At 43.3% G+C, this 72,089-nt stretch overlaps 1 protein-coding gene across 1 annotated transcript; it reads right to left on the minus strand.

Moving 5' to 3' along the window:
- Positions 1-10,192: 10,192 nt before the first annotated feature.
- Positions 10,193-49,897, minus strand: LOC148515408 (protein kinase C delta type-like). The gene is made up of 9 exons (XM_088480121.1): positions 49,555-49,897; positions 44,923-45,011; positions 19,727-19,897; positions 18,702-18,793; positions 15,875-15,937; positions 13,713-13,842; positions 12,258-12,413; positions 11,713-11,841; positions 10,193-10,231 (listed from the first exon to the last, which is right to left on the minus strand). Exons 1-9 carry the CDS (start codon positions 49,895-49,897, stop codon positions 10,193-10,195), a joined length of 1,212 nt encoding a protein of 403 aa, XP_088336247.1.
- Positions 49,898-72,089: the final 22,192 nt, after the last annotated feature.

Consider the following 72,089-nt stretch of genomic DNA (forward strand, 5'->3'; position numbering starts at 1 on the left):
TTATATCTGTTTCTACAAAGTCCATAGGGTCCACAGGGCTTCATATGGACTGTGTGGCTGGTCACCGGTTTTCCGTCTCCCTTTCTGTGAGTATGGTTCTTGTGTGTTCCAGTTTTCCTTCTCTCTGTTTTTCCTCCTCCGGCCTTGGCTACTTACCAACTCAGGTGCCTGTGGCGCTGGGCCGGGGTATAGAGGAGGATGGCCCCAGTGCATCCTGGGAGCTAAAGCTTTAACTGCGTGGTGCCCGTGGATCCAGATCCAGCTATACCCCAAGGTCAACCCTGTGGACCCTGTGGACTTCGTAGAAACAGATAACACAAAGGTAAGTTCTTACCATATCTCTTGTTATCGTTATCATGAAGTTTTTTTGCTATTGCTCAAATCTGTCAGGAGTTATGTTCAGGTTCAATCAGTTCTGTCTTTGAGGGGGGATCTGTGTGCACCTAACAATGGGGCATGGAGCATTGCCATTCTAGCCACTGCCACCTTCTAATTTGACTCTGTCTACTGACAACTTGACCCCACCTACATAACTTAAGAATAACTTATTGCCAGGACACAGGAGCAGTGTATAATATATGTTTGGTATTTACTATCAAATGACGTTACTTTCTAAATTGGACCCAAACTAGGGGACGGCGTTATGGAATTAGGTAGAGAATCTCTTTAATCTACTCCATACACTGAGGCTGCTATGCAGATACTCTTCTGTATACATCACAATGTTGTCATCAGTCATCCGTCCTGGGAGGAGGTGCAATGGTCTAAGGGCACTGAGCTGTATGGATTTGGTATGTACACATGGGAAAGTGACACATGATGCAGCAGATGGTATAAAGACTCTTTGAGAACTTACAACATGCCCACAAAGGTGCAACAACGTCTCTATGTTTAGCCCCTCAGGAAAACTTTGTGAGGATAATAGTGTGCTTGATTGTATAACCAGATATTTAGCTGGCTCTGACATACACGTAAATACATTTTATCCCCAATTGTATTGACTCATACCATAAGGTGGCTCACACAGTGGGGTCTGACCTGTACTGCTTCTTCTCTATCTCTGGTAGGGACAGGTAGGGGTACACTGCAGTAACTGGGCTGCTCTGATGTCTGGAAATAAAGGGTGTCATCTACATCTCTAACCTGGCATTGTATCCTATAAAGGGTCATATCTGTATCTGTCTGACATGGATACATGTTGGAGATGAGAAGAAGCAATACTGTGTCATGGGGATCAGGACAGCATTCTCATACACCAGGGCTGAGACACTGAAGAATCCTGCTTGATGGATGTTAGTCCAAGACCAGTTCTGTGCATCACATGGACGCTGCCCATTTGCACCCACAAATGCCCATATCACAGAGTTATCCGTCAATGCATGGATGGGACGTCTGTTCTGTCAGTTCCTGTCTGTTCGCGTTTGCATGGTGCGGTGCTTGTGCAGGTTGCAGATATGTGAGGGATTCATCCACGTTGTGACTTGTGTCTTACTTGGAATCAGATCCATTGTACACTTAGGGCCTGATTCAGATGTGGACACAATGGCGATATTTACGCAGCTTGAGCGATTGTTAGCCATTGCGCATGCGTGTGAGCCGCAGTGTGTACGCATAGCGGTTGAATTGCGATTACACAAAGGAATCACTCGCAAAGTGAGTGACAAGTAGTCAACATTTGGGGGAGGTAATGGGAGGGGTGGTTAGAAAAGCGCAGGTGTGTTGGACTGTTTTAAAAACTGTTTTCTGGGCGTCCACAAATTAGCACCTGCGTTCTTGCTCACAGCAGGAGAGTCCTCTGCGTGTCTGGAGACTTGTTATGTTTACGACAGGTGAGACTCACTCAGAAAGATGAGGGCCACCTGACCTGCGTTTGTGTGAGCGGCGATTGTGAGATGCTATCAGTGGGCGTCTCAAAGCACTGGACGGCGAGTGAGTCATTAGCATATTTTCGCAGTTGCAATTTGTGAGAGATCACAGCTGCAATGGCATTTGCGTCCACATCTGAATCAGACCCTTAGTTCCACTCTAGGGGGTCTATTCATGAAGCAGAGAAGAGCCCTGTTTAGCTGAAATCAGGGCTCTTCTCTGCTTCCTGCAATTCATGGAGCTAGTTTAACGTATTTTATTTTTTTTTTAAATCAAGTAGTTTTTTATTGGAAAACAGCTTCCAAAATTACACACATATAAACAATCCATACAAAATAAAACAAAACAAAGTCATTAGTTGCATACATGATAAGATATACATATGATACAAATAGACAAAAAAGCATAAATAATATCTGTTAATCAGGCGAGATACAAAAATCACAAAGCAGATATCGAAAAAATCGCCGCAATACATAAGACATATAATATAACAGTAATTAAGTAATATAGATACGCCATACATCAAGGGAAATACTATATATTTGGAAAAGTCGGTCATCTCCACCTGAGCCCAGACAGACACATCACATCCAAAACTGAAAAAAGGAAAAATAATTATACAGTCGTGACGTCAGCAGTATCTCTGCCCAATCATGAGTGGCACTACCTATCCCATTTATCATGAAATTTAGATATTGCATTACGGGAATTGAACATATGTTTTTCGTGTCTAATCACATCACTGACCAAGATTCTCCAATTAAGCACATTAGGAGGGTCAGACGTAAGCCATCTTCAAGCTATAATTACCTTGGCCAATGTAGAAAGACTTATCGGTACAATATTAGGGAGTGTGTTTCCACCAGGTCGAGTCCAAACAAATAAACTTAAGGGCTAAAGCTTGGTAAAGAGGGGTCTGTGATCAGGATGTCTCTCCAAACATGCTCCTAAAATATATGAACTAGCGGGCACTCCCGTATCAGATGCCAGAAACCAGCACTCTCCTCCCCACATCTAGAACTGGTAGAATCCTCCCTAAGTCCAGCACGGTGCAGAAGAACAGGTGTATGGTATATCCTATGCAGGACATAAAAATGTACCTGTTGATACATAACACAGGGTGTAGTATATTTAATTGAACCTAATATTTGAGACCAATGTTCGTTAGAAAGTGGGCCCAAGTCTGTTTCCCATTTTAGCCTAAGGGGAATAAGCAATTCTGGAGAAATTCTATCATTGAGAACTGCATAGATAGAGGGCACCCTACCCTAGAACCCAACTGGAAACCAAGGACTTAACAGGAGATGGGGAGAATACAGGAGAAACACAGGCAAATTGTGTATGTATAGCATGTCTTAGTTGGAAGTAGCAAAAAATAGCTGTATTAGGAATATCAAAGTCAATTTGCAGCTGTTGAAAAGACTTAAAGTTCGCACCCTCATACACTTGGCCCACAGTCCTAACACCTTTCAGAAGCCATATATTATCCGCTGATAATTTAAGTAGTTCTTGATATGATCTATTAAACCAAAGAGGGGAATCAGTATGAGACCAGTCAAAGAGGGTATGAGCGTATCGCCAGATTAGCAGAGCCTGACGAAGTAAAGGGGGTAGCCCAGAGGCAGATATTACAGAAAATAAAAACAATAAAGGGGTAAGGAAAGATCCCACCTGTTCAGATAAGAAGCCCAATAACGTTGGACTAGCGGACCCAGACACCCAATCAGACAAATGGACTAACTGAGCAGCTATGTAGTATAACCAAAGATTGGGAAGAGCCAGTCTGAAACGTTCTATTGATCCTTTGGTCTCTGCTTGATTTATTGAGAGGGGAGTGCTGCACCTTCATGCTTCTATATATAATATATATATATATATATATACACGCAGTTTTATTTAACAAAGATCCACGAATAAATGCAGGTAGAAAACTTACAAGAAGTACAATGAATGAAAGCTTATCTGTCCATAATATAAGGGTCCAGGATAGCGGGTCCCAAAGCGTTTCGTCTTATCCAAAACATACTTCTTCAAGGGGATATTAGGATAGGGACATTAGGACATACTTATACCTATACCAATTAAAGAGGGAGGACACGTGGACCAAACATCAAAACATTACTTCCTGTCATCCATAACACAGGAAGTGGTAAAAGTCAATTTAAGCCACATTTATCTGAAGCCTTTATAGGTATTTCATACATTTGGAGCATGTGTAAACTACACCTAAAACTAAACAGCTATTGTAAATATACATAATATAATCAAAACACAGAAAAAAACATTTATTACGTTGATGGAACGCACTTGAACCGCTAGTGCGTAATTTCTTGCTGTCAGTGTAAAAGGAACCATGGAAAAAAATCCACTCCATCGCTACAGTGCAGCCTACACACTTAGTGTCCCTTCCTCTAGATGGTGGAACGCATGTGGCACAAAAACTTCATTTCCGCCCCATCTGGTTCACTGTGTGGAACGTCACTTCCGCCCCATCGAGTTTGGCAGCCATTTTGTAGATAATAAAAAAACTCCATGCGTCCCTGACTTTCTCAAAGATACAGAGACAAAATCCTTCTTTAGTTTGTATACAGCACTAAAAAATTTGAAAAAAATGAATGAAGATACATTTTTATCTGTTAGGATCCGCACGTAGCGGATCATCTTGGTGGCAGTTCCCAGCCTTGGTCACTACTGGAGACTGCATCTAATCCTGGTTTGCCTGTGCTCAGGTCATGTCTGTCTGTGTGTTTTTCTCAGGTGCAACTAATCATCTGCCTCTCTGCAGATCTCAGGTGCACATCAGCCTGTGATTAGGAATTACTCTCTGCTGGAGATGGCTCTGATTGGGTATTGCTTCTCTTAAGTTACAGCCAGCCCTGCACTCTGTGCAGGTTATACTGTCTAAACATCAGTACACAGACTGTTTCCCAGCTTTCAAGCCGCACCAGTGCACAAATTGTTTCCCAGCCTCCTGGCTTCCAAGCCGCATCAGTGCACAGACTGTTTCCTAGCTTCCAAGCCGCACTATTGCACAGTCTGCCTCCTGGCTTCCAAGCCGCACCAGGGCACAGACTGTCTCTTGGCTTCCAAGCAGCACCAGCGCACAGACTGTTTCCCAGCTTCCAAGCTGCACTAGTGCACAGACTGTTACTCGGCTCCCAAGCCGCTACATCGGCTTCCGGCCACCACTGACATTCCAACCACATCTTCGGCACCTTGCCAGACCAATGGCTCCTAAGCTGCATCGTCGGCTCCCAAGCCGCAACATCGGCCTCCGGCCACTCTACTGGCTCTCCAGCCGCATTATCGGCACCTTGCCGCAACACGGCTTTTTAGCCGCATCATTGGCTCCCAAGCAGCAACAACGGCCTTTGGCCACTCTACTGGGTCTCCAGCCACATCATCGGCTTCTTAGCCGCACCATTGGCTCCCTGGCCATACCATCGGTATTCATCCGTACCGTCGGTGTTCAGCCGCACCGTTCGTACTTTGGACTATTCTTGTATATGTTCTTGCCTGTTTTTTGTGACAATAAAGTCACTTACTTTGATTTCACCCTACGTCTCCTGGTGTCTCTCTCCTAAAGGTATTCTGGTAGTCTGGGCCCCCAGACAATCGTAACATTATCTTAGTTATTATATAGGTACCTACATGTTAAAAACACTTCAAAAATAGAGGTACAATTTCATTAAAATTTTCAGTAAAACTTTAATCCTTAAAAATAATTATTTAGTAAAAGAGGAGACAATAACTTATAGAAATGGGATAGCAATTTCTAAAAAAGTAGCAAGTTCAAAAGCTTCATTAAAACCAGAAGGTGAGAGGGCCCTAAATTTTTTTTTATTAAGAATGTCACCCACTCTCACTCAGTATAACCAATTCTATAGCTTTAAAGGATAAGCATTCAGGATCGGAATTATGCAATTCTAAAAAATGTCTGTAAATAGCACGAGTTGTTTTTTTGTTTCTGATGTTAGGAACATGCTCTTGTATGCATAATTTCAATACTCTTTTTGTTCTTCCTATATACTTAAAACCACAGGTACATTCTAGTATATAAATGACCATAGTCGAGTTGCAGTTGATAAAGTCTTTTATCTTATATTCTTTGGAATTATCATAGTTAGAGAAAGACTTCCTTTTTGGGTGTAAATATTTGCATATATTACAGGCACTAAATTTGTAGCACCACTGACATTTCTTTAAAATATTTTTTATTGAATCTTCCAACTTCAGTAAACTGGGTGTTAGGATTTCCTTGAGATTCTTTGTTTTCCTCTTATACTGGTCTAGGGGGAAGAATTTCTTTCAAGATAGGATCCATCAGCAAAACATTCCAGTGGCGATCCAATGTCCGTTTGATTATGCTTTCTTGACAGTTAATGGCTGTGATGAAGGGAGTGATGTTGTTTTCTATATATTTATATGTAGCAGATCACCTATTGTGAGGACTATAATATCCTATATGCTTATTCTGAATGTCAGCATGACATATTCAGACTTAATATACTTTATCATTATACGTGACTTTGTTCGTGTTTTTTTATACAATTTTTATCTATGTACTTATTAAAGTGCTGCAAACTTTTTGCGGTGCCATATAAATAGAGGCTTATAATGATACTAAGTTAAGTAATTTCATTAAAATCCGGCCTACACCTCCCCTCATTAGCCGGCCAATCACACTCCTGTTGTACTAATAATTATATCAGTAATCTAATTAAGTCCGGCCTCCACCTCCCCTCAATAGCCGGCCAATCACACTCCTGTAGTTATATTAATTATTTAAGTTATCAAATTAATAATTCAGTAATACAATCATTAATTAAGTTATCTGATTAATAATTAAGTATAAAATTATTCAAGTTTTCTAGTTAACAGTTAATTATAAAATGTTTATTTTTTAAAATATATCACCTATTGTGAAGACTATAGTATCCTATATGTTTATTCTAAATGTCAAAATGATATGTTCAGACTGAATATACTTTGTTATCAATATAAGTGGCTTTGTTCTTGTTTTTTTTGTACTATTTTTATCTATGTGCTTATTAAAGCGCTACGGTCCTTTTATGGCTCCATATAAATAAAGGCTAATAATGATAGTAAGTTACGTAATTTAATTAAAGTCTGACCTCCACCTCCCCTTAATAGGCGGCCAATCACACTCCTGTAGTTATATTAATTATTGAAGTTATCAAATGAATAATTAAGTAAAAAATTCATTATTTAAGTTATCTGATTAATAATTAAGCATAAAATGATTCAAGTTATCTAGTTAACAGTTAATTCCAAAATGTTTTCTTTTTTTTTAAATATATCACCTATAGTGAAGACTATAGTATCCTTTATGTTTATTCTAAATGTCAAAATTGTATGTTCAGACTGAATATTCTTTATCATTACACTTGTTTTTTTATACTATTTTTATTTATCTGCTTATTAAAGCGCTGCAGACCTTTTATGGCTCCATATAAATAAAGGCTAATAATGATAATAAGTTAAGTAATTTAATTAAAGTCCGGCCTTCACCTCCCCTCAATAGCCGGCCAATCACACGCCTGTTGTACTAATAATTATTTCACTAACCTAATTAAGTCCGGCCTCCACCTCCCCTCAATAGCCGGCCAGTCACACTCCTGTTGTTGTATTAAGTATTATTAAGTATCCAAAGTAAATATTTAGCCTTTTAATTAATAATTTAATAATTGATTATTTAAAATATAAAATTAATTAAATTATCTAAATAATAGTTAATAATACAATTTTTATGTAAATAATTATATCACCTATTGTGAAGACTATATTATCCTATTAATTTATTATTATTATTATTATTATATATACTTAATATATCTAATGTAAGTGAACTGCTGTGTGTGGAGAATGTGAATGTATTGTGTATTTTGCATCCTCCGGAAGTGTTCAACCTTCTCTCGCTCTGGTATTGTCTCTCTTCTAATGATGGTGAACACCTCTGCTGCATACTGACCAAAAAGAACATAAAATTAGATATTTATGAAGTCTTTTAATTAGAGACAATGCTAATTTTGCAGATAAATATAATTATTTTGTGTTAGCAACACCACTTTGAGGTCATTTTATCATATTTCCGCTTGTCACATTCCAACATGAATATCAGTAATTTTTTTATATGGTACCTACACATACTATACCTTGTTTTTGAAGACTTGTGTTTTCAGAAATTACCCCTTTTACTCATTCTAACACATAAAACAAAATAAACCCAAGAGGCCAAGACACTTCAAGAAAGGAAACAAAAGCAAATGTGATTATTTTTTCGTCTTATAAACGCCACAAATAATTACTTTATGGTTCCTGTTTCACTAATAACCCATATTTCCATAAGCAGGATTCTATGTGTAGGGTTAGGGTTAGGGTTTCAGATTTTTGCTGTCTCGTTTTAAACTCTTAGGGGTAAATTTACTAAAGTGAGAGTTTTCAGAAGTGAAGATGTTGCCCATAGCAACCAGTCAGATTCTATTTAATATATAAGTAGCACCTTCTAGAAGATAATAGCTAGAATCTGATTGGTTGCTATGGGCAACATCTCCACTTCTAAAAACTCTCACTTTAGTAAATTTACCCCTTACAATGTGTAAGAGAAATATTACAATGTGTAAGAAGAATATTGGAATCTAACAAGGCCACTATTTTATACACAAGACAAACAAATGCATTAAATAAGGATTCTTGTTTTTTTGTGTTTTTTGACACAAGATGGGGAGATATGAGGTTTAGAACACCCCCCACTTCACTATCCATCTGTAAAACATTTTTGTGTGTACTATTTCAGCTATTGTCTGGTTATCACCAGACAATAACTCCTGAGGGGGCATATCTACTATATGGAAAGCGGAAACTACCTTCTTTGAAGACATGATGCTCCCATGTATGTGCAGGCCAGTATGTGAGAGAGAAAGCACAATGTGCCCTTCCCCATCTATGGAAAACTATTTCCATAGCATTGAATGATATTGTCTGACAATTGCTGCTAAGACAGCCACATAATTTGAAAGAGGGGACTGCCCTCACATGTGGGTGACACCCACATACGGTAAATGTCAGTTGATTTCCAAGGAATACTACTAGTGGGCTTCACAATATGAATATGGGGACTCCCCGCTTTTAATTATGGGTGTTCACTCTGTTGCAGCTGTCACTCTGCAGGGTGATAGGGCACATAGTGCCCTCTCACCCATATACGGAAAACATTTTCTGTAGTGTGGGATAACATTGCCTGGTAATCACAAATGATTACCAGGTAATAAGTAATATGAAGCACCAACATTTAAAAGAGGTGACCTACATTTTCTAAAATGGGTGCCCCTTAACTATTTGTAGCCAGGTTGGGGAAGATCTTCCCCCATGACTACATTATATTTCTATAGTGCAGGAGTTTACTGTCTGGTGATCAATGTCATCAACAGACATTTGCTTCTAAGTGGGCACATCGTTTGATAGAGGGGACTTCCCGCTTTCAAACGAGGGTGCCTCCATTTATGTACTGGTGAGTATGGTGGTTGAGATAAGTGGGCATCTGTTGCACCTTATCCTCTCCAGGTTAGGTGCTGTGGGTTAAAGAACATTGATGTTAGTCTGGACGGTCCTTCAGACCACAAATATCTACTGAGACATAAATACACAGAAAAAATATAGATTGATATATAAAGAAGACATATACTGCATACATATACCCAGTGATGTGTCTGTAATGGGTGCAGGATGTGCGGTGCACATGGCCCCTAGGGCAAAGGGGACCCTGTGCCACACTACCTATACCCACGAAATAGACCCTACTGCGTGCAGAACAGTGATACTTGCCCCATATACCTGCTGCTTGTGGCATCTTTAGGTGATATTTTCAGACAGATGGTGCTGACCATTGTGCCAGGACTTTGGTGACGTGATCTTTTGCACATGAGCCACCTTTCTGAAAATATCACCAGAAACATGGATGTCTGAAAAGGTTTAGCTGGGGGCCCTCAGCACATGGGGGAGATAGGCCAGCTGTACATAGGCCTCACCTAAAACGTTATTACACCTCTGCATATAATGTACATGTTAACTGTATGTTACTCACTTCTGTGAATCTCCAGTTCTTCCAGGGCTTCAGAGATCAAACTCAGTCTGACTGATGATGGGAGATGGTAGGCCAACTGATGTAACTTGGGCTGATGCATGGAGGCCGGCTGTTCTTAACGCAGGCTGGATGTTCTGCTGAACCCAAAGGGACATCATCTGGAAAGTTCCTGGTGGATGGAACTGCAATGTTGTTATAAGCTGCTCCTGTGGGTGATGGTTACACTGACGTCTGGGGAGGAGATACCTTCACTGGTGGCTGCAGGCAGAAGAATCATCACACATATCTCACATGAAAGGTGAGGAAAAATATCTTCTGAACATGTGGGGGATATAGGGTATGTGTCATTACCAGTGTTTAGCATCATCATTATTTCCTATAGTAGAAGCACAACTGGATCTGAGTATACATTATGTATATGCATACTGTATATTATTCATGTATGCTGATTTATATATGACTAACCTTAGTATATGTGGCAATTAAACACCAGTGTATGGTCACACAATATAACCCAGCACCTAGCCCCACGAAAGGATGTAGCCTATCCCTCCTATGGCTCCCATAGGGGCTGATTCTGAGGTGGCCACAGAAGCGCCCGCAAGCTGTGTGTATTGACGGTCTCCTGTCTGCAACTAAATAGAAATGGCGATATAAAGCCCTTCCCTTTTGTACATCTGTGCATCCGAATGTGCAGGGACATTCAGTGTCCGTACATGCAGTAATATGGATTTGTGCGTACTTATACACACCATTGGTCGCACCATTAAAACGTGCCCCAGCCTTATAGCCTTATGACAGGTACAGTTTCTTCATCCAAGTATGGCCTCCTGTGAGCAAATGATTGCCTGTTTAAATAACCACTTTCTCTGACAAGCCTGCGACACACACGTAACACGTCTAATGATGGACCATCTCCGTTCGTGCGCTTATTCACCTCGCTGTCATCCCCAGGATGGCCCATTACATTTACATTACACTTCTCCCTGCATGTGTCTGATATCACAGCTGTGACTCTGGGCGTGATTCAGAGCCGGACGCTCTGACAGAGCGCTCGCTCTGAATCAGGGCCGGCCTTCTGTTTTTTAGAGCGGCCTCCTGGCCGCTCACATAGCTGTGGGTGACCACCCACAGTTATAGCGAGCGGCCAGGAAGATGGTCGCGATGGTCAAGACCATCTGGCTTGCGACGAGACCCTTGTGGTAGGGTCTCGTTGCCGCAAGCCCTAGAGTGCTTTAGACTCTAACAGAGCCGAAAGCACTCCCTCTGACATCACTTGTGATGTCAGTGGGGCCTGCCCCAGACGGTAGGCGCCTCCGTCTGTGCAGCCACCCCCCCGGCCCGCCCACCAAAGGAGGCGTGCTGTCACTCAACGTCGACAGCACGCCCCCTTTGGTGCAAGACCTGGAGCGACGGCTTGCCCGTCGCTATCCGGGTCTCGCGCATGCGCACGACGGAGCCGGCTCCGTCGTGCGCATGCGCACTGGGTCACCATCGACCTGCTTGCGAGCGCATAGCGCTCGCGAGCGGGTCTGAATCAGGCCCTCTGTACGGACACAATCAGAACACAAGCGCGGTTCCACTTAGACACATGCAGTAGCAAAATATCGCTCCACTACATCGACCATCAGCAGTGCATACACCTCTGCATCACCCCCATGGCCTAATGAGGGGTATGATAGGCAGTAGGGAGACATGATTAGTGTCATATACTTTACCTACCACTTCTATGTACTTACTTTGCCGGGTATGAAAGGGGGTTGCACACGAAGAGCTTCTAGCTCTGCCCAATCTATACCCTGGAAGAACGGATGGTGGCGAATTTGGCCGTTCACACCCAGACGTAGTTTAGGGTCTTCACACTGGAGCTGAAAAGGGCAACATGAACATAATTAAAATGACAGCTCAGCTGCTAATTGATCCCTTTATAGTGACATATTTGGCAGCAGTATAATTCAGTGATGTGTTGTCAGAGGCAAACAAGTAATGTATTATTATATTACCCCAAACATCTAGTTTAGGATAAATGTAGCATAAACTATGACACAGGTAAAGTGACTCCTGCAGCGCTGATTTATCTGGGTTGGAGTTTTCTTCAGTCTCCACTTATGTATGAGTGTCAGAAAGGTGGCAGCACTAAAAGTAACCTGACATATGTAATATACACTTTCTCCATATATAGCTACCTGTACATTCATAGCAAGAACAACTACATGATAGATATCAGGGAATGGGAGCTTTATAGATATAACAGACATCCTCTTACCCAGTGCTGCACACTCACCGCTTCAATGATGTCCCTTGTGTCAGGGCTCAGGTTAAAGCCTGGTAATGCAGAGAGCTCACAGTCGAACCGGGATTTTCCAGTTGTCATGCGGAAAAGTACCACTCCAAGAGCGTACCAATCAACACCGGCATCATACTGATGTTTGAAGAGCATCTGTCAATATAAGGGGACACAGTTCATTAAATTATTCAATATTATATATGGGAAAGTACAACTGGGCAGTGACCACTGTGCAATAGTCACAGAGAGGTCACTGCACGATACTATGGACCTCATTCAGAGTCGGTCGAAGCAGCCGCACGGTCGTACGGGAAAAGGGGCCGGATATGCAAATGATTCCCTTGCGAGTTGCGTCCCTAAGTTCGGTTCGGTAGCTGGCCGACCAAGGGGAGGAAGCGGTCGGAATTCAAAAAAATACGCCCCCTTCTCGTACGCATTGCACGTCATCTCCGGGCATATAAGGATTAATCGAGACCATCGGTAACCATCGGAACTGGTCGTAGAGCTTAAGGTTGACCATACCCTCTCTTAAGCTCTACGACCATGTCAGTGTAAAAACCTCCCATGTCACATGTGCCATGACGCTACTTTATTAATTATGCACTCCAATACTAAACTGTATGAACTCCCATAAAACGCAGTTCGCATAATTAGGCACGCCTGCGTTCGGAATTCTACTCCCCCGTTTTCAAGCACCTTCCCCTGTTACCACCCACAAACGCCTCAATCTGTCACTCAAACAATCGACCTGGCTGTGTTCAAGGAGAGAGAAATTTCTGATCGTAGCGGCTAGTTTGCGCACGCGCATTGCGAACTTTACGCATGCACAGTATAGCGAACATCGGTGGCGTACGACAGTGCGGCCGCTTCGACCGACTCTGAATGAGGTCCTATGTGACTATGAATGTAATGTACAAATGTGTGTTTATAATTCCACCACAACATACTTGTATGACTATATACATGTAGTGTATGCCTGTAGCATATAAACATGTAATCACCGGCTGTAAGGAGTGTGAGTTATGTGACAATGTATAGATGGAATTCTTTCCGTCAATAATTATGCTGTGGAGTTTTTTCTACGGAGCTCCCTTTCTAGAAAGCCTGCGTTTGCCCCTGTGTATCAGTGAAACCTGAATAGTGTTCTGAATCTGCAAAGCATGATTGTTGACATACAGGCAAAATCTAAAGCTGAGCATAGACACCAGTAGATCAGTGAGTGTAACCCTGGCCACTTGGAGTCATCAGGTTGGGCAATTTGACCATTACACTTGCTATTTGGTAATTGTAACCATCAAAGCATTGCCCCCGAAATAACATAAAGAAGATCAATATGGGTAAATGTGGAAATGCGCCACTCTCTGATCCATATTGACCTTAGTACATAGACCCCTCATATATGAATAACACTAACATGCTCTACACCTTACTACTATATCAATCTAGCCTCACCTCTGGGGCAATGTACCCTCTTGTTCCTACATATCCGGTCACTCCATGAATCTGGTGTACCGCCAGCCCAAAGTCGGCTATTTTAATATGGCCGGCATCATCAATCAGGATGTTTTCTGGTTTTATATCTCTGTAAAAAGGGACATTTTGCACTTTCTTCGTTAAGGACTTATTTGAGTATAGACCAGTGGTCTCCAACCTGTAGCTCGTGGTCTTAATTTTGGTAGCTCACCTAGCTGCAGTACGGCCAAGTCACTAGGAGGAAGTGACTTCTGAAGTGTGCTCCCCCGTGGTATCGACGCCATGGGTGGAGCCACAGGGAAGTACGTCCGGTGATTTACGCAGCCTCTAAAGCAATCACATGACGCGCTTCCCTGTGGTTCCACCCACAGAGTCTATGCTACGGTGGAGCGAGTGACTCCCGCCCTGCTCTGCCGGAAAATTACACAGCAGCCCTGTCTATATATTTTGCTCCTCTACTGCACATACCTCCTTGGAGACAGTAATTAACAGTGAAATGTGCCTGTGTTTAAATTTTATTTACAAACTACAACAATATCACTATAATAATTAAATGCATTTTTATTTTCTATGAAACATATTTTTTTTTCCTTTAAATTACCTTTAATTGTTCGTTATTAGACAGATTTTTATTTTCTACAATTTTAGTAGCTCTCCAGGAGGTTTAATTTTTCTAAAGTAGCTCACACCTCAATTAACGTTGGAGACCACTGGTATAGACAGTATATGATATACATTTTAAGCATCATAAGTGACTAAAGCTAATTTGCAAATGTGGTAAATGCATCTCCTGGAGAACAAAGGACTTTTGCACATGGCTGGATCATGGCATTCACATTTTATGGGGCAGCAGCAAGGACCATAACCTAGATGTATACCTTCATGTGTGGTTAGTGAGGAAATAGGGGAGATTGTGTAATGTGTTAGCAGCACAGGTCTGTATTATGTGGTGTGGCTCATACATAATATCATTGTGGTCCTTAGAAATGTAAACCTGGTTTGTTGTTTCTCTTTTTTAACCCTTTCAGTAGTCAGTAAAAGTATTGTGTCTGTGTGCATAGAATATGCCCTCCCTTTGTATTTGCACTTACACTTATGTAGTTATGTAGTGTAAGATAACCAGAGTTTAGGGGAGAAACCTATATGGGTCCACATACACCAGTAGCGCAGATGTCACTTTCCCACATATCTATACTGACCTGAATATCAGCTTTCAAGGAACCCTATTACATAACTAAAAGGGGATCAGTGCAGAATGCTCAACACAATGGGTGCGCTTATAGTCATATCCAGTAATCACATAACTATTTAAAAAATAGATCATTATTTATTACACATAATAAAAGAAGATAATAGTCAAAAATCTTGCAATTAATAATCACACACACTGCAAATATACTTAATCCCTGGGACCTTTATGCTTCTGGACATCAATTCCACCTGACAGTAAGCTTACAATCTATATAAAGAGACAATTCTTATAATGGCTAAACCAGGTTGGTTGCTTTAAAGCGTTCTGCACTTTTCGCAAATTGAAAGCTGTTGCATTTGGCCCTAAGACTAGAAAGCAGTAAACTAATAAAATAAGACGCATGACTGAGGCCCTGATTCAGAGCTGGACGCTCTTTTGTGAGCGCTCGCTCTGAATCAGGGTGTTTTGGTTTTTTTTACCCCCCCCTCCAGGCCGCTCGCTAAGCTGTGGGTGACAACCCACAGCTTTAGCGGGCGGCCTGGCGATGAGACCCTTGTGATAGGGTCTCCGTCCACCGCAAGCCCCAGTGAACTTCCTGGGGCAGGCTTCCCAGTGAACGCCTCCGTTTGTCCAGCCACCCCCCTGCACGCCTACAAAACGGGGCGAGCTGTCAATCACAATCGACAGCCACCCCGTCTTGTAGTGAGTCCCGCAGTAAGTGAAAATTCACACGCTACGGGGCTCGTGCGCGCGCAGTGCCAGCTTGAGAGCGCTATGGGCTCGCTCGCGGGTCTGAATCAGGCCCAGAGTTAGTGATTATGTGTTAGGGAAACTATTAAGCAAATAACTTCCATTGTAAGAACAGTTACTTCTGGGAAGAATAAGTACATGGTAATTCCGGAAGTGACATTTCTTCTGTATAATAAAATGAGGGAGAAAATGTAGATACCGGTGTATGAAGCCCATGTCATGGAGATACTGTAGTCCGGACACCAACTCTGCAGCGTAGAATCTGTGACAGAAGAAATGTAAAATGTTAAAATACAGGTTGAGTCTCCCATATCCAAAATGCTTGGGACCAGGGGTATTTTGGATATTGGAATAGTCCGTATTTTTGAATATTTGCATAAAATAATGAAATATCTAGGGAATGGGCCCCAAATCTAATCACAGAATGCATTTATGTTTTATATACACCTTATACACACAGCATGCCGGTCATTTTATAGAATATTTTCAATAATTTTGTGGCTCAAACAAAATTTGTGTACATTGTACCATCAAAAAGCAAAGATTTCACTATCTCAGTCATGCTAAAAATATTCCGTATTTCGGAATATTTGGATATGGGAGACTCAACCTGTAGTGTAAACTACCAGATCCTGACCTGTGTGAGAATAATTCAGATGCACAATTAGTCATCTACATGGAAGGTGTATCCCATTCACAGGACAATTGGGAAGGTGTCAGCAATCCTGAGGACTGTTATACAAATCTGCACTAATATAACTGTGGCAGAGATAGAAGGCACTCAATGACTATTCAGCAATGTAATCAGTCTTGATAAAGGAGCTTTTATACTCCGTAAGGTTGACTGTACTACAGACAGTGGACCTCATTCAGAGTCGGTCGTAAGCGGCCGATCGGTCGTACGCATCCGATGTTTCCAAACCACGCTTGCGCACGGTTAGTTGTGCGCATGTGCGTACGAGGCTTGATTGACATGAAAGGCCGTTTGTGGGTGTTGACGGAGTGGTGGTCTGAAAACGCAGGCGTGCCTCAGCGTTTTGAGGGTGTTTTAGGCACGTACATAAATTACCTGCTACGACCGACATAGAAGGCCAGAAGTAGTAAAATGTCACTCTGCGAGCAGGTTCGAGGCCTGGCTGATCATACAGCTTGAGGTTGTTTACTTGCTCTCTCAAGCCCCAGAGTACAATCGATACTATCGAATGTTATTGATGTTAGGATTGATGTTTCTATTTTGAGCCACACAATGCAAGCAGCTAATAATCATTTGTTGAACCTAATAACACTGCTAATTGGCTTGTAATTGATTCAGCTGCGTTTGCATTAGCAAATAATAAGAATACATAAATTTCATGGGGATGGCTTTTTATGCGTTTTTTTTTTTATTTTTTATTGTAATTTGCATTATTTAGCCTGCACCAGTCTTTTCATATCCTCTGCTATTTCAATACCTTGATTAACCATGTATATTTTTCATTATTAAATCAGACACAATTTCATTAGTTTGTTCAATATTTTTTTTTTTTTTTTTTTTTTTTAAACGTGGGAGGCACATATAGAAACCGTTGTAATTCCTACACCGTTCACCTGATTTGGATGTAATTACCCTCAAATTAAATCTGAAAGTCTGCAGTTAAATCACATCTTGTTTGTTTAATTTCAAATCCATTGTGGTGGTGAAAAGAGGACAAAATATGAAAATTCTGTCAATGTCCCAATATTTATGGACCTGACTATATATATATATATATATATATATATATATATATATATATATATATATACACACACACACATATAAATATATACACATATACACACATATAAATATATACACATATATATACATTACATATATATAATATATGTCCTTGATGATAACATACCCTCGTACTCCACTAAGTCATCTACTGTACCTCAGACACCCTCCTCCCACACACATAACCCCAAGCATCGGTTGAGCAACCTACTGTACTTGTGTCTGTCTGTAGCCAGGTCCGACTCCGTAGAGAGCTGGTGCGGGTCACTGAGAAGGGGGCGCGGCCTAATCACGGGAGGTATGGCCACGCCCCCTTAGGGGGAAAACAGGCTTTTTGCAGTATAGTGCGCGCGTCATATATCCGGTTCCCCCGGCTCCAAGCGGTGTGAATAGAGGTAACCTGAGCAGATCACTCAGGCTGCCTGCCTGTGTACAGTGGCTGTGTGTTACGGGGGGCGATCGCCCTGATCGCCCCCCTTCCCTGGATCCGCCACTGGGTGGCATAGTGCAGGTCAGGCCAGTGGGGGCATTGTACAGGTGAGGTCAGTGGTGGCATAGAGCAGGTAAGGTCAGTATGGGCATAGTAGGTAAGGTCAGTGGTGGCATAGTGCAGGTAATGTCAGTGGGGTCATAGTACAGGTAACATCAATAGGGGCATTGTAGGTAATGTCAGTGGGGTCATAGTACAGGTAACATCAGTAGAGGCATTGTAGGTAATGTCAGTGGGGTCATAGTACAGGTAATGTCAATAGGGGTATTGTAGGTAAGGTCAGTGGTGGCATAGTAGGTAATCTCAGGGGGACCATAGTGCAGGTAAGATCATTGGTGGCAAAGTGCAAGTAATGTCAGTGGTGGCATAGTACATGTAAGGTCAATAGGGGCATAGTAGGTAAGATCAGTGGTGGCATGGAGCAGGTAAGGTCAGGGGGACCATAGCGCAGGTAAGATCAGTACTGGGACAGTGCAGGAATAGTCAGTAGGGGTATAGCGCAGATAAGATCAGTGGGAGTATAGTGTAAGTAGAGACATAGTAAAAGGAGATGAATGAGTGGAGAGGGGATAAATCAATGTGATAATCAGTAGTGACAGTGCTGGTATAATCAGTAATGTAAATATAATGGTGTTAGTAGTCTGACCTGACAACTGTTCTACCTCTGCATGTATTATTATAATGTATCTCATTCTCACACTGTAATCTCCTATGTCTGAGATTTTCTCTCACACACAATTACTCTGATTCTCGGCTCAGCTCATTGATAGATCTTACGTTGCAGCGCTGGTCTCAAGGCAGCCTCTTCGGCACAGGAGCTGGTGTAAGTCTCCCCTGCTGGCGTATTCCATCACGAAACCAAAGATGTTCTATCAGAGGACACAGACAGTACAGTCACAATAATCACCAACCTTTTACAGAGTGACTACTGTATCTCATTATAAATGTGTGGGGAAATTATTTTAAACCAAGCTCTAAATATGTATTTAGCCATTCTTCCCGTGGCAATAAAACATACTATGATATATATGTATAAATCAAGTCGCAGGTGGCACTCACAGTAGCATTCACAGCAAGAATAATAAACAGGCACAGGAGGAAATCAGTTCTGCACATGTATAGTGGGTGTGGTGCCATATGGACACTGGTAGGTGGGTGGCAATGCCACTGGGGCTCTTTTACCACTAGGGAGTGGGGGAGTGATGCCACTTGTGATCTATTCCCACTTGGGAATCTCTCTCCAGTTGGGGATCTATTGCCACTGGTGGGTGTATGGTCAATTATGGACACTGGGGGACACCCCGTAGGTGCATTTTTTGGTTAATAACATAGTTAAATGTTTATAAAAAGATGTTCTTGACTTCATCATATATTTAAAACATCAACAATTTTTCATAATGGTTTTGAAAAAAATAATTGTCATTTGTTAGGTGTCAGTCTTGAAAATAGTCCCAGAAATACACCGACCTAGTTACACGTTATGGGAGTCTCTAACATGGGGAAGACAGAGATGTTACCATTGTGCAGTTTGGCACATCCTCATGACATGCCTTGTGCCTGCTGCATTGTGTCTCTCCCTGCGTAGCCTCCATTCTCATACACATAGATTGGCACAAGTTATAAAAGCTGTCAGACAAACCTTAGATACATTTTACATATATATTTATTTAATGTATGCTTTCTGATTGATTGTGCAAAATCCTCAGGAAGATTTCCTCAGGCACAAAAAACAGAAAGTTTTACATGTATGACCTATTCCTAATACAGCACCATAAGGCTCAGCGTTACACTCATGGTAATACCTTCGTCTGGACAGTGAGCAGGCTGCGGATAAGGAAGGGGCTTCCTGAGGCGACATGAAGAGCTCTTCTCTCCACCTCAGCTCTCTGATCTTCTGCTCCCGACCGGCCACTGTTGTTCAAGATATTTATTGCCACCTTCCTCTTGCTCACACTGTCATACGCCAGCAGTACCTGTGTGTGACAGGCATAGAGAGGTTACATGGTCAGGGGGATAAATGGCAGCTCATATGTATATATTAGTGTATTAGGGATACATGTGATGGGATATAGAGACATTAGAGGGTCAGGGGTACAAATGGCAGCACATATGTATATATTAGTGTATTAGGGATACATGTGATGGGATAGAGAGACATTACATGGTCAGGGGTACAAATGGCAGAACATATGTATATATTAGTGTATTAGGGATACATGTGATGGGATATAGAGACATTAGAGGGTCAGAGGTACAAATGGCAGCACATGTATATATTAGTGTTAGGGATCCATGTGATGGGATATAGAGACATTAGAGGGTCAGGGGTACAAATGGCAGCACATATGTATATATTTGTGTATTTGGGATACATGTGATGGGATATAGAGATATTACAGGGTCAGGGGTACATATGGCAGCACTTATGTGTGTATTACGGATACATGTGATGGGATCTAGAGACATTATAGGGTCAGGGGTACAAATGGTAGCACATGTATATATTACTGTATTAGGGATACATGTGATGGGATATAGAGACATTAGACTGTCAGGGGTACAAATGGCAGCACATATGTATATATTAGTGTTAGGGATACATGTGATGGGATATAGAGACATTAGAGGGTCAGGGGTACATAGGGCAGCACATATGTATATATTAGTGTTTTAGGGATACATGTGATGGGATATAGAGACATTAGAGGGTCAGGGGTACATAGGGCAGCACATATGTATATATTAGTGTATTAGGGATACATGTGATGGGAAATAGAGACATTAGATGGTCAGGGGTACAAATGGCAGTACATATGTATATATTTGTGTTAGGGATACATGTGATGGGATATAGAGACATTACAGGGTCAGGGGTACATAGGGCAGCACATATGTATCTATTAGTGTATTTGGGATACATGTGATGGGATATAGAGATATTACAGGGTCAGGGGTACATATGGCAGCACTTATGTATATATTAGTGTATTACGGATACATGTGATGGGATCTAGAGACATTATAGGGTCAGGGGTACAAATGGTAGCACATGTATATAATACTTTATTAGGGATACATGTGATGGGATATAGAGACATTAGACTGTCAGGGGTACAAATGGCAGCACATATGTATATATTAGTGTATTAGGGATACATGTGATGGGATATAGAGACAATAGAGTGTGAGGGGTACAAATGGCAGCACATATGTATATATTTGTGTTAGGGATACATGTGATGGGATATAGAGACATTACAGGGTCAGGGGTACATAGGGCAGCACATATGTATATATTTGTGTTAGAGATACATGTGATGGGATATAGATACATTAGAGGGTCAGGGGTACATAGGGCAGCACATATGTATATATTAGTGTATTAGGGATACATGTGATGGGATATAGAGACATTAGAGGGTCAGGGGTACATAGGGCAGCACATATGTATATATTAGTGTTAGGGATACATGTGATGGGATATAGAGACATTAGAGGGTCAGGGGTACAAATGGCAGCACATATGTATATATTAGTGTATTAGGGATACATGTGATGGGATATAGAGACAATAGAGTGTCAGGGGTACAAATGGCAGCACATATGTATATATTAGTGTATTAGGGATACATGTGATGGGATATAGAGACAATAGAGTGTCAGGGGTACAAATGGCAGCACATATGTATATATTAGTGTATTAGGGATACATGTGATGGGATATAGAGACAATAGAGTGTCAGGGGTACAAATGGCAGCACATATGTATATATTAGTGTATTAGGGATACATGTGATGGGATATAGAGACATTAGAGGGTCAGGGGTACATAGGGCAGCACATATGTATATATTAGTGTATTAGGGATACATATGATGGGATAGAGAGACATTAGAGGGTCAGGGGTACAAATGGCAGCACATATGTATATATTAGTGTAGTAGGGATACATGTGATGGGATATAGAGACATTACATGGTCAGGGGTACAAATGGCAGCACATATGTATATATTAGTGTATTAGGGATCCATGTGATGGGATATAGAGACATTACATGGTCAGGGGTACAAATGGCAGCACATATGTATATATTTGTGTATTTGGGATACATGTGATGGGATATAGAGATATTACAGGGTCAGGGGTACATATGGCAGCACTTATGTGTGTATTACGGATACATGTGATGGGATGTAGAGACATTATAGGGTCAGGGGTACAAATGGTAGCACATGTATATATTACTGTATTAGGGATACATGTGATGGGATATAGAGACATTAGACTGTCAGGGGTACAAATGGCAGCACATATGTATATATTAGTGTTAGGGATACATGTGATGGGATATAGAGACATTAGAGGGTCTGGGGTACATAGGGCAGCACATATGTATATATTAGTGTATTAGGGATACATGTGATGGGAAATAGAGACATTAGAAGGTCAGGGGTACAAATGGCAGCACATATGTATATATTTGTGTTAGGGATACATGTGATGGGATATAGAGACATTATAGGGTCAGGGGTACATATGGCAGCACATATGTATATTTTTGTGTTAGAGATACATGTGATGGGATATAGATACATTAGAGGGTCAGGGGTACATAGGGCAGCACATATGTATATATTAGTGTATTAGGAATACATGTGATGGGATATAGAGACATTAGAAGGTCAGGGGTACATAGGGCAGCACATATGTATATATTAGTGTTTTAGGGATACATGTGATGGGATATAGAGACATTAGAGGGACAGGGGTACATAGGGCAGCACATATGTATATATTAGTGTATTAGGGATACATGTGATGGGAAATAGAGACATTAGATGGTCAGGGGTACAAATGGCAGCACATATGTATATATTTGTGTTAGGGATACATGTGATGGGATATAGAGACATTACAGGGTCAGGGGTACATAGGGCAGCACATATGTATATATTAGTGTATTTGGGATACATGTGATGGGATATAGAGATATTACAGGGTCAGGGGTACATATGGCAGCACTTATGTATATATTAGTGTATTACGGATACATGTGATGGGATCTAGAGACATTATAGGGTCAGGGGTACAAATGGTAGCACATGTATATATTACTTTATTAGGGATACATGTGATGGGATAAAGAGACATTAGACTGTCAGGGGTACAAATGGCAGCACATATGTATATATTAGTGTATTAGGGATACATGTGATGGGATATAGAGACAATAGAGTGTCAGGGGTACAAATGGCAGCACATATGTATATATTTGTGTTAGGGATACATGTGATGGGATATAGATACATTAGAGGGTCAGGGGTACATAGGGCAGCACATATGTATAAGTGTATTAGGGATACATGTGATGGGATATAGAGACATTAGAGGGTCAGGGGTACATAGGGCGGCACATATGTATATATTAGTGTTAGGGATACATGTGATGGGATATAGAGACATTAGAGGGTCAGGGGTACATAGGGCAGCACATATGTATATATTAGTGTATTAGGGATACATGTGATGGGATAGAGAGACATTAGAGGGTCAGGGGTACAAATGGCAGCACTTATGTATATATTAGTGTATTAGGGATACATGTGATGGGATATAGAGACATTACATGGTCAGGGGTACAAATGGCAGCACATATGTATATATTAGTGTATTAGGGATACATGTGATGGGATATAGAGACATTACATGGTCAAGGGTACAAATGGCAGCACATATGTATATATTAGTGTATTAGGGATACATTTGATGGGATATAGAGACATTAGAGGGTCAGGGGTACAAATGGCAGCACATATGTATATATTAGTGTATTTGGGATACATGTGTTGGGATATAGAGATATTACAGGGTCGGGTACATATGGCAGCACTTATGTATATATTAGTGTATTACGGATACATGTGATGGGATCTAGAGACATTATAGGGTCAGGGGTACAAATGGTAGCACATGTATATATTACTGTATTAGGGATACATGTGATGGGATATAGAGACATTAGACTGTCAGGGGTACAAATGGCAGCACATATGTATATATTAGTGTTAGGGATACATGTGATGGGATATAGAGACATTAGAGGGTCAGGGGTACATAGGGCAGCACATATGTATATATTACTGTATTAGGGATACATGTGATGGGAAATAGAGACATTAGAAGGTCAGGGGTACAAATGGCAGCACATATGTATATATTTGTGTTAGGGATACATGTGATGGGATATAGAGACATTAGAGGGTCAGGGGTACATAGGGCAGCACATATGTATATATTTGTGTTAGAGATACATGTGATGGGATATAGATACATTAGAGGGTCAGGGGTACATAGGGCAGTACATATGTATATATTAGTGTATTAGGGATACATGTGATGGGATATAGAGACATTAGAGGGTATGGGGTACATAGGGCAGCACATATGTATTTATTAGTGTTAGGGATACATGTGGGGATATAGAGACAGAGGGTCAGGGGTACATAGGGCAGCACATATGTATATATTAGTGTTAGGGATACATGTGATGGGATATAGAGACATTAGAGGGTCAGGGGTACATAGGGCAGCACATATGTATATATTAGTGTATTAGGGATACATGTGATGGGATAGAGAGACATTAGAGGGTCAGGGGTACAAATGGCAGCACATATGTATATATTAGTGTATTAGGGATACATGTGATGGATATAGAGACATTACATGGTCAGGGGTACAAATGGCAGCACATATGTATATATTAGTGTATTAGGGATACATGTGATGGGATATAGAGACATTACATGGTCAGGGGTACAAATGGCAGCACATATGTATATATTAGTGTATTAGGGATACATGTGATGGGATATAGAGACATTAGAGGGTCAGAGGTACAAATGGCAGCACATGTATATATTAGTGTTAGGGATCCATGTGATGGGATATAGAGACCTTGGAGGGTCAGGGGTACAAATGGCAGCACATATGTATATATTTGTGTTAGCGATACATGTGATGGGATATAGAGACATTACAGGGTCAGGGGTACATAGGGCAGCACATATGTATATATTTGTGTTAGAGATACATGTGATGGGATATAGATACATTAGAGGGTCAGGGGTACATAGGGCAGCACATATGTATATATTAGTGTATTTGGGATACATGTGATGGGATATAGAGATATTACAGGGTCAGGGGTACATATGGCAGCACTTATGTATATATTAGTGTATTACGGATACATGTGATGGGATCTAGAGACATTATAGGGTCAGGGGTACAAACGGTAGCACATGTATATATTACTGTATTAGAGATACATGTGATAGGATATAGAGACATTAGACTGTCAGGGGTTCAAATGGCAGCACATATGTATATATTAGTGTATTAGGGATACATGTGATGGGATATAGAGACAATAGAGTGTCAGGGGTACAAATGGCAGCACATATGTATATATTTGTGTTAGGGATACATGTGATGGGATATAGAGACATTACAGGGTCAGGGGTACATAGGGCAGCACATATGTATATATTAGTGTTAGGGATACATGTGATGGGATATAGAGACATTAGAGGGTCAGGGGTACATAGGGCAGCACATATGTATATATTAGTGTATTAGGGATACATGTGATGGGATAGAGAGACATTAGAGGGTCAAGGGTACATAGGGCAGCACATATGTATATATTAGTGTATTAGGGATACATGTGATGGGATATAGAGACATTAGAGGGTCAGGGGTACATAGGGCAGCACATATGTATATATTAGTGTATTAGGGATACATATGATGGGATAGAGAGACATTAGAGGGTCAGGGGTACAAATGGCAGCACATATGTATATATTAGTGTAGTAGGGATACATGTGATGGGATATAGAGACATTACATGGTCAGGGGTACAAATGGCAGCACATATGTATATATTAGTGTATTAGGGATCCATGTGATGGGATATAGAGACATTACATGGTCAGGGGTACAAATGGCAGCACATATGTATATATTTGTGTATTTGGGATACATGTGATGGGATATAGAGATATTACAGGGTCAGGGGTACATATGGCAGCACTTATGTGTGTATTACGGATACATGTGATGGGATGTAGAGACATTATAGGGTATGGGGTACAAATGGTAGCACATGTATATATTTCTGTATTAGGGATACATGTGATGGGATATAGAGACATTAGACTGTCAGGGGTACAAATGGCAGCACATATGTATATATTAGTGTTAGGGATACATGTGATGGGATATAGAGACATTAGAGGGTCAGGGGTACATAGGGCAGCACATATGTATATATTAGTGTATTAGGGATACATGTGATGGGAAATAGAGACATTAGAAGGTCAGGGGTACAAATGGCAGCACATATGTATATATTTGTGTTAGGGATACATGTGATGGGATATAGAGACATTATAGGGTCAGGGGTACATAGGGCAGCACATATGTATATTTTTGTGTTAGAGATACATGTGATGGGATATAGATACATTAGAGGGTCAGGGGTACAAATGGCAGCACATATGTATATATTTGTGTTAGGGATACATGTGATGGGATATAGAGACATTACAGGGTCAGGGGTACATAGGGCAGCACATATGTATATATTAGTGTATTTGGGATACATGTGATGGGATATAGAGATATTACAGGGTCAGGGGTACATATGGCAGCACTTATGTATATATTAGTGTATTACGGATACATGTGATGGGATCTAGAGACATTATAGGGTCAGGGGTACAAATGGTAGCACATGTATATATTACTTTATTAGGGATACATGTGATGGGATATAGAGACATTAGACTGTCAGGGGTACAAATGGCAGCACATATGTATATATTAGTGTATTAGGGGATACATGTGATGGGATATAGAGACAATAGAGTGTCAGGGGTACAAATGACAGCACATATGTATATATTTGTGTTAGGGATACATGTGATGGGATATAGAGACATTACAGGGTCAGGGGTACATAGGGCAGCACATATGTATATATTTGTGTTAGAGATACATGTGATGGGATATAGATACATTAGAGGGTCAGGGGTACATAGGGCAGCACATATGTATATATTAGTGTATTAGGGATACATGTGATGGGATATAGAGACATTAGAGGGTCAGGGGTACATAGGGCGGCACATATGTATATATTAGTGTTAGGGATACATGTGATGGGATATAGAGACATTAGAGGGTCAGGGGTACATAGGGCAGCACATATGTATATATTAGTGTATTAGGGATACATGTGATGGGATAGAGAGACATTAGAGGGTCAGGGGTACAAATGGCAGCACATATGTATATATTAGTGTATTAGGGATACATGTGATGGGATATAGAGACATTACATGGTCAGGGGTACAAATGGCAGCACATATGTATATATTAGTGTATTAGGGATACATGTGATGGGATATAGAGACATTACAAGGTCAAGGGTACAAATGGCAGCACATATGTATATATTAGTGTATTAGGGATACATTTGATGGGATATAGAGACATTAGAGGGTCAGAGGTACAAATGGCAGCACATGTATATATTAGTGTTAGGGATCCATGTGATGGGATATAGAGACATTGGAGGGTCAGGGGTACAAATGGCAGCACATATGTATATATTAGTGTATTTGGGATACATGTGATGGGATATAGAGATATTACAGGGTCAGGGGTACATATGGCAGCACTTATGTATATATTAGTGTATTACGGATACATGTGATGGGATCTAGAGACATTACATGGTCAGGGGTACAAATGGCAGCACATATGTATATATTAGTGTATTAGGGATCCATGTGATGGGATATAGAGACATTACATGGTCAGGGGTACAAATGGCAGCACATATGTATATATTTGTGTATTTGGGATACATGTGATGGGATATAGAGATATTACAGGGTCAGGGGTACATATGGCAGCACTTATGTGTGTATTACGGATACATGTGATGGGATGTAGAGACATTATAGGGTATGGGGTACAAATGGTAGCACATGTATATATTACTGTATTAGGGATACATGTGATGGGATATAGAGACATTAGACTGTCAGGGGTACAAATGGCAGCACATATGTATATATTAGTGTTAGGGATACATGTGATGGGATATAGAGACATTAGAGGGTCAGGGGTACATAGGGCAGCACATATGTATATATTAGTGTATTAGGGATACATGTGATGGGAAATAGAGACATTAGAAGGTCAGGGGTACAAATGGCAGCACATATGTATATATTTGTGTTAGGGATACATGTGATGGGATATAGAGACATTATAGGGTCAGGGGTACATAGGGCAGCACATATGTATATTTTTGTGTTAGAGATACATGTGATGGGATATAGATACATTAGAGGGTCAGGGGTACAAATGGCAGCACATATGTATATATTTGTGTTAGGGATACATGTGATGGGATATAGAGACATTACAGGGTCAGGGGTACATAGGGCAGCACATATGTATATATTAGTGTATTTGGGATACATGTGATGGGATATAGAGATATTACAGGGTCAGGGGTACATATGGCAGCACTTATGTATATATTAGTGTATTACGGATACATGTGATGGGATCTAGAGACATTATAGGGTCAGGGGTACAAATGGTAGCACATGTATATATTACTTTATTAGGGATACATGTGATGGGATATAGAGACATTAGACTGTCAGGGGTACAAATGGCAGCACATATGTATATATTAGTGTATTAGGGATACATGTGATGGGATATAGAGACAATAGAGTGTCAGGGGTACAAATGACAGCACATATGTATATATTTGTGTTAGGGATACATGTGATGGGATATAGAGACATTACAGGGTCAGGGGTACATAGGGCAGCACATATGTATATATTTGTGTTAGAGATACATGTGATGGGATATAGATACATTAGAGGGTCAGGGGTACATAGGGCAGCACATATGTATATATTAGTGTATTAGGGATACATGTGATGGGATATAGAGACATTAGAGGGTCAGGGGTACATAGGGCGGCACATATGTATATATTAGTGTTAGGGATACATGTGATGGGATATAGAGACATTAGAGGGTCAGGGGTACATAGGGCAGCACATATGTATATATTAGTGTATTAGGGATACATGTGATGGGATATAGAGACATTATAGGGTCAGGGGTACAAATGGCAGCACATATGTATATATTTGTGTATTAGGGATACATGTGATGGGATATAGAGACATTACAGGGTCAGGGGTACATAGGGCAGCACATATGTATATATTAGTGTTAGGGATACATGTGATGGGATTAAGAGACATTAGAGGGTCAGGGGTACATAGGGCAGCACATATGTATATATTAGTGTATTAGGGATACATGTGATGGGATAGAGAGACATTAGAGGGTCAGGGGTACAAATGGCAGCACATATGTATATATTAGTGTATTAGGGATACATGTGATGGGATATAGAGACATTACATGGTCAGGGGTACAAATGGCAGCACATATGTATATATTAGTGTATTAGGGATACATGTGATGGGATATAGAGACATTACATGGTCAGGGGTACAAATGGCAGCACATATGTATATATTAGTGTATTAGGGATACATGTGATGGGATATAGAGACATTAGAGGGTCAGAGGTACAAATGGCAGCACATGTATATATTAGTGTTAGGGATCCATGTGATGGGATATAGAGACCTTGGAGGGTCTGGGGTACAAATGGCAGCACATATGTATATATTTGTGTTAGGGATACATGTGATGGGATATAGAGACATTACAGGGTCAGGGGTACATAGGGCAGCACGTATGTATATATTTGTGTTAGAGATACATGTGATGGGATATAGATACATTAGAGGGTCAGGGGTACATAGGGCAGCACATATGTATATATTAGTGTATTAGGGATACATGTGATGGGATATAGAGACATTAGAGGGTCAGGGGTACATAGGGCAGCACATATGTATTTATTAGTGTTAGGGATACATGTGATGGGATATAGAGACATTAGAGGGTCAGGGGTACATAGGGCAGCACATATGTATATATTAGTGTTTTAGGGGTACATGTGATGGGATATAGAGACATTAGAGGATCAGGGGTACATAGGGCAGCACATATGTATATATTAGTGTTAGGGATACATGTGATGGGATATAGAGACATTAGAGGGTCAGGGGTACATAGGACAGCACATATGTATATATTAGTGTATTAGGGATACATGTGATGGGAAATAGAGACATTAGAAGGTATGGGGTACAAATGGCAGCACATATGTATATATTTGTGTTAGGGATACATGTGATGGGATATAGAGATATTACAGGGTCAGGGGTACATAGGGCAGCACATATGTATATATTAGTGTTAGGGATACATGTGATGGGATATAGAGACATTAGATGGTCAGGGGTACAAATGGCAGCACATATGTATATATTTGTGTTAGAGATACATGTGATGGGATATAGATACATTAGAGGGTCAGGGGTACATAGGGCAGCACATATGTATATATTAGTGTTAGGGATACACGTGATGGGATATAGAGACATTACAGGGTCAGGGGTACATAGGGCCGCACATATGTATATATTAGTGTTAGGGATACATGTGATGGGATATAGAGACATTAGAGGGTCAGGGGTACATAGGGCAGCACATATGTATATATTAGTGTATTACGGATACATGTGATGGGATCTAGAGACATTATAGGGTCAGGGGTACAAATGGTAGCACATGTATATATTACTTTATTAGGGATACATGTGATGGGATATAGAGACATTAGACTGTCAGGGGTACAAATGGCAGCACATATGTATATATTTGTGTTAGGGATACATGTGATGGGATATAGAGACATTACAGGGTCAGGGGTACATAGGGCAGCACATATGTATATATTTGTGTTAGAGATACATGTGATGGGATATAGATACATTAGAGGGTCAGGGGTACATAGGGCAGCACATATGTATATATTAGTGTATTAGGGATACATTTGATGGGATATAGAGACATTAGAGGGTCAGGGGTACATAGGGCGGCACATATGTATATATTAGTGTTAGGGATACATGTGATGGGATATAGAGACAGAGGGTCAGGGGTACATAGGGCAGCACATATGTATATATTAGTGTATTAGGGATACATGTGATGGGATAGAGAGACATTAGAGGGTCAGGGGTACAAATGGCAGCACATATGTATATATTAGTGTATTAGGGATACATGTGATGGGATATAGAGACATTACATGGTCAGGAGTACAAATGGCACCACATATGTATATATTAGTGTATTAGGGATACATGTGATGGGATATAGAGACATTACATGGTCAAGGGTACAAATGGCAGCACATATGTATATATTAGTGTATTAGGGATACATTTGATGGGATATAGAGACATTAGAGGGTCAGAGGTACAAATGGCAGCACATGTATATATTAGTGTTAGGGATCCATGTGATGGGATATAGAGACATTGGAGGGTCAGGGGTACAAATGGCAGCACATATGTATATATTAGTGTATTTGGGATACATGTGTTGGGATATAGAGATATTACAGGGTCAGGGGTACATATGGCAGCACTTATGTATATATTAGTGTATTACGGATACATGTGATGGGATCTAGAGACATTATAGGGTCAGGGGTACAAATGGTAGCACATGTATATATTACTGTATTAGGGATACATGTGATGGGATATAGAGATATTACAGGGTCAGGGGTACATAGGGCAGCACATATGTATATATTAGTGTTAGGGATACATGTGATGGGATATAGAGACATTAGATGGTCAGGGGTACAAATGGCAGCACATATGTATATATTTGTGTTAGAGATACATGTGATGGGATATAGAGACATTAGAGGGTCAGGGGTACATAGGGCAGCACATATGTATATATTAGTGTATTAGGGATACATGTGATGGGAAATAGAGACATTACATGGTCAGGGGTACAAATGGCAGCACATATGTATATATTTGTGTTAGGGATACATGTGATGGGATATAGAGACATTAGAGGGTCAGGGGTACATAGGGCAGCACATATGTATATATTTGTGTTAGGGATACATGTGATGGGATATAGATACATTAGAGGGTCAGGGGTACATAGGGCAGCACATATGTATATATTAGTGTATTAGGGATACATGTGATGGGATATAGAGACATTAGAGGGTCAGGGGTACATAGGGCAGCACATATGTATTTATTAGTGTTAGGGATACATGTGATGGGATATAGAGACAGAGGGTCAGGGGTACAGCACATATGTATATATTAGTGTTTTAGGGATACATGTGATGGGATATAGAGACATTAGAGGATCAGGGGTTCATAGGGCAGCACATATGTATATATTAGTGTTAGGGATACATGTGATGGGATATAGAGACATTAGAGGGTCAGGGGTACATATGGCAGCACATATGTATATATTAGTGTATTAGGGATACATGTGATGGGAAATAGAGACATTAGAAGGTATGGGGTACAAATGGCAGCACATATGTATATATTTGTGTATTAGGGATACATGTGATGGGATATAGAGACATTACAGGGTCAGGGGTACATAGGGCAGCACATATGTATATATTAGTGTTAGGGATACATGTGATGGGATATAGAGACTTTAGAGGGTCAGGGGTACATAGGGCAGCACATATGTATATATTAGTGTATTAGGGATACATGTGATGGGATAGAGAGACATTACATGGTCAGGGGTACAAATGGCAGCACATATGTATATATTAGTGTATTAGGGATACATGTGATGGGATATAGAGACATTACATGGTCAGGGGTACAAATGGCAGTACATATGTATATATTAGTGTATTAGGGATACATGTGATGGGATATAGAGACATTAGAGGGTCAGAGGTACAAATGGCAGCACATGTATATATTAGTGTTAGGGATCCATGTGATGGGATATAGAGACATTGGAGGGTCAGGGGTCCAAATGGCAGCACATATGTATATATTTGTGTTAGAGATACATGTGATGGGATATAGATACATTAGAGGGTCAGGGGTACATAGGGCAGCACATATGTATATATTAGTGTATTAGGGATACATGTGATGGGATATAGAGACATTAGAGGGTCAGGGGTAAATAGGGCAGCACATATGTATTTATTAGTGTTAGGGATACATGTGATGGGATATAGAGACATTAGAGGGTCAGGGGTACATAGGGCAGCACATATGTATATATTAGTGTTTTAGGGTTACATGTGATGGGATATAGAGACATTAGAGGATCAGGGGTACATAGGGCAGCACATATGTATATATTAGTGTTAGGGATACATGTGATGGGATATAGAGACATTAGAGGGTCAGGGGTACATAGGACAGCACATATGTATATATTAGTGTATTAGGGATACATGTGATGGGAAATAGATACATTAGAAGGTATGGGGTACAAATGGCAGCACATATGTATATATTTGTGTTAGGGATACATGTGATGGGATATAGAGATATTACAGGGTCAGGGGTACATAGGGCAGCACATATGTATATATTAGTGTTAGGGATACATGTGATGGGATATAGAGACATTAGATGGTCAGGGGTACAAATGGCAGCACATATGTATATATTTGTGTTAGAGATACATGTGATGGGATATAGATACATTAGAGGGTCAGGGGTACATAGGGCAGCACATATGTATATATTAGTGTTAGGGATACATGTGATGGGATATAGAGACATTACAGGGTCAGGGGTACATAGGGCAGCACATATGTATATATTAGTGTATTAGGGATACATGTGATGGGATAGAGAGACATTAGAGGGTCAGGGGTACAAATGGCAGCACATATGTATATATTAGTGTATTAGGGATACATGTGATGGGATATAGAGACATTACATGGTCAGGGGTACAAATGGCAGCACATATGTATATATTAGTGTATTAGGGATACATGTGATGGGATATAGAGACATTACATGGTCAGGGGTACAAATGGCAGCACATATGTATATATTAGTGTATTAGGGATACATGTGATGGGAAATAGAGACATTAGAAGGTATGGGGTACAAATGGCAGCACATATGTATATATTTGTGTTAGGGATACATGTGATGGGATATAGAGATATTACAGGGTCAGGGGTACATAGGGCAGCACATATGTATATATTAGTGTATTAGGGATACATGTGATGGGATATAGAGACATTACAGGGTCAGGGGTACAAATGGCAGTACATATGTATATATTAGTGTATTAGGGATACATGTGATGGGATATAGAGACATTACAGGGTCAGAGGTACAAATGGCAGCACATATTAGTGTTAGGGATACATGTGATGAGATATAGAGACATTAGAGTGTCAGGGGTACAAATGTCATCACATATTTATATATTAGTTTATCAGGGATACAGAGAAATATAGAGCTGTTAAAGCGTTAGGAAGGACATCCTGAAGAAGCCGTTGGGTAATATCAGAAAGAGGAAAGAAAGAGTTTAAAACGTAACTTTAATTAAACTTGATAATAACAGTTTCAAAAGATACAGCAAAGTAATTTAAAAACATTTATCATATTGATTGTTGTAACTGACATGGGGCCGTATTCAATTAGCGGCAAAAACTGACTTTTTTTTCACCATTGTCGAAAACGGCTGTTTTTCATCAGAAAAAGGCGATATTTTCGCCAAAAAACAGGCGAAAATGTAATTGGGGGGAAAAAAATGGAAAATCCCTATTTTTGGCTAAAAATGTGGGAACTTCTTACAGAACCCTTTGGACACACCCCCTAATGATAAATGACCCCCCCCCCACAAAAAATAAATTAATTCGTAAGTTGCGCACTTTGGTGAAAAATGGCCGTGCGGTATGGAAGTGTGAAGTGTTTTAAACAGGTGATTTTTTTATGGTTTTTAAAATTGTGTTTAATTTACCCCCAATTTAGGTGGAACAGTAATTTCCTGGAAAAAAATTGCTTCCTTTCATTTTCAACAGTTTTTATTTTTTTTCACCCAAAATTGCGTGGTCGATTTTCCCCAAAGTGCGCAACTTACGATTTTTTAGGGGTAATTTATCATTAGGCTTGCTGTCCAATGGGTTCTGAAAGAAATAACCACATTCTTAGCAAAATATTTGGATTTTGCATTTTTTTTTAGCCTGGTCTGGGATAGAGAAAACTTTTCTCCTGTTTTTTCGTCAATTGCGTTTTTGCCTGATTTTTTTGGCAAAAATATCGCCCTTTTTTTGGCAAAAAATGTCATTTTTCGCCTATGGCAAATAAAAAATCTGTTTTCGCCGCTAATTGAATACAGCCCTTAGTAGGAAACAGTGTATAAGTGTATTCTGCATGCCAAGAGATATATATGAATACTGCTGATGTCTTATACTATTTGTGTTTTTCACAGTCTTAAGCTGGCCACACACTAGACCAACTTTCATCCAACCATCCAAATAGTTGATTGGTTGGAATGAAAATCTGGTAACGTATGGGAGTAAATGATAATCAGCAATTTGTTCCAAAATGCCAGAAAACAGATGAAAATGGTCGTTCAGACAATTTTGTTAAATGTTTGATCTAAACAATTTGTCCAAACAACAGTTTTTGTTCATTTTCCAGCATTTGGGAGCAAATTGCTGATTGTCATTTGCTTTCATACCTTACCAGATTTTCATTCCAACCAATCAACTAGTTGGCTGGTTGGATGTAAGTTGGTCTACTGTGTGGCCAGCTTTAGGGTTCCATAGGTGTACAGCAGAGGTTCCCAAACGCAGTCCTCAAGGCTCCCCAACAGCGCAGGTGTTAGAGATATCCATGGCTGAGCATAGGTGGTTAAATCAAATTGACTGAGGTAATAATTAAGTCACCTGTGCTCAGCCATGCATATCTCTAAAGGCCCCCATACATCAGCAATTGATTGCAGCAATCGTGCAATTTGCAATCAATTGTGTATTAAAATCTTTCCTTTTTCAATCGATTGTGGCAATTCTGCAATCAATTGAAAAGGGGAAAGAGTTTTATACACAATCGATTGCAAATTGCACGATTGCTGCAATCAATTGCTGATGTATGGGAGCCTTTAAACTTGAACTGTTAAGGGAGCCTGAGGACCGCGTTTGGGAACCTCTGGTGTACAGCCTTATATGGAAATTTACATATTAAGGCTTTCTATTCCAAGGTTTTTCTAGATTGCATTAGCTCAACACCCCTTATGTGCAACTACAGATGCGTCCACCTACATTAATCCTCCGTACGCTACAAGTCACGTTACTCGTAATGCGTGAGCTCCGTGTGACTCTAGCGCAGAGAGTCTTCTCGTGTACCTTTTTACCTTAAAATGTGTCTTATTCGCTAAGCAAATAGAACACACAAGCAGCTTATGCTGAATAAAATGATATGCGGCATGCCTACATTCTGTGCGCGACTGCGGTTATATCTGCATGCAAAATGCTACGTTACAGTGTCAGTGGCTGTTACCCTGTAACGTAGTATATCACATGCAGATATAACACACAGAATATAGGCATTTTACTCAGCATAAGCTGCTTGCGATCATTTCTTATTTTCTGCTTACCGCGTCTATGCGCACTTCCGTTTTCCACACAATTCAGTTTTAAAAGTCGAGTTGCGGCATTCGCGAGGTAATTCTTGCCGATCTTTCCCACAGTAAGTGTAGGTGAGAATTGGGAAATCTCAGGGCCGTAACTAGAGTTTTTGGTGCCCTGTGCCAGAAAAAGCATTGGCACCCCCTCCCCTATTTTTCAAATAGGGACATAAGATGCACACCTGAAAAAGGGCCACAGCCTCATGGGGAGGAGATAGGGGAGGCCAGGGGATGCTGGGGATAAATAGGGACATAAGACGCGCACTTGTAAAAAGGCCACAGCCTCATGGGGAAGGGCCAGGGAAGAGATAGGGGCAGCCAGGAGATGCTGGAGATAAATAGGGACATAAGATGCGCACTTGAAAAAAAACACAGCCTCATGGGAAAGGGCCAGGGAGGAGATAGGGAAGGCCAGGAGATGCTGGGGATAAATAGGGACATAAGACACGCACCTGAAAAAGGGCCACATCCTCATGGGGAAGGGCCAGGGAGGAGATAGGGGAGGCCAGGAGATGCTGGGGATAAATAGGGACATAAGATGTGCACCTGAAAAAGGGCCACAGCCTCATGGGGAAGGGCCAGGGAGGAGATAGGGGCGGCCAGGAGATGCTGGGGATAAATAGGGACATAAGATGCGCACCTGAAAAAGGCCACAGCCTCATGGGGAAGAGCCAGGGAGGAGATAGGGGAGGCCAGGAGATGCTGGGGATAACTAGGGACATAAGATGTGCACCTGAAAAAGGCCACAGCCTCATGGGGAAGAGATAGGGGAGGCCAGGAGATGCTGGGGATAAATAGGGACATAAGACGCGCACCTGAAAAAGGCCACAGCCTCATGGGGAAGGGCCAGGGAAGAGATAGGGGAGGCCAGGGGATGCTGGGGATAAATAGGGACATAAGACGCGCACTTGTAAAAGGGCCACAGCCTCATGGGGAAGGGCCAGGGAAAAGATAGGGGAGGCCAGGAGATGCTGGGGATAAATAGGGACATAAGATGTGCACCTGAAAAAGGCCACAGCCTCATGGGGAAGGGCCAGGGAAGAGATAGGGGAGGCCAGGAGATGCTGGGGATAAATAGGGACATAAGACGCGCACCTGAAAAAGGCCACAGCCTCATGGGGAAGAGCCAGGGAGGAGATAGGGGAGGCCAGGAGATGCTGGGGATAACTAGGGACATAAGATGTGCACCTGAAAAAGGCCACAGCCTCATGGGGAAGAGATAGGGGAGGCCAGGAGATGCTGGGGATAAATAGGGACATAAGACGCGCACCTGAAAAAGGCCACAGCCTCATGGGGAAGGGCCAGGGAAGAGATAGGGGAGGCCAGGGGATGCTGGGGATAAATAGGGACATAAGACGCGCACTTGTAAAAGGGCCACAGCCTCATGGGGAAGGGCCAGGGAAGAGATAGGGGAGGCCAGGGGATGCTGGGGATAAATAGGGACATAAGACGCGCACTTGTAAAAGGGCCACAGCCTCATGGGGAAGGGCCAGGGAAGAGATAGGGGCGGCCAGGGGATGCTGGGGATAAATAGGGACATAAGATGCGCACTTGAAAAAAAACACAGCCTCATGGGAAAGGGCCAGGGAAGAGATAGGGGAGGCCAGGAGATGCTGGGGATAAAGGAAGAAGAAGCTACAAGTGAGAATGATAATAAACAGGAAATTGTCAGGCCCAAACAGAGCCCCCTGCCCTGCGGTGCCCTGTGCCACGGCACTGGTCGCACCACCCTAGTTATGGCCCTGGGAAATCTGCCTGTACCCCCAAAAAAGGCAAAGTGATATAGGATAAAAGTATATTAGTGTATTATTATTAAAAAGTTTTGGGGGTATAAGTATTTATTCGCACGATAAGCCATTCACGGCTATATGAATTCCCCCACATAGTGGTTTATTATAAAAAGCCTATTTATGGTCACTATTGTGGTGATTGTTAGAGTTATATGTCTGCCCTTCTGTTAGTTATAGTGGTCTCAGCATACCTAATTGCTTTACTGCAGTAATAGGCAATGCAAAGCAAATCTTCTGTGTCAATAATCGGTCGTCCTGATTTCAGGAACCTGTCTGTTTTCAGTCATTGAGATATATTTACTTTCAATAAACTGAACTAGACAAACACTAGTGATAATAATATATACCAGCGCTGGCTGTATGGAGTATTAAAAAAATACTATATAATATATAAAATATAAACGCAGGATGGTTGGTTAAAAGGATAATGGATCACATTTAATAATATATATGACAATTACTAATATTCATACAATAAAATCATCAATGTGCACAATATCATTAAAAACGATTATATTATGGGCCACTTGTTTTTGGTGTGTTATTCCTAAATCTCAAGGTTAATTAAGACCTTCTCTGGGTGAAATTAGCAGGAAAGTTTACCAGACAATGTAGCAATCACCAGTTGTCTGTGGTTTACGCAATCCAGGTGCAGGAGAGTTGTTGGGGTCGTCCACTGGTGATCAGCAGCAATAAAACAGTCACTTTGTAGAGATATGGGCCCTCATTCAGAGCCGTACGCTCTGAGCAGAGCGCACGCTCTGAATGAGGGCCGGGCTCCATTTTCATGGAGCATCCTCCTGGACGCTCGTATAGCTGTGGGTCACCACCCACAGGCTATACGAGCGTGCATTGTGATGGTCGCGATGGTCGAGACCATCGCGACCATCGAATTTACGAGCCGGAGCCTGCGGTTGAGGTTTTCAACCGCAAGCTCCGGAGTGATTTTGGCTCTATCAGAGCCAAAATCACTCCCACTGACATCACTAGTGATGTCAGTGGGCCGGCTTCTGACGGGAGGCGTTCCCGTGGGAACGCCCCCGTCAGGGAGGCACGCCCCCGGCACGCCCACCAAAGGGGGCGTGCTGTCAATCAACATTGACAGCACGCCCCCTTTGATCGGACACAACGAGCGAAGGACTTTCCTTCGCTCGTCGTGTCTGGCGCATGCGCACGACGGAGCTCCCTCCGTCGTGCGCATGCTCAGTCCATAACATCGACCCACTTGCGAGCGGACAGCCGCTCGCGAGTGGGTCTGAATCAGGCCCATGGTCCAGATGATATCCAGAGATATAATTCAGGAATCCAATATTGTAAATCCAAGTGGTCCAGAAAGGATCTCAATGCGTTTCCCTGGGTCCATACAGCCCAGCTTCCTCAGGAGCAGTGGCGGTTCTAGGGGCGGGCTAATAGGGCCGTCACTCGGAGCGCCGGCCCCTAGAGGGCGCCACTGAGCCCCAAAAAAACCAGAAGAAAAAAAAATTGCGCCGGTCCTCCCGCTAGCCGCAGCAGGGAGGCTCCATTTCCCGGGCGCCCGCTGAGATTTGTTCCCAGCGGGCACCCGGCTCTTTCCCTGCAGCGCCAGCCGAAAGCCGTAGCTCACTCCTGGGCTTCGGCTTCCGGGACAGAGCACTATGGGAGGGTCGTCATAACGTCTCTCCCATAGATCCGTGGAGCCGGAGCTCACTCCTGAGCTCCGGCTCCCACAGAGAGCACTATGGGAGGGACGTCATGACGTCTGTCCCATAGATCCGTGGATCCGTGGTCGGACCTGATGGCAGCGGAAGCAAGAGCAGGGCTTAAGTTAAGTATTGTGTTTGTATTTTTTTTTATTTCAGAAGCACCAGCACTGGGGGAACTACTATAGGGGGCATTACTACTGGGGGCACTACTAATGGGGGCATTACTACTGGGCAGCATTACTAATGGGGGCATTACTACTATAGGCAGTACTATAGGGGGCATTACTAATGGGGGGATTACTACTGGGGGAACTACTATAGGGGGCACTACTAATGGCATTACTACTGTGGGCACTACTATAGGGTGCATTACTAATAGGGGCACTACTATAGGGGGCATTACTACTGGGGGCACTACTATAGGGGGAATTACTAATAGAGGCACTACTATAGGGGGCATTACTGCTGGGGGCACTACTAATGGGGGGCACCACTACTGGGGCCATTGTGTAAGGGGCACCACTGCTGTGGGCATTGTATAAGGGGAACTACTACTGTGAGCATTGTATTAGGGGCACTACTACTGTGGGCCTTGTGTATAAGGGACACTAATTTGGGCATTGCGTAAAAGGGCTCCCACTGTGTGTCATAACATGAATAAGGGACTACTGTGTGGTGTAATTTGAATTGGGGATAATGTATTATAGAGGTATATACTGTGTGTGGCACAATGTATTATACAGGGCATTACTGCATGTGGCATAATGTGTTATACAGGTTATTACTGCATATAGCATAATGTGTTATACAGGTCATTACTGCGTGTGGCATAATGTGTTATAAAGGGCATTACTGCGTGTGGCATAATGTATTATAAAGGGCATTACTGTGTGTGGCATAATGTGTAATAAAGGGCATTACAGCGTGTGGCATAATGTGTTATAATGGCCATTACTGTGTAAGACATACTGTGTAAGGTGCTTTACTGTGCATGGCAATTATTCGCCGTAAGGGGAGAGCTTGGGGGAAGCCCAGCACCTTCGTAAGTGCTGGGCACGCCCCTCAGTGTGATGAATTGGGGGTGTTCTGCAATGATGTTATACCACATGACCAGGCGCTGTTGTGAATACGATAGAGTTCAGTCTGCTCCGAGAGTGATCATAGGGGAGCTGATTGAAGAGGGTCCTGATGACGCAGTGAGTCATGTGTACATTGGGGGTCACATGGTATAGGAGTGGATGGAATGTGGTTACCTTGGTGACGCGGTGCCTCTGGGCATCTATCCACCACTCACTTACGCGCTTACAAGCCTGTGAGGAGAAACACGTGGCGGGTGGCTGAGACGCCGCATCAGTTTTTGACTGCCGAATTGTGATTGATAACAATCCTTGATTACATCTTTAAATCGAGTCACATGATACTTACTATGTCATGTGATTAAAATAAACCAACTAATGATCAGCATCACGTTGTCTTGACTACCAGAACAATATCAAATAGGGGCCCTGATTCAGAGCCGGACACTCTAACAGAGCGCTCGCTCTGAATCAGGGCCGGGCTTTTTTTTTTTAGAACGGCGTCCTGGCTGCTCGCATAGCTGTGGGTGACCACCCACAGCTATAGTGAGTGGCCAGGAAGATGGTCGCGATGGTCAAGACCATCGCGACCATCGGGCCTGCGACGAGACCCTTGTGGTAGGGTTTCGTGGCCGCAAGCCCCAGAGAGATTTCGGCTCTAACAGAGCTGAAATCTCTCCCACTGACATTACTCGTGATGTCAGTGGGACCGCCCCCAAACGGAGAAGTTCACATGGGAACGCCTCCGTTTGGGCAGCCACTCCCCCAGCCCACCCACCAAAGGGGGCGAGCTGTCACTCCACATCGACAGCTCGCCCCCTTTGTTGCGAGAGACCCGGAGCGACGGATTGCCCGTCGCTATCCGGGTCTCGCACATACGCACAACGGAGCCGGCTCACCATCGACCCGGTTGCGAGCGCACAGCGCTTGCGACCGGGTCTGAATCAGGAACAGAGTCTGTTCCAGCATATCCAGAACTATATCATGTGACCATATTGAACCAATTAAATAAGATCTTAAGTGATATAACGAGTCATATGATCTACAATGGTCACATCTCGAGCCAAATGTAATAGGGTGGGAGTTAAGAAAATGTGAGAGTTTACCAGTAAAATCTCCCACTATTACATTGGTCTTGTTGTATTTTTAAAATGGAAAAACATCTGGATAAGAGTTTATATCATGAGGGTTTTTATAGTGTAAAATCATGCGAGTTTGCATGTTCTCGGGCTCTGTTACATTGGCAGAGTTTAAACAGTGTGAGAGTTTTTTCTCACATTTTCTACACTCTCACCCTATTACATTTGGCCCATCCACTTCTAAAAATCCGCACTTTAGTAATTATACCCCTAATTGTACAATGGGACTGAGAACTGTACCCAGCTTGATCTCATTCGCGACGGGACCCAGCGAGGGATCTAGCATCGGCAAGTGCATACACACTTGCAGATGCTGAGAGCGCCAGCGGGGCCATGCTGCATGCAGGTCCTATGGACGATGTCACTGACTATGCTCGGGAGGGCGTATCATCAGCGACATAGTGGGTACACACTGCTCGATGTGGACGATATGTGGATCAGACGACATATTGTCTAGTGTGTACCCGGCTTTAGACCCTGACGATAAATCTAAAATAACTGACCCTGAAAAAGAAGGCATATGTGATCTATTGTTTTATTGTCAATTTTACAATTTTCATAAATAGTAATATATGTGTATATATATATATATATATATATATATATATATATATGTACCATTGATTCTATTGTGTCATTTTTATTTCTTTTTTTGTAAATCTATTAATAGCACATATATAGTGGCACCTAAACTTTTTATCCAATAGAAAATATATTTAATACTACTTTATTACCATGCTCTCCCTGACCACCCCAGTCCCATTATACTTACCCCACCCCTTAAGAGAGGTGGGAAACCACTACTTCAGTTCCTAGGTATGTGCAGCCTCCATGCCGCCCCCTCCTTGCCAGTCCACTGTGCATGTGTTGATCTCTTGGAGGATAGCACTGGTGCCATTTTCACTGTGATTTCAGTGATGTAGGCAAGTATCATCCAGGGGCTCCTGTGCACCGCATACCCTGCTCCCATCATAGATATGCCCCATGCCCCCATTCCTGGTCCCTTCTCTGTCACATTGCTGCAGTGTGTGCATGCAGGTTACACGTAATGTGCACGGCGTGTGCAGTGAGAGGTGGGGCATGCGCTGTGCATGTTAGGTGTGATGTGCACATGTGTGCCGCAGCTGTGATCAGGTCATCACACAAGCATTATGGCCTCATTTTTATCCACATCCAATTTTATAATAATAGACAAATGTATTGTTTGGCAAATGTCTAGGGTACAAAAAATGCAAATGGGGCACCCAGGTGACTAATGATTGAGAACTACTGACCTACAGAGAGCTTTCTATTATGGCACAGCTAAAACTACCATAATGGGGCAATAATCAAATATTTGAATGATCAGATGGTTTCTGATTAGGATAAATGACAGTTACAGACAGTGCCGCCATCAGGGGGGGACTGCCGGTACTCTAGTACCGGGCCCGGAGAGAGAGGGAGCCCGGCTGACAACGGCAAGAAATGCATCGGGTGTCAGGCAGGGAGAAAGGGCATCAGTGGCAGCGCCGCTGTGGCATTTGATCTATGGACTGGAGCCAGCCGCGGCAGCCAATCAAGAGCAGCAACTCCTGTCAGCCAATCGGGAACGGCCGCTCCTGATTGGCTGCCATTCCGTGAGAAAATCAGGAGCAGCAGCTCCTCATCAGCCAATCAGGAGCGGCAGATGCCGTTCCGTGAGCTGTGATTGGCTCGTGGCCGGCTCCATAGATCAAATGCTTCAGCGCCGCTGGCTCCAGTGACAGTCCATAGCTGAATGCCACAGCAATTATGCTCTTTTGTTCTCTCTGCCTGCCGCCTGGTGCACTCCTTGCAGCTGCCAGCCGGGCCCTCTCTCTCTCATGACAAAAGAATGAAAAAAGCAGGTATGCTGACCCCTGCCCTGTGTCCTCCCCTCTCTTGACCAGCGAGTCTTCCCTGCACAGTACCCCCCATACAACCAGCCTTTCTGCAGCCCCCCCAGTACAGCCAGCCTTGCCTGCACCCCCCCCCCCAGTTCAGCCTGCCTGCTAAGTCAAGTCAGCCTGCCTTCCCTGCTCCTCCCCCAGTCCAGCCAGCCTTCCCTATGCCCCCCAGTCCAGCCTTCCTGCCTTGCCCCTCCCCCCGTCCAGCCAGTCTTCCCTGTGCCCCCCTCCTAGCCTAGCCAGCCTGTGTTACCTACCCCAGTCCAGCCAGCCTTCCTGTCTTCTCTGCCCCTCCCCTACTGTCCTTTGCCCCCCTAGTCCAATCAGCCTTCCATGCCCTTTGCCACCCCAGTCCACCCTTCACAGCCCAGTGCCCCCTTGTCCAGTCTTTCCTGCCCCCTCCACCATACGTAGCCTTCCCTGGTTTACCCACCATTTGATGCAACACCCCTTGACAAGCTCCACCCACATTATCCACAGCTCCGCTCAACTCTGACCTATACCCGGGGGGGGGGGGGACCCTGCCTATTTTGTTAGTACCGGGCCCCAAACTTTCTGATGGCAGCCCTGGTTACAGATGTGACCTATTATTATACGCAGACTAATGTATCTGTGCATATGCATAGGATACAATACATGCCCATAATAGCCCCTCAGAACAAATTGAAAGTAATAAAACTTACTTTTCCGAAGCTGCCCCGGCCCAGCTCACGGTGGATAGTGAACCGGTCGATGACATCACCGGGGCAGGCTGCCGAGACGCTGCTTGGTCCTTGTGGAGTAAAATAAGGAAAATATTATTAATTTGCTGTGTAACAAGATGCATTATAAGGCCGCAGCAATGATGGTATTGGCAATTACTGAAGTGGGCTAATTGGGGCCAGTATATAAAATGCATTATAGCTGAAGACACCTTTAGTTACCAGGATACAGCAGGCCTCATTGTATAGTAACCTCACATTATAATGCACACAATGTTCCCAGTTATCTCTTTATAATCTGAATTCACCTATTCATTATTACATCTTCCCGTTGCCTAGGTATGTACATATACATTGTCTCATTTCATTTACTCACCCATCAAATCATTCAACTATTCCCTCTGCATATAAATCACTTAGCTGTTTTTTTTAATAATTAACCTTTCTTAATAAATGTAATACATGATATATATATTTCAAAAAAAGTACTAATTACTATATTATAGACTTCACCATCTTTTCTAGTTTGTTTTAAGTAAATTTACAGTTAAGGACATAATTGCAGCATGTAAAGGAAAGAACAGCTTACAATCATGTGTTAGTGTATAATACACTATAACATTTTTATAAGCTACTGAAATATCCATTAAAATGTCTGAAATTGTTTCATCTCATGTGTCACTTTCCTTGTATACTTTTTCTATATCACCATTTGAGTCGTTCATATAAAAAAAATCTTCCATTAGATCAAACATAGTAAAATATATAAAGTTGTAACCCGCCCCCTGCCTTGTCCAACCCCATTTCCTTCTTATCCACTCCCCCCTCTACTGCTCTGTCCCACCTTTCTCCCACTCCATACCACATCTCCATCCTCCATATTTACCCTGTTCCCGGCAGCATGGCAGGTCCTCCTCTTCTCTGGCACTAGGCATGTCCCATCTCCCTAGCAGTGGGAGCTGTTGGGGTGCAGGCCCCTACTCCCACTGCGTTTGCATGTCAGAGAATGGGATGGCCATACGTGGGATGTCCATCTATGGTTATCATGGATGGTCCCATCAGTGATTTCCATCAATGGCACACAAACCATCTATGGTGAACCATCGATAGTTTGCAAACCCTCGGGGCTAAACTCTGTGCTGTAAACAGTAAAAAAAAAAAATTGACAATCTATTCTCCCTAATTTATTGACATCACACCAACTTGGATTCATAATGGGTCGACACTCGGTCAAGGGTATTCGGTCAGCAATAGCGGCTACCGTTGTTTCTTCCCAAGATGTATCCTCCTCCAATTTATTGCTAAGTCTTGATACACACAAGGCTTTTGACACCATTCTTTGGCCCCATTTATTTGCAATTTTGTTACGTAGAGCCTTTGGAAAAGACTTTATTAACTTAATACATTACTTCTATAACTCTCCACAGACTAATCTCTTGATCAATGGTTTACTGGGAGGTGTGATGAGATTACATAGAGGCACTAGACAGGGATGTCCAATGTCCCCTCTTCTTTTTAATTTATCATTGGACCCCCTACTTCGCCTAATTCAGCATTATTCTTCTGTTAGAGTCATTAAGATAGGTACTAATGAACTTAAGGTGACGGCGTTTGCAGACAATGTGCTCCTGTATTTGTCTCAACCCAAAACTTCTATAACTTATCTATTATCTTTGCTTAAAGAATTTGGAGATATTTTCTGGACTCCGGGTAAATTCGGAAATATCTATAGCTTTATATCTGCGGCCTGGGTTTATTCTAATGTACCCTTTACCTGGGCGAAAGAGTGTTTTACATACCTGAGAGTTCAGATAACGAAAAATCCCTCATCCCTATATTATACCAATATATCAAGGGCTATTAAAACTTTGCTTGGGGTTTTAAGTGGTTGGGGGCATCTTCGGCTCTCTTACCTAGGGAGGGCTAGCTTGCTTAAAATGATAGCGATTCCCCGATTGATCTACTTGTTCCAATCCTTACCGTTACTACTGTCTCAAGAAGGCATTAAAAAACTCAACACATCATTTGTTAGGTTCATCTGGAACAATAAGCGAAGTAAAATTGGCCTGGTTCGGCTCCAACAATGCAAATACAATGGGGGAATTTCCCAAATATCGTTCATTATAATCATTCTGCTTTATTACGTCATTTACGAGATTGGTTGAATGGCACATCTATTTATACTGACCTAGCTCTGGAAGATAGTTTTTTAAAAGATTATAATCTAACCTCATTTTTACACCTTCATTACTGTGAAGTTACCTTGGATCAAAAAGCTAACCCTCTTCTATGGACCACACGCAGGATGTGGCACATACTAAAGCATAAGCAGGGATTGAATGCCCACAAAACTCTGTTTGTCTCCCTACATCGAAACCCAGAATTTCAGCACGGGAGTGCTACATTTCCTTTCTCAATGTGGGCTGCCCGGGGTATTCAGTCTGTACGATGTCTGGTGGATTCTGATCTTAGAGGTCCTCTCGCGTTCCATAGGGCGGTAGAGAAATTTGAGTTTTTATCCTGTTTTCCTTTTGCTTATTACCAAGTACAACACTATATAAAGCAAGTCACTAAATATTTTTCAGAAAAAGATTGGGTCAACAATTTAGATGCATTACTATCGGTCCCCCCACCTTCATGTAAAGCGATATCCCAGCATTACTTATTTTTGAGAGATAGCTTAGATTACAACACTCTACAAACTGGTTTGCCCTTATGGATACACCAAGTCCCCCAACTCACACCTGATGTTCTGCTGAAGAATTTATATGACTCCTGTCGAACTATCTCTGCTAGCTCTTATCAAGAATTATTTCTAAATGTCTACCACAGAACATATATTAGCCCACATCGTAGCTTCCTGATGGGATCCTCGACCTCACACTCATGTCGCCGCTGTGGGGAGGACAACGCAGATATTTTTCATAGTCTGTGCTCTTGCCCCCTGGTCAGAATATTTTGGCTGAGAGTTCGCAAATATACTATGGATAATTTAGTCAATTTTGTGCCATTTGATCCCTTATGGGCAGTATTGGGTATTTTCCCCCAAGATCAACATATAACAAAAGGTTGTCACAGACTGCTACTGGCGGTTAGCGCGGCCTCTAAGAAAACCATTTTACAGGTGTGGAATCAGCCAGGTACACCCCCCTTTTCACTATTTAAAGAGAAGTTATTTTATTTGTTCCAAATGGATTGGGTGGAGGCTTCTTTGGACAAAGAGTCTAGGGTGGGAAACTTTTTTGTAATATGGGAGAGCTATATTTCTACACTCCCAATAACCACTCAACAACTTCTTACTAAATGTTTTTCTTCTTCTTCGTGGTAGCTTTTACGTGTGCTTGACAATGATCCTCCAGTGGCTCCATAGTGATATCCCACACGATGCACCCTTCACCTATATTATCTACATTATCTGTAACAATTTTATTTTCAATACAATGTTATCTTTATATAGTATAGTATATGTCCTGATATTTTGATTATATCAAATTGAAATTGTCAATTTGTATCCAGAAATATATATTTTTTTTTTGACTCAATGCTGTATTGAATTGTTTGTCTATATGTCTCTGATTCAATAAAAAGAATTAAAAAGAAAAAAATTTGCTCCCATTCATCCATCTGTGGCAGAGAACCTTTGGGTCTCTGCCATCAACAGCAAAACTAGTTGACATCGGCCAGCCACCATCAATGTTTTTTTTTAAACATTGATGCTCAATGGCCATCTCTAGTCAGAGATGGGACAGACATTACACAATTATTATCTAGATTATATTATCTAGATAATAGTAATAATTCTAGTAATAATATCTGACAGCTGGAGACATGTTGGCTGACTAGATGAGCTGCTCGGTTAGATGCAATGAGGGAGATGCAGGAGATGATTTGATGAGTACTTTATGCAAAATAAAAGCTGCATTAATTTTCCAAATGTAACTATAAAATGACATTTGGATCTGAGTGACTGCTATAGGTTACAGCACATTTATGTTGTGTACTTGACTTCATACATGTTGAATGTACTATTTTAATAAGTTTTTTCTTTTTAAATGTCAGTGGGAGATTTATGAAAGCATGGAGAGGGATAAAATACCAACCAATCAGCTGTTACCTGTCACTGTACAGGCTGTGTTTGAAAAATAACAGGAGCTGATTGGCTAGTACTGTATCTCTCTCCATTTTATCTCTCCAAGCTTTGATAAATCCCCCCCTGAATCTCTCTGCTTAATCTTTCTCTGGCCGTTGATAAATCTCCCCCTAAGAGGGATATTCATGAAAGCTTTGAGAGAGAAAAAAATCATCCAATCATTTTTCAACACAGCCTGTTCAATGACAGTTAGGAGCTGATTGGTTGTTACTTATCTCTCTCCAATCTTTCATGAATATCCCCCTTAGTACTTTAATAACTGTATAGCGTCACCTATAGTACTTGAAGAAATCCCCTCAATATTGCTTATATCATAACATGTTAATATACAACCTTGGCCAAGTAACATCACTAAATGTAACAGACATGTTGCTAAATTTTGAATCCAACTGAAGTGCAGGAGATCTACAGCTGCCCTATACTGAGACACTTTTGGCCTGATGAAACCACCTTCCCCTCTCTACCTGATCTTGGCTGGTCACACTCTGATGACTCCATCTTGCTCTCATCCCTCTTCTTCTTCTTCTTTAAATCTGAACTGGATGAGTCGTCGGTCCATCTTCTTCTATTCCGTTGTTTCCTCTTCTTGCCACGACCAGCCTTAGGATTTGTTGTCTTCTTGGGCTCACTCGGCTTCCTCTTCAGAGCCCGTCTTCCTGCCATCTTCTCACTCACTTGCGCTTTTCCTCCAGCAGCTTCCATGTCCAGTAGTAGGATGAGCTCAGTCTTCCAACTGCCGTTCTCCACTTTGAAAGTTAACAGCCGCGTTACCCTGACTACAGGTGTGTGATGCCAGCGCACGGGCATCATGTGATCTCACCAGTCTTCCCCATATACACTATAATGTATTTATTATGGGAGAGGGTCTGTGTTTTAGAAAGTAGAATAATTTGTAGATTGTCTTGTAATTTTACTAATTGTATAATAGATTGAGCCCATCTGATATACAATTACTTATGTCACTGTAAATTGGGAGTGGTGCCTATGTTCATTTTCCTATGTTTTTATTACTGGATATCACTTCTCCTCCTGAATCAGCATCATTTCCCTAGAGAAAAGCAAATCATCCCCCCTCTGTCCTCTGATACCCTAACATGTTGCAGCTTCTCCAGAGTGTCCCCTCACCATGGGTATCATTTACTAGCCAGGTAATCTGGTGAATGACTGTGAGACTGCACGGTAACATGACATAGGCTCCCATGGCCAAACACAAATAATATGCCCTACAATGGAAGGATCACACATTGAGGTCTGACTGCAGAGCTAGAAATTTACATTGCAATGAAACAAATGTACATGTTCTTCTAGTATGTGAGAGTATTATTCTATGTAAGGGATGAAGGTGCCCATTCATTAGCCGGATCTGGGCCTGTGTGCTCCATCACATGGCTCTCCCTATGTGCTGCTCTCAAGGCATTTGGATTAGGCCTAATATTATACAGATTAGAGCCCTGTATAAACTACCCCTGTTAGTGCTCACATATGTTTTGTATCTTAGTTAAATATTTTTTGTACTAAAAATCCTCTCACTCACCAGTCTCCAATATACCTTGTACGTTTTTCATCTTTATTAAATCAACTGTTTCTTCTGCTTTTATTATAATGACAAAAAAACATTTATACTGGTGCATTACACAGTACCCCTTAGGAAGAAGCCCTTTACCCCCCATGTTCTGTCCTCCTCATACATACCAGCCTCTACTCCTTCCAAACAGCGGCATTGTACTAGGGGGGATCAGCCGGTGCTCCTCTCTTTATGGGTATGTGGACTGTATGCACAGTGATGCTTATTAGGCCTGTATACTGCTATGCTCTGTATTGTGTTGAATTGTAAGTCTTCTGCGCTTTATATCTTGTGATGTCTGAGCTGTGTCTGGTAATTACACGTGTAAGGTGCTGTGTGTCACTTGTGGCGCCATATAAATAATGGGTAGTAATAATAATTTGTATTAGTACACATTAGTAGATGAGCCCTATTTAGTTAGTGCTGATATTACTTCCCCCTGCACGACAGATTACCTCTATGTGATATAGGTGACGTTCTGTGAAGAAGCTTCTCACCATGGGCCTGATTCTGAGTCACACACAATCCACACACAATACTGATGATTATGTAGGTCACCTTTTATTGCATCTGCATTTGTGACGGTTTATACAATGGGTAATATTATTTAGTTATTACCAGGTATTTATATAGCGCACACATACCCCGCAGCGCTTAACAGAGAATATTTGGCCATTTTCACATCAGTACCTGCCCCAATGTAGCTTACAATCTATATTCCCTACCACATGTACACGCATATACTTACACACTAGGGTGTGGGAGGAAACCGGAGTACCGAGAGGAGACCCACATAGGGCCCAATTCAATAGACCTCCCGCGGCTATTCATCACCGCACTGAATTGAATTCGGCCCATAGTTAGGGCCTTAGTGGGAATTGAACCCACGACCTCAGTGCTGTGAGGTAGTAATGCTAACCATTACACCATCTGTGCTGCCCAATTAGAATACAAGTGCAAACAAAAAATATAAATCTCATGGATGTAATGGGAGTGTCGCGGACACTGTGTCCACAGACGCAGCCATAGTAGGCCAGAGTCTGATGGAGGAACTGTACCTGCCATACTGTGATCCTCCTTTCCTTCCTTCTTTCCATCTCTTCTTAAGTGTGCAACTGCTCCCACCCCACTGTCAGTATATTTTCTGCTTTATATAGAAATACAGGATATAATTGTAAGATACAGGTTAAATGGAAAGTGATACGTTTTGTAATGCAAATCCAGGTTTCTTGAATGCTCTTAAGCCTGTAGGGACCCAGACTATTTTCATGTAATTCTCTTGGTCCATAAATCCCACTATGTTTTTGTCTCTTCTAAAGGCGCACATCCACATGCCGATAATACTGAGCGATTGCACGATTACGACGTCATAATCGTGCAATCGCTCAATAATCGTGCACTTGTATGTCGGAAACGACCAGTGATGTTTGCTCCCGCTGGTTGTTTCCGACATCAATCATCGGGTGAACATGCCAGTCAATCTGTTGATAACGACAGTTTGGGCATGTTCACAGATGATGGAGAGTGCCTACACTGAACGATCAATCGGTCAGTGTAGGCACAGCACAGACTGTGAAATGACTGCATGATTACAATGTAATACTCGTGCAGTGGTTTTTTTGGTCTGCTAGTGGATGTGCTGCTTTAGTAGTTTTTCTATATGTAAAAAAAACATCCTCTAAACTGGGCGATATATGTAGTATAGTATAGTATTCAATAAAAATCATAACATACCTCTAACTCTATGATCTAGGTTTTGTACCTGAAATAACATGTTATTAAGTAGTATATAAAACACAGGTAACACATTTGTAAATCCAATAAAAATCTATGTTTAACAATTAATAAAACCAGTAAATATTTGTGATTATTTGTTGTTTGGGGGAAAAACCCATTTCATTGCACTAAACCCATTTAGAGCTAGGAATATGTCCAGCTAATTTTTATTTATTTATTACCAGTTATTTATATAGCGCACACATATACCGCAGCGCTTTACAGCCCTTCGGCAAACAAACTGCCTTCTGTTACAGCCAAATATTTACATTTTGACTCATCAGTCCTGAGCACCTGCTGCCATTTTTCTGCTCCCCAGTTCCTATGTTTTCATGCATAGTTGAGTCACTTGGCCTTGTTTCCACGTTGAAGGTATGGCTTTTGGCCACAATTCCTCCATGAAGACCACTTCTGGCCAGACTTCTCCGAACAGTAGATGGGTGTACCTGGGTCCCACTGGTTTCTGGCAATTTAGAGCTGAAGGGCTAGAGAGTGGTACAATAATGAGTGTCTGCAGGCAACAGTGAAGCATGATGGACATTCCTTCTAAGTTTGGGGCTGCATTTCAGCAAATGGAGTTGGGGATTTGATCAGGATTAATTTTGTCCTCAATGCTGGGAAATATAGGCATGTACTTATCCGTCATGCAATACCGTCAGGGAGGCGTCCGATTGGCTCCAAATTTATTTTGCAGCAGGACATCGACCCCAAACATACAGCCAATGTCATTAAGAATAATAAGGACTCCTGGAAGTGATGATATGGCCCCACAAAGCCCTGATCTCAACATCATCAAGTCTGTCTGGGATTATATGAAGAGGCAGAAGGATTTGAGCAAAATTACATCCACAGAAGATCTGTGATTAGTTCTCCAAGATGTTTGGAATAACCTTTGTGCCGAGTTCCTTCAAAAACTGTGTGCAAGTGTATCTAGAATTGAAGAATTGATGCTGTTTTGAAGGCAAAGGGTGGTCACATCAAATATTGATTTCATTTAGATTTCCCTTCTGTTCATGCACTTTGCATTTTGTTAATTGATAAAAAATAAACTATTAACACTTCTATTTTTGAAAGCAATCTTACTTTGCAGCATTTTTCTGCACCTGCCTAAAACTTTTGCACAGTACTGTATATGTGTGGAGATGTCATGGTACTTTAAATTCATACTGTACAGCCATGGCCAAAAGTTTTGAGAATGACACAAGTATTAGTTTTCACTAAGTCTGCTGCTTCAGTTTTTATGATGGCAATTTGCATATACTCTAGAACAGTAGTAGCCAACCTCGGTCCTCAAGAGCTACCAACAGTTCACATTTTCCAGACCACCTAGCTGGTGCACAGGTGCAGTCATTACTCACTAACACATTTGAAAAGATCCACAGGTGGAACTAATTATTACACTTGTTATTCTGTGAGGAGACATGGAAAACATGCACTGTTGGCAGCTCTTGAGGACCAGGGTTGGCTACCCCTGCTCTAGAATGTCATGAGCAGGTGAATTGCAATTATTTGCAAAGTCCCTTTCATAAACTTAATGTATTTGTCAATAAAAGCCTTTGACACTTATAAAATGCTTGTAATTTTACTTCAGTATACCATAGTAACATCTGACAAAAAGGTCTAAAAACATTGAAACAGCAAACATTGTGAAAACCAATACTTGTGTCATTCTCAAAACTTTTGGCCATGGCTGTACATACAGTCAGGTGCATAAATATTGGGACATTGACAGAATTTTCATATTTTGGCCTCTATTCACCACTACAATGGCTTTGAAATGAAACAAACAAGATGTGCTTTAACTGCAGACTTTCAGATTTAATTTGAGGGTAATTACATCCAAATCAGGTGAACGGTATAGGAATTACAACGGTTTCTATATGTGCCTCCCACTTTTTAAGGGGCCAAAAGTAATGGGACTATCAACTCAAAAGCTATTTCATGGACCGGTGTGGGCTATTCCCTCGTTATTTCATTATCAATTAAGCAGATAAAAGGTCTGGAGTTGATTCCAGGTGTGACATTTGCATTGGAATCAGTTGCTGTCGACTCTCAATATGAGATCCAAAGTGCTGTTACTATCACTGAAACAAGCCATCATTAGGCTGAAAAATCAAAACAAAGCCATCAGAGAGATAGCAAAAACATTAGGTGTGGCCAAATCAAGTGTTTGAAAAATTCTTAAAAAGAAAGAACGCACCGGAGAGCTCAGCAACACCAAAAGACCCGGAAGACCATGGAAAACAACTGTGGTGGATGACAGAAGAATTATTTCCCTGGTGAAGAAAAACCCCTTCACAACAGTTGGCCAAATCAAGAACTCTCTCCAGTAGGTAGATGTATATGTGTCAAAGTCAACAATCAAGAGAAGACTTCACAAGAGTGAATATAGAGGGTTCACCACAAGATGTAAACCATTGGTGAGCCACAAAAACAGGAAGACCAGATTAGAGTTTGCCAAACAACATCTAAAAAAGCCATTACAGTTCTGGAACAACATCCTATGGACAGATGAGACAAAGATCAACTTGTACCAGAGTGATGGGAAGAGAAGAGTATGGAGAAGGAAAGGAACTGCTCATGATCCAAAACATACCACCTCATCAGTGAAGCATGGTGGTGGTAGTGTCATGGCGTGGGCATGTATGGCTGCCAATGGAACTGGTTCCCTTGTATTTATTGATGATGTGACTGCTGACAAAAGCAGCAAAATGAATTCTGAAGTGTTTCGGGCAATATTATATGCTCATATTCAGTCAAATGCTTCAGAACTCATTGGACGGCGCTTCACAGTACAGATGGACAATGACCCGAAGCATACTGCAAAAGCAACCAAAGAGTTTTTTAAGGCTAAAAAGTAGAATGTTATGCAATGGCCAAGTCAATACCCTGACCAGAATCCGATTGAGCATGCATTTCACTTGATGAAGACAAAACTGAAAGGAAAATGCCCCAAGAACAAGCAGGAACTGAAGACATTTGCAGTAGAGGCCTGGCAGAGCATCACCAGGGATGAAACCCAGCGTCTGGTGATGTCTATGCGTTCCAGACTTCAGGCTGTAATTGCCTGCAAAGGATTTGCAACAAAGTATTAAAAAGTGAAAGTTAGATTTAGGATTGTTAGTTTGTCCCATAACTTTTGGCCCCTTAAAAAGTGGGAGGCACATATAGAAACCGTTGTAATTCCTACACCATTCACCTGATTTGGATGTAATTACCCTCAAATTTAATCTGAAAGTCTGCAGTTAAATCACATCTTGTTTGTTTCATTTCAAAGCCATTGTGGTGGTGAATAGAGGCCAAAATATGAATATTCTGTCAATGTCCCAATATTTATGAACCTGACTGTAAGTGTATATTTATTTAAGTGGTGTATATTGTACAAGTATATAGGTAAAAGCCATGGCACGAGCTATAGTCGGGAAGCCCATGTTTAACATAGGCAGAGTGTGTAGGGCTCGCGCTGCAGGTGGGAAGGGCTAGGAGGCAGCGCATGGAGGGGCTCGCGGCCAGAGTGAGAGATAGCGTGTCTCTGTAGCCTGGGGTATAAATAGAGCGGCCCGGTATCTGTTGCTGGGCTGTCTGTTGTTCCCCTCATCAAGTGCTCACCTCCCTGTTTGCTGGGGAGCGGAGCTGTGGTGGGCTGCTGGGCGTAGGGGGATGGAGCCGGATAGGAAACATCAGCAGCGGCTGTCAGCAGAGAAAGCTTATAGCTGACAGGAAATGGAGCATTGCTGCATGCTGGGGAGGCAGAGGTCCCGGCAATGGAGCAGCAATGGTGGTCCCAGAGGAAGAGCAGAGTTCATCACACAGCTGTCAGCCTGTGTTCAAGGAGATGGGGAGTGTCTAGCAGCCCACAGTTACGGGGCAGCGGAGTCGACGAGGTGGGCGACTCCTGGGGTGGCCGGCAGCACAGTGAGGGACCGGCGCTGCAGTTTCCATTCCATTGTCAGTGACCGCCGGCTGTGAGAAGGAGGCGGGACGGCTGTCTGAGGGGCCCGTCTTTACAGCATACGTGAAGAAGCAGCTGCACCTGCTTGCTGATGCAGGGGGACCTGATGTGCAGGTACACAGGAGTTGGTGAGCATTGATTAATAGGAATAGCAACCACAGCAGCTGTCAGTAGGATTAAGCTGCTGGTTGTAACATCTATAACTGATTATCGGAAGGGAGATCCAGGAAAAGCACTGATAAAAAGGATGCTGATATTGTCAAAGTTGACAGCCGCTAGTGAAATTTAGCCTAGTACACTGTACCCCACATTTGCCAACTAAAGTAGGGATCTGGGAAAGGGTATAGAGGCACAGCTGGGATTTGGATATACTTCTCAACAGAGACTAGTAGTTTGAGGTAATTACTAAAAGCACTTACAAAGCATAGGTGAGCTCTGGAATTGTTTTACTACTCTAGAGAGAAAGTCTACACTGTTGCTATATTTGGGATCACATGTATCTATGACCTCTTTTAGTTTCAAGTGGATAAAGACATAAAGTAACACTGTGTATCAGCTGTGTATCAGCAGACTGACCCTAGCAGACTACTATCCAGTCATACTCACAGTTATATCTCATTAGATATCTTATCAGACTGTGGATATATAAAATGAACCATCTGTCATGTAAAAGTGCCTGAGTTATACCTACATGGTTAGTAGGAAAAGTGTTTTGGTAACATGTGTGGCTCTGTACAACATACATATGTTGCTAATATGTATTTAAGAGTTAAGACATCCATAGTCTGTTAGAATCCAATATGGATGACTGGGTCTCATAGAACTGTAAGCTCCTCCGTATAGTGTTTATTGCACATCTAATTGCATGTTTTATCTGACTCATAGGAAGAGAAGGTGTTATAGTTATTGATGTAAAATGTCGGTGCAATATCCTGTAAGAATATTTTCTGTATGTGAATTTTAAGTTATGGGATTTAACTGTTTGTTGGGCTCCACTTCAACCATTAATATAAATAAGTTATAATACTACAACAAATGGAGCGGTTACTTATTAATACATAACAGGGAAAATAAGTATTATATCCAATGTTCCAATCTACTGGTAGTTGAGTTACTATGCACCAATAGGATTTATGGATACATAGGCTATTGGGAAATACTATAAATATAGCATTTAAGTGGGTTTACCCAAGTAGGCCCGGACTACTACCAATACTTGAGTGGAGGCACTGGATTAATAAGAGAAGGTACACCACTTAGCAGGAGTTTAAGGGTGGGTACAATAGTTTACATGGGAGTTAGTAACCTGGTGTTCCTAGAGAGGTTACAGGGGAGTTATATAACAATTACACACATTATACACAGTATAACCAAATATACTACATATTCCAAATATAATTGATACAATATAACTATACAATATAATAAACCTCTAACATATTAAAGTCTAAACCAGTTTTGTGGATGGTTGTTTGTTTGATTTGCTATAATATTATGGAACATATTAATGTGATCTTCCATTATATAATTGTTACATGTTACTGACACAACAGTGAGTGTGTCCCAGCTGAGCGGCAGCAGCCTCCTTGGACTCACTGCAGCCCAGCACACAGCAAGGTGTTCTGGGCTGGGGAGAGAGGCTGCTGTCACTGAGGGTTCGGTGGCAGACCTGGTACACTGCTGGGCCCCTCCAACAACCCCAGGCCTGGGCAATTAGTACCCGCTGCACCCCCCTCTTGGCGCTCCTGCTGTGAGTATTGTTGGCAGTGCCGTTACTAAGGGTGTGCAGGTAGTGCTGTCGTGCAAGGCCCTGGGGGCGGCACCGTCTTTGACCCACAGCTCCAGGATTCTGCTTGCAGGGTGCCTGGAACGGGCGCACTGGGCAAGCAACCTGAAGCATGTACTTCCCAATGCTTGTGGCCGCCCTTCTCTGACACTGATTGCTGGGGTATACCTATATTGGTAATTGATGTCCTCTCAATGTCTGTATCATCAGAGTTATCCTCTAGTGTGGCAGAATATCACTATATAAACTGTAGCCTTAATCTATATAGATTCATAAGACCAATGCATGTATTCCATATATAGAACACTACAACAATCACCACATAATGGCCCTGATTCAGAGCCGGACGCTCTGACCAGAGCGCTCGCTCTGAATCAGGACCCTCCTCCATTAATATGGAGCGTCCTCCTGGACGGTCGTATAGCTGTGGGGCACCACCCACAGCATATACGAGCGTGCAACAAGATGGTCACGATGGTCTTGACCATCGCGACCATCAGACTTGCGAGTGAAACCCTGTGGTCGGGTTTCTCAACCACAAGCCCTGGAGTGATTTTGGCTCTATCAGAGCCAAAATCACTCCCACTGACATCACTAGTGATGTCAGTGGGGCCGGCTTCAGACGGTAGGCGTTCCCATGGGAACGCCTTCGTCTGGCAGGCACGCCCCCGGCACGCCCACCAAAGGGGGCGTGCTGTCAATCAACATCGACAGCACGCCCCCTTTGGTGCGAGACCCGGAGCGATGGAAAGTCCTTCGCTCGCCGGGTCTCGCGCATTGCGCACGACGGAGCTCCCTCCGTCGTGCGCAGTGGGGACCATCGACCCACTTGCGAGCGTACTGCCGCTCGCGAGTGGGTCTGAATGACCCCCAATATCCTCTATTACAGGTAACATGTCTTTTAAGAACTGAATCCACTCCATTTCTAATTTCTGTGAGCTCTTTTGCCAGTACCGTGTCATTGAGTCAGGAGGAATGCCACAGGTTCTTACAGAAAGACGCCACATACTATTCACATGGCAAAACCTCTTTCATTCACAGCTAATGATCCCTCATTAAATGTTTGTGTTGCCCTTGAATATATTTATATAACGATGACACAAAGGATAAATTGCGCACTCTTTTACACGTCACCCTTCTCACTAGAGTGATGCCCTGGGGTGGCTCAGCTGAGCTGGTTTGGGGGTGTGCTGCGCCCTGGACTTTAACCCCAGTATGTTAGGGACCTACCCTAAGAGGTTACATGGACGTGGTGGGTAGGCCCATAACCTTGGCCATGATTATGCTAAAACCTCTATTTATTGCACAATGTTATTGCAGAATGTATTATATATATAATTAGCAATGTTGGAGTTGTGCAGTTGTAATTTTTCCTTTTGTGTCTGCAACATTAGTCTCAACAGGTAGCACCTCCCATTATTTATATTCAGGGTGTGCAGTCTAGGCCCTTTTCCATATATTTATATGAATAAGATCATCTGTAAGGCACCTTTTTCTCAAAGTAAACAAGCCTAGTTTTCCTGGTTTTAGCATTTAAACCAAATAATATAATATGCTGTTCCCATGTTAGGCATCTCGTATGTTATGTGCTTGGACTGCTATTCTGCTATTAGCCCTTTTCCATATCACACTTCCCCATTTGTATTCCATTTAATGTAAGCATAACATAGTTATTACCACTAGGTGAGTAACCCTACAGAATCGGGATTTCCGGCATTGGCAGGCCGACAGAAGCAGAGTTCCCGGCAGCGGACCCCGACAGCGCTGGAAATCCCGATCGTCCCAAAGGTAAGTATAAACTAACCTAACCCTAACCCTCCTTAGGGGTGCCTAACCCCCACCTTCCCGCTGCCTAAACCTAAGTCCCCCAGGGGGGGTGTCTATCCCAAAGTCTCCCCCGGGGGTGCCTATCCCTAACCCACCCTCCCCCTAGCCTAACCCTTTCCCTCCCGGGGGGGGGTGCCTAACCCTAAGTCCCCCCCGGGTGCCCTAACCCTCCCCCCCGCGGCTGTCCGCTCGCAGCGCCCGGCATCCCTTTGATCGGGATGCCGGGCGCCTGTCTCCCGGCGTCGTGAAAATGTCAGACATCTACATCTAGACGCCCGGCATTTCATCCTCGCCGGGATATGACAGTCGGGAAGCCGGCTGTCGGTATTAAGGCAGCCGGTTTCCTGATTGCATCCCAACCCTACAGTTACCTACAATCATTTTTATGTATCATGTCACTATCTAGTTCACCATTTTGTCTGAGGGCCTGATCAGAGATGGAGGAATTGCAGAGCCACACACAAGCAGCATTGCAATTCCGTCTATCTTAATGCAGATGCAGGAGTAGGCGTCAGTCACCTCCTTGCTGCATTTGTGAGCACCACAATGGTCACGATGGTTGCTCCTTTGGTCAGGCTGCGGAAGATGAAGCTTCCCACAGCCTGACTGGGTGCTGGTCACTTAAGAGGCGAGGAATCTGCATCTGCCGATGCAGACCTTGGCCTCGTTCCTCCCGGAAAACGTTTCCGGGAACGGTGACCAGCTACGTCCCTACTCCGCCCTCTCAACCGGCGCAGCATCTCAGTCATGCTGTGGCTTTGTGGAGTCTGCGAGCATAATCTCAGGTCCTGTTCAGACAAAGACCCCTAACCATCGGAGATGTACCTTCATCATCTGATGCACATACATCTCTGAATCAGGCCCTGAATCCACAAGTTACTATCATCCCAAAATGTGGGCTGCTGCACGTAGGGGCATTGCAGTGCACATGGAGGCATGCTGTCAGCAGGCGATCTAATGGCAAGGTTGTAGATTGAGCCACAGCGCATAGCCATTTACACAGCCTCATCCTATGTAATCATGCAATAAAGGAGTTTTTTCTACTTCAGGGTCCATAGGGTATCCACAGGATACCTTGGGGTATAGGTGTGACGTCAGTCGCAGGGCACCAAAGAGTTAAGCTTTCAGCCTCCCAGGATGCACTAGGTCCCCCTCCTATACCCCGCCCCCGGGCCAAGGCACCTCAGTTTAGTATGGTGCCCGGCCGGAGTCGGGTGCACCTGTTGGAGTGGGGGCTAGAAGAGCCCCTGAAGCTTATTCTTCATGCAGCTGTGGCTGCACATCTGGATGAACAGCATGGACAGTCAGTCCTGACGTCCATGCTGTCTTCCCTACACCCCGCCGGTACCAGAACGCCGGTACTGATCCGGGGATGCTGGTGGGCGTCTGGGGTCACAGCTAGCGGTGACCCCAGATGCTCCGGACCATGGCCGGATTCAAGGGGGACAGAGGTAAGCAGCGGGGTCCCGCGGTGGGTCCCTGCTGATCACATGGTCCTAAGTCCCCAGGCAGGGGGCTCCCTGGGGACTGGCTGCAGCGTGGAGCCAGGCGACCAACCTGCGCTTCCACTACCCCCTGGGACAGCGGACCGCAGCAGAGCGGTAGCGCTGCGGCGTCCCAGGGGTTAAATGCATGCCAGGGGAGCGCGCCTTCCCTGTCTCACAGCCGGCGCCTCCCCCGCTGCACACAGCCCTCTCTGCATGCTGCCGACTGGTCCTGTGGCAGCGCTCCTCCCCCAGGCCAGCCTCCTCTCTGCTCCTCGGCGGCCATCTTCTCCAGAACGCATGGTGAACGCTGCTGGAAGCGCTGGACGGAAGCATCGTGGTCTGGGTCCCCCCGCATACCTCTCCTCCGCTGTGGTCAGGTCTGTGTATGCAGCGCTGTGTCCTACCAGGCCCTGTGTCTGTGTAGTTGAGTGATCAGCGCTGTTAGTGCAGGAATTGTTATTTTTCTGCATTGTATGTGACTGTGCTAGCGCTGCTGCCTGTAATCTTTTCTTCTCTAAACTGTCAGCTTTATTACTGTCCCTGTTCTTTCTGCTAAAGCCCTTGCGGTGCGGTGCTGCAGGGTGGTCTCTCGCCTATTTAATACTTAATTGGTGAGAGAGGTCACATACGTGGTGCCATCATGTCTGAAAGTGATTTTCCCCTCCGGCTACAGTGTACCACGTGCAAAGTACCGTTAGCGGAGGGGGAGGGTAGCGCGGAGGGCCTTTGCCGGCAGTGTTTGTCCATGGCGCGGCCTATTACGGTTACAGCACCGGTACAGGAGCCGCCCTGGGCTTGTTTCGCTCAGGCGTTAACAGCTTTAGTGGGCCAGTTAGCTCCGCAGCCCGCGTTTACTCCGATGGGTTTGTCCCAGCAGTCTGTGGTGTCGTCACCCATGCAGGGGTTCCCACGACAATTGGTGGTACCCCACAGTCTCCCTATTTCCCCGCTCCCGGGTTCTCAGGAGCCAGCGTGGGTTAACTCCCTGACAAGTTCTGTACAGCACTTGTCGGATGTGTTGCAAGGGGAGTCTGTGATGCGGTCTCATAAAAGGCCGGTGGCGTCTCTGTCCACTCCTTATGAGGATGACGAAGGGACGTCTGATGATGGGGAGATTCTAGATCCTTACGATCAGGAACCTCTCCATACTAAGGACGCTGATGCTAAGTCCAAAGTATATATTCCTGGACTTATTCGGGCGGTCCGCACAGCCTTGGTGATTGAGGACGAAGTTCCCCCAGCGGCTAAATCTAAGTATGCCTTTTTCAAAGATGTGAAGGGCGATGCCACAGTCTTTCCTCTTTCGGGTCAGTTGGTGGACCATTTAGAGGAGGCGTGGAAACAACCTGGCAAAAGATACCAGCCGCAGAGACGCCTGGCGGTGGCTTATCCGTTCGCGGATAATTATTTTGCTAAGTGGGAATCCCCTCCACAGGTGGATTCTCACGTGACCCGTCTTGTCCGTAGTGCCACATTGCCGATGCCATCCATGTCCTCCCTTAAGGATGCTACGGACCGCAAGGTAGAAATCTGCCTGAAGTCCGCTTATTCCCTTGCAGGGGGGGCAGCACGGCCGGCTATGGCCATTTGCTGGGTTGCCAGAGCGATGGAGCGCTGGGCGGATTCATTAGAGGCTTCTTTTGAATCCGACTGTCCGGCCGATCAGGCGGAGTTGATTGGCAATCTCCGTGATTCGGCCACCTACATCAACGAGGCGGCTCTAGACATTAGTACTCTGGTGTCTAGAATTTCTTCAGCAGCGGTAGCTGCTCGTCGCACCTTGTGGCTGCGATCCTGGAAGGCGGACGCAGATTCCAAGAAAGGTCTGGAAGCGTTGCCGTTTACCGGAGAAGTTCTCTTCGGTCCGGATCTGGATAAGATTGTGGCCACGCTGGCGGCAGCCAAATCTGCCTGTCTCCCGTCGGCCGCTGCTCCTTCTGGTTCGGGACCATCGTCCTTTCGGTCATCTAGGGCCCAGGGCAGGCCCAAACCACAGTCGTTTCCTCGACAGGCTGGCCCTAAGAAATCGGTCAAGCCCCGGAAGCAGGCATGGAGTACCAGACGTCCGGCCCCCAAGCCAGATGACAAGCCTGCGGCCTGACGGTCCGGGCCTCCCTTTGGGGGATCCCAGGGTGGGAGGCCGCCTGCTACAGTTCGCCCAGTGTTGGTCGACCACTACGACAGACACTTGGGTTCTGGAGGTGGTTTCCCACGGATACGCCCTCTCCTTCCGGCACAGACCCCCGGCTCGCTTCTTCACCACGGGTCTCCCATCAGACCGGAACAAGGCTACGGAGCTGCGGAAGGTATTGCACACTATGCTCCAGGCTGGAGTTATAGTGGCGGTTCCATTCTCCCAGAGGGGCCAGGGTTTCTATTCAAATCTATTTTTGGTACAGAAACCCAATGGGTCATATCGTCCGATACTCAACCTCAAAGCACTCAACAAGTCTTTGCGGGTCCCGAAGTTTCGGATGGAGACCCTACGGTCCATCATTCTGGCGCTGGAACCTGGGGACTACTTGGTGTCATTGGACATACAGGACGCTTACCTGCATGTCCCTATTCTTTGGCGCCATCAACAGTTCCTCAGGTTTGCAATCAGCAGCGACCACTTCCAGTTTCGGGCGTTACCTTTTGGCCTGGCAACAGCACCACGTGTTTTCACCAAGGTGATGGCGGTCATGGCGGCTTCTCTGCGGCTGCAGGGAGTCCGCATGTTGCCGTATTTGGACGACCTGTTATTGGTGGCAGGATCTCCAGAGCTCCTGTTACGCCACTTGGACCTGACCATTGCACTGCTGCAACGGCACGGCTGGCTAATCAACTGGCAGAAGTCCACTCTAATCCCGTCTCGGAGGATTCTGCATCTTGGAGCCTTATTGGACTCGGGACAGCAAAGGATCTTCGTGACGGAGGACAAGATCTCTGCTTTACAGTCAAGGGTGCGCAGTTGTCTGCACAGCCGCCGGGTGTCCTTACACTCGGCGATGAGGTTACTGGGCTCCATGGTGTCGGTGTTCGACATGGTGGAATACGCCCAGTTTCACTCCAGACCTCTGCAGCACCTGATCCTGTCCAAGTGGAACGGGCTGACTCAGTCTCTGAAGTCCCAGACGATTGTGCTCACCCAGGAGGTTCGCCTGTCCCTTGCGTGGTGGTTACAGACGACCCACCTCAACAAGGGACGTCCGTTCTGGGTTCCAAATTGGGTCCTGTTGACAACGGACGCCAGTCTTCGGGGCTGGGGAGCAGTTTCGGGTCCACACTTGTTCCAGGGCAGGTGGACGCCGACAGAAGCGGAGCTTCCAATAAATATCTTGGAACTCCGTGCGGTCTTCAATGCTCTCCAGCAGGCACAGCGGTTTCTCCAGGGTCGCCCGGTGCAGGTCCAGTCGGACAACGCTACCACCGTGGCCTACATAAACAGGCAAGGAGGAACTCGCAGTCGGGCGGCTCTCGTAGAGGTCTCTCGGATCCTGGTTTGGGCGGAGCGCAATCTTCCGGCCATATCAGCGGTCTTCATCCCGGGAGTGCTCAATTGGGAGGCGGACTTTCTAAGTCGCCAGGACGTTCATCCGGGGGAATGGTCCCTGCACCCGGACGTTTTTCAACTACTGGTGGACAGGTGGGGTCTTCCAGAAATCGACCTCATGGCGTCCCGGCACAACAACAAGTTGCCGGTGTACGGGTCTCGCACAAGAGACAAAGGGGCGTCTCTGGTGGATGCTCTGTCCGTCCGGTGGACGTTCCGGTTCGCATACCTGTTCCCTCCGGTCTCCCTTCTTCCACGGGTAATCCGGAAATTCAAACAGGAAGGAGGGACGCTCCTGTTGATAGCTCCCGCGTGGCCCAGACGGCACTGGTTCTCAGACCTTCAGGGTCTGTCCGTGGACATTCCTCTGCGGTTGCCGCTACGACCGGACCTTCTGTCTCAGGGTCCTTGCCTTCACCCGGACCTGACTCGGCTGTCTTTGACGGCGTGGCTGTTGAGACGGCCATGCTGAGGTCCCGGGGGTTTTCCAGCTCTGTGGTGCGTACCATGTTACGAGCTCGGAAACCGTCTTCCGCGAGGATATACCATCGCGTGTGGCATACGTTCTTCCAGTGGTGTCGACCGAGAGGTTATGCACCGCGGGAGTTTCGTCTGTCTCGGATTCTCGCCTTCCTGCAAGCGGGACTAGATCATGGGCTTCGCCTTGCTTCTTTGAAGGTACAGGTTTCGGCCCTATCTGTCTGGTTTCACCGTAGGATTGCTACAATCCCGGATGTGCGCACCTTTATGCAGGGTGTTCTCCGCATTCAGCCGCCCTTTGTTCCACCTGTGGCGCCTTGGGATTTGGCTGTGGTCCTGAGGGCTCTCCAAGGACCGCCGTTTGAACCACTGGGCTCAGTGGATCTTAAATGGCTAACAGCTAAGACTGTTTTCCTTCTGGCTATTGCTTCGGCCAGACGTGTTTCTGAGTTAGGGGCTCTTTCTTGTAGACCCCCTTTCTTGGTTTTTTATGGGAACAGGGCAGTGCTCCGCACTCGGCCCGAGTTTCTTCCCAAAGTTATTTCCCAGTTTCATATTAACGAGGAAATAGTTGTTCCGGCCTTTAACTCACCGGGTCTTTCCGTGGGTGAGGCCTCATTGGATGTTGTGCGGGCCTTAAGGACTTATGTTGACCGCACTTCTTCGTTTAGGAAGTCGGACGCTTTGTTTGTCCTCTTTGGCTTCCGTAAAAAGGGTTGGCCTGCTTCAAAGCAAACTTTGGCAGCCTGGATCCGTATGGCTATTTCTGAAGCTTATCTTCATGAAGGCCTACCGGTCCCTCCTTCTCTGAAGGCTCATTCCACTAGGTCTGTGGGTCCTTCGTGGGCAGCTCGACGTGGTGCCTCGGCAGTTCAGATCTGCAAGGCTGCTACGTGGTCTTCTGTCCATACCTTCGTGAGGTATTACAGGTTTGACACCTTCGCCTCTCAGGATGCTTCCTTCGGGCGGCGGATTCTCCTTTCTGCACAGGAGCGTCCCCACCCTTAAAGGATACTGCTTTGGGACATCCCCAAGGTATCCTGTGGATACCCTATGGACCCTGAAGTAGAAAATATGAGATATGGTAAGAACTTACCCTTGTTATCTCTATTTCTACGAAGTCCATAGGGTTCCACAGGACTCCCGCCCTGTCGCACCTGTGCTGCAGATGGGCTTTGCTCTGGTCACCGGTTTTCCGTCTCCCTCTGGTGAGAATGTGATTCTTGTATGTGTCCAGATCTTTGTTCTCTCTCTTCCTTCTCCTCCTCCGGCCTATGGCTTGGTAACTAACTGAGGTGCCTTGGCCCGGGGGCGGGGTATAGGAGGGGGACCTAGTGCATCCTGGGAGGCTGAAAGCTTAACTCTTTGGTGCCCTGCGACTGACGTCACACCTATACCCCAAGGTATCCTGTGGAACCCTATGGACTTCGTAGAAATAGAGATAACAAGGGTAAGTTCTTACCATATCTCATATTATTTATTTATTCTATTTTGTAATACAGGTTTTCATAGATGTAATAAGTAGATGTAAAGTGGCTATCACACACCAGTACTAGCAAACCAATGGTTAATCAGTAAATAGCAGCAAGGACCTTTGTTTTGTTAGGTGTCATCTAATTATTGTTGCATGAGCTCAGTTTAAGCTTTATAAAATATGACAAACACAAGCTTGCTAGGAGTATTGTAAGTAAAGTGACATTTTGTTCAAAACCAATATTAATCAATAGTTGCCGTAACCGCACATTTGCAAACCAAAATAAAGTTATTAAAAATAATGAAATCAAATTATTGTTTTTTTCTTTCAATTTATTTTATGCATATTAGTTTTTTCAAATGGCTACTTGTTGTTAGAACATAAATACTTATGATGTAGTAAGTTGTTTGCACCTAACTAAATTACCAGAAATGTTTTTGATTTTTGCGAAGGGATGCTGTGCAAAAACTGATGAGACACTAAGGATGCCCTGAACCGAGAAAGTTTGGAAACCAGCGTCATCAATAAATATGGACACCTTATTTTACAGGTCACCAACACGGTAAGTCATAAACAGATAGAAAAGGACACGACCCTTTGTCTTCTATGCTTCAGCCTGTTCTCCACTAATGTATATACTATATTTGTAAACCTCCCCCAGACCTAGTGCTCTCACTTTATGCACCAAACTGTATGTATAACTATTGCTCCAGCTGTGCTGGAAAGACAATATCTAATGATGTGCTTATACTATTGCCCTGCAAGCATTGGCGCACTTGGGGGAGGTTTCTGAGTCCCCAGAAATCTTCTCTGACAGATGAAATCTATTTATTAGACAGAGACAGCTTTGTTTCCGTCTCTATACTGTTAGTGGCTATGATCTGAACTGCCGTGCATGCGCAGCAAGTCCTCAGAGAGAGAGCTCTGTATTCATCTGTATTACGCCCATGCATACATAGTATTATTACCAGCACACACACATACTGTACATAGTGTTATTACCAGCATACACAGAGATAGCTGAGGAGAAGCTGCTGCACAGGCCCAGTCGTAGCAACTCTTCACATGTTGTCCGCCATCCCCCCGGTCTCCTCCTCTCGCATTTGTTAAACGAAATGGACAGTAACTCCAGGCGGCAGTTTCCATTTTTTTTTAAGCCAATGTTTGTATGCATTCATAATATTAAGAGCTTATTTTTCATAAAATGTTGCATAAAGTATATATATATAAATCTATACATACAGTACCTTTAGTACAAATCTAGGGGCATAACTAGATATTTGCAAATGTTTGTAAGGGCCCCTATGTACCACCCAATGGTTAAAAATGTATATAACATATGTAACTTTGATAAGGAAGATGAGCCCCTCTAAGCTCTAGGCCCCAGAGCAGGGTTAGGCACCCGCCCCGGGAGGGTTAGGTTTAAAGTGTGGGAAGGGGGGTTAGGGTTAGGTACCCCAGGGGGTGGGGAAGGGTACAGAAAAATATCTGCTGCTTTGAAGGTCCCAATGAGCACAGTGGCCTCCCATCATCCGTAAATGGAAGAAGTTAAGAACCACCAGGACTCTTCCTAGAGTTGTCCGGCTGTTTAAACTGAGCGATTGGGGGAGAAGGGCCCTAGTCAGGGATGTGACCAAGAATCCGATGATCACTCTGTCAGAGCTACAGCATTCCTCTGTGGAGAGAGGAGAACCTTCCAGAGGGACAGCCATATCTGCAGCTATCCACCAATCAGGCCTGTATATTAGAGTGGCCAGACAGAAGACACTCCTTAGTAAAAAGCACATGGCAGCCGACCTGGAGTTTGCCAAAATGCACCTGAAGGACTCTCTGGTCTGATGAGACAAAGATTGAACTCTTTGGCGTGAATGCCAGGCGTTATGTTTGGAGCAAACCAGGCTCCGCTCATCACCATCCCTACAGTGAAGCATGGTGGTGGCAGCATCATGCTGTGGGGATGTTTTTCAGAGGCAGGAACTGGGAGACTAGTCAAGATAGAGGGAAAGATGAATGCAGCAATGTACAGAGACATCCTGGATGAAAACTTGCTCCAGAGCGCGCTTGACCAGAAGCGGGGGCGACGGTTCATTTTGCAGAAGGACAACTATGCACACAGCCAAGATATCAAAGAAGTGGCTTCAGGACAACTTTGTGAATGTCCTTGAGTGGCCCAGCCAAAGCCCAGACTTGAATCCAATTGAACATCTCTGGAGAGATCTGAAAATGGCTGTGCACCGACGTTTCCTATCCAACCTGATGGAGCTTGAGAGGTGCTGCAAAGAGGAATGGGCGAAACTGCCCAAAGATAGATGTGCCAAGCTTGTGGCATCATATTCAAAAAGACTTGAGGCCGTAATTGCTGCCAAAAGTGTATCAACAAAGTATTGAGTAAAGGTTGTGAATACTTATGTACGTGTGATTTCTTAGTTTTTTTTTTTTTATTAAATTTGCAAAAATCTCAAATAAACTTTTTACATGCTGTCATTATGGAGTATTGTATGTGGAATTTTGAGGACAAGAATGAATTTATTTCATTTTGGAATAAGGCTGTAACATAACAAAATGTAGAAAAAGGGAAGCGTTGTGAATACTTTCCAGATGCACTCTATATAATCATAAAGCTTTGTAAAATTTATCATAATATGGAAGGTACTCAGGAGGCACCTTACACTTCTGGACTCCACCTCTCCTCAATAGCCGGCCAATCACGCTCCTGTATTATTAATTATATTAGCAATATATATAATCATAAAGTATTGTGCATTTTATTCTAATTTGGAAGGTACCCAGGAGACACCTTACACTTCCGACCTCCACCTCTCCTCATTAGCCGGCCAATCACACTCCTGTATTATTATTATTATTTTTTTAATCCAGTAATTTTTATTGAGTTTTATATTCATAATAAATTTACATTATAAGAACATTGTACATAACGCAATAAAAACTAAGTAGATATATCACAAAAAAAAAAAAAGCAAAGAGAAATAAAAAATATATAAATATGTGTGGTCTCACTTATAGCATTCAATTAACAAATGAATTATGTTCCTTCCTTCACATAAATTACCTACAACAAATAATTTGACATATAGATATACGGCGATGCCTCCTCACACAACAATATTAGCATATTTTGGTAACATGACTCACTGGAAAACAGCAGTGAACAGGTTAGGCACAGTCAACCTTGAACAACTACTGATGTGCCCAGCTATAACGTGGCATCACAGCGCTATCTCACGCCACGCATGGCGCGCCACACACCACGCCATGAGTCGCGCCACAAGGAAAGTTTATTAGTGAAAAAAGTCATTACGTGTAATACAACATTTTGCCCACCAGATGTCACTTTTCCTAAACTACATAGCGCATGCGTCTGATTTCATTACATGTAATACAACATTTTGCCCACCAGGTGTCACTTTTCCTAAACTACATAGCGCATGCGTGTGATTTTATTACGTGTAATACAACATTTTGCCCACCAGGTGTCACTTTCCAATGTACCGTACGGTATGTTCTGTATCACCGGCCGATGATTGTTTGACAGAAGCTTAGACATTAGACTTTACAAACTACAGAACTCTAGTAATGGGTGAAGCGTGTGGCCTAGCGGTCTAATGCCTAGTCTCACTGCTTCTCCTCTCTTCTTGTTCCGTGGGTTCGAGACCTTGAAAATACAGTATGTTTTTCTAATTTATTTTTAAAATCTTCACTTAAAATATTCAGTATTCAATACAGTACATGTGGAGCGCATGTCTGCGCAGTGCTTCGGGAGTCAAACAGCGAAACTAGGATTTTTATTATTGTACATACAGTACTGTACCTTAGAACGCAAACTTGCGTCATTGCCGGCGCTGACATAAACGCGGACATTATAGTGATTTATTATGACCATCGAGTGGCAATGGGCCCTGTTAAAGAGACTGGTTTCTGTATATCAAACTGACTGCGCGTTTAAACCGCAAAATTGCGTCAATGTCTGCGTGTGCCCAGTGGTCGGATTTTAATCACAATGGAATGTGTGCCCCATGTCTAGTGGAGCCAAGCCATACACTACATTAATTAGCGCTATTTTATGGCGCATGCCCAGTTGTCTGTATTGCTAACAGTACTGTTGAATTTTCACACTAGTGCCATTCTGCACTGTCCGAGACTTACAGTACCGCACAGTATACACAATAGTAAATTCATTACTACATAAGGTGCTACAGTAGTGGACTAACAGCAGTTTGTAGGGCAGATGCAGAGCGCAAACTTGCGTCAATGAAAATGCTGTCCTAGACTTGGTAACATTAGTAATTTAATATGTTTAGTAACTGATAGTTGACTGTGTATAAGAGAGGGGTCTCTATAGTACAAACTGACTCAGCGTTTAAACCGCAAAATAGCGTCAGTGTCAGTACAGTTTGCGTTGTGGTAACTTGTAGCCAGTTCTGATGGGTTACGGTACAAATAGGATCTTTGGCTTGTGCCCAGTGGCGGGGTTGCAATGCATTGCCAGTGGTGCTGCGCCATAGCCATACCCTTGTAGCGCTATGGCTATGTACTGTACGCCATGGCGTACAGTATGGAATATCATACTGTACAGTACCGGGTCATGATTCACGCACAGTGAAAGTGTGTTATTATTATTACACTGACTGTGTAATAATAATATTAAAAATAAAAAGTGTAACCTTGACTGTCTAATAATAATGAAAAGCTTCATTATTAAGCTTCCTGATTTCAAACCCAGGTTGTACAGTCTGCAATGTAGAAGTTCGATTTCTTACCTCTACGCTACAGACGCCTGAGTACTGTACTTCATCGTATGGTACTGTAGATGTCACATAAAGTACTGTAGAGGACTAGGAGAGACTTGTGAGCAAGGGCTTAGGTGATCCGTCTTGCTTACACTTCTCTCCTTATGTTCGAGACCTTGATAATTTAATTTATTTTTTTAATGTTCACTATAGTACTGTAGTTCAGTCTTGTTATCCAACCCTTACAAAAATCAATCTATTGTACTGTAGATGTGCCCAGCTACAGTACTGTAGTTTGTTGCTCCATACGGTACGCCATACAGTATACCGCATTGCTAGTTGCACGCTACACGGTGGCGTATTGAGTCTC

Source organism: Taudactylus pleione, unplaced genomic scaffold (genome assembly GCF_031769625.1).
Source record: "Taudactylus pleione unplaced genomic scaffold, aTauple2 ptg000250l, whole genome shotgun sequence".
Taxonomy (NCBI): Eukaryota; Metazoa; Chordata; class Amphibia; order Anura; family Myobatrachidae; genus Taudactylus; species Taudactylus pleione.

What these genes read in the sequence shown, in the direction of transcription:
- LOC148515408 (XM_088480121.1), bottom strand. Translation starts at nt 49,897, where the DNA reads ATGCCCGTGCGCTGGCATCACACACCTGTAGTCAGGGTAACGCGGCTG. An exon ending in GACATGGGCTTCATACACCG is followed by an intron (nt 13,843 to 15,874) that starts GTATCTACATTT and finishes CCCTTTTTACAG; the next exon opens with AGATATAAAACCAGAAAACA. An exon ending in CAAGGGACATCATTGAAGCG is followed by an intron (nt 11,842 to 12,257) that starts GTGAGTGTGCAG and finishes TGCCCTTTTCAG; the next exon opens with CTCCAGTGTGAAGACCCTAA.